The sequence below is a fragment of the Cherax quadricarinatus genome, chromosome 95 (genome assembly GCF_038502225.1).
Source record: "Cherax quadricarinatus isolate ZL_2023a chromosome 95, ASM3850222v1, whole genome shotgun sequence".
In the NCBI taxonomy this organism is placed as follows: Eukaryota; Metazoa; Arthropoda; class Malacostraca; order Decapoda; family Parastacidae; genus Cherax; species Cherax quadricarinatus.
Window position 1 is genome coordinate 791,968 of NC_091386.1, and position 60,948 is coordinate 852,915.

Consider the following 60,948-nt stretch of genomic DNA (forward strand, 5'->3'; position numbering starts at 1 on the left):
CTGGAGGTCACAGGAAGAATAATCTGTGGACAAACATCATAACCCAAATTATGACTTAATTCCCCTTCCTGAAGTAACTGTCAAGAGGTCTATCCTCTTATTCTATTCTTACCAGTGCCCCATTTTCCTTTCATAAAGTGAAATCCTTTGTATAAAAGATAATGAGGGGGTTGTCATGTAACCAAGCCATTATCTAATTCTGCCTAAAGGGGAGACTGTCTTGCATCTCCTACCCTGGAGTTGTTATATAATCCCAATGCTGTATAGCCCTTGTGGCTTAGCGCTTCTTTTTGATTATAATAAAAATAATATAATCCCAATGGGTTTAGAGCTCCCCATGATTATAATAATCCCTTGGCACTGTGGCCCACATATGGGTCGCCCCTTTTCCCTATAAATGTAATCTGGATGCTGGTAGAGGTGAGCGCCTCTGGTGGCGAGAGTGGACACTAGGTGTTGTCAGTCTTAGTAACATCAGTTGAAGGAAGAAACTCACAGTGTCAATGTGACCTTCAGAGGGAGAGGATGTCGCTCTTGCTCCTCCTCGTACCTTACAGGTTTACCTTCCATAACCTGGTAGACATTACTACATCTGAGAACTGTCGTGTGTGGTCCCCGTACAGGTTTAGCGCCTCCCAGTCAAGACAACACTGCTAATTATGGTGAGTATTGTGTATGTCATGTGATGACTGTGAAGGGCTCTTGATCCAAGGAACTGCACTCGTCTTCCCTGGATCAAACCAGAATCTCTTATTCCGTAATAGATGTATAGCTCGTATAGGTTTAGCGCTTCCACAGGAAGCGCTAAACGCGGAGGGGAAGGGTTGAATCCTTAAGGAAGCGTTAAACCAGTAGGGGCCTCACGGAACCTATGGGAGGTGGCAGTCAGGTTTAATCCAAGGGAGAAGAGTAGCTCCAACTCCATGGATCAAGAGCCCTTCAGTGGTATCCCCCCTCATGATAATTCGTAATTTTTATCATAATTATAATTATTATAATCAAGGGGGAGCGCTAAACTCTTATTATGAAAGACCCTTGCGGGTTTAGCGTTTAGTTATGAATTTTAATAATAAATAATGTTATAAATGTGATTTACAAGTAATTTTACTTAATTTATATTAAAAATAATCGCATAAATACCCATTTTCTGTGTAGTAAAAATAAGGCGGGTTTTAATTATATTTTTTGATTATAATAATTAATTTAGGGTTGTTCGTACGTTGGATTACGTGCGACCAGCAGTAACAGCCTGGTTGATCAGGCCCTGATCCACCACGAGACCTGGTCACAGACCGGGCCGCCGGGGGTGGGGCGCTGACCCCCCGGAACTCTCTCCAGGTACATGTACATATAACTACAATTATTATAGACACTTGTAATATTTTGGATATCGGGAGACTACTAATGTTTTGAGTGAGGTGGAGTTAGTAGGTTTACTTAGGTACAGGTACCTAAGTAAACCACTTATGTGTACCTGTACACATAAGTGGCCTGGTAGGTAAAGCTCTGGCTTCACACGCTGAGGGTCCGGGTTCGATACCCAGTACGGGTGAAAACAAGAACATAAGAAAGAAGGAACACTGCAACAGGCCTACTGACCCATGCGGAGCAGGTCCATGTCTCCCCCCCCCCCGGATTAGACCAATGACCCCCCTGGATTAGATCAATGACCCACCCAGTCTGGTCACCACCACTCAAGGAAGGAACACGGCACCAGACCCAGAAGCACAAGCTAGTCAGGTCCAACTCACACCCACTCGTGTATTTATCTAACATTTTTAAAACTACACAACGTTTCAGCCTCTATAACTGTACTTGGGAGTTTATTCCACTCATCCACAACTCTATTACCAAACCAGTACTTTCCTATATCCTTCCTGAATCTTAAGTTTTCCAACTTAAAACCATTGCTGCGAGTCCTGTCTTGGCTGGAAATTTTCAGCACGCTGTTTCCATCCCCTTTATTTATTCCTGTTTTCCATTTATACACCTCAATCAGGACTTGTTTCCTTAAGACACCTTATGTCAGTGTTCACCTAGCAGTAAGTAGGTACCTGGGTGTTAGTTTTCTGGTGTGGGTCGCATCCTGGGGGCAAAATTGACCTAATTTGCCCGAAATGCTCAGCATAACAAGGGACTTTCTATTTAGTAATATAAGTTGTGTAATGTACTTGTCAAAATAGAGATTATTATTATTATTTACCCCTCAAAGAAGGTTCCTTGATGTTGGTGAGGGGCTCTTGATTTAGGGAATTGGATCTGTGCTCCAGTTCCCCGAATTAAGCCTGAATACCTTCCACATCCCCCCCCAGGCGCTGTATAATCCTCCGGGTTTAGTGCTTCCCCCTTGATTATAATAATTATTATTATTGAGACATTAAAGGGTATATGTGGAGGAACTACATTCAGTTCACCTTTATTTCAAACAGCCTGGTTGATCAGGCTCTGATCCACCAGGAGGCCTGGTCACAGACCGAGCCGCGGGGGCGTTGACCCCCGGAACTCTCTCCAGGTAAACTCCAGGTAATATTCCAGGCAAAACTTAATTATTTTGAAAGTTCTTGCGTAGTATTGTATATTTTTTTTTTTTATCACACTGGCCGATTCGCACCAAGGCAGGGTAGCCCGAAAAAGAAAAACTTTCACCATCATTCACTCCATCACTGTCTTGCCAGAAGGGTGCTTTACACTACAGTTTTTAAACTGCAACATTAACACCCCTCCTTCAGAGTGCAGGCACTGTACTTCCCATCTCCAGGACTCGAGTCCGGCCTGCCGGTTTCCCTGAACCCCTTCATAAATGTTACTTTGCTAACACTCCAACAGCACGTCAAGTATTAAAAACCATTTGTCTCCATTCACTCCTATCAGATACGCTCACGCATGCCTGCTGGAAGTCCAAGCCCCTTGCACACAAAACCTCCTTTACCCCCTCTCTCCAACCTTTCCTAGGCCGACCCCTACCCCGCCTTCCTTCCAAAACTTTTTCTTATTTTCAACAAAATTTGTTGATAACATCTCACCCACTCTCTCATTTGCTCTCTTTTTACATTGCTTCACCACTCTCTTAACCTCTCTCTTTTTCTCCATATACTCTTCCCTCCTTGCATCACTTCTACTTTGTAAAAACTTCTCATATGCTAACTTTTTCTCCCTTACTACTCTCTTTACATCATCATTCCACCAATCGCTCCTCTTCCCTCCCGCACCCACTTTCCTGTAACCACAAACTTCTGCTGAACACTCTAACACTACATTTTTAAACCTACCCCATACCTCTTCGACCCCATTGCCTATGCTCTCATTAGCCCATCTATCCTCCAATAGCTGTTTATATCTTACCCTAACTGCCTCCTCTTTTAGTTTATAAACCTTCACCTCTCTCTTCCCTGATGCTTCTATTCTCCTTGTATCCCATCTACCTTTTACTCTCAGTGTAGCTACAACTAGAAAGTGATCTGATATATCTGTGGCCCCTCTATAAACATGTACATCCTGAAGTCTTTTATCTACCAATACATAATCCAACAAACTACTGTCATTTCGCCCTACATCATATCTTGTATACTTATTTATCCTCTTTTTCTTAAAATATGTATTACCTATAACTAAACCCCTTTCTATACAAAGTTCAATCAAAGGGCTCCCATTATCATTTACACCTGGTACCCCAAACTTACCTACCACACCCTCTCTAAAAGTTTCTCCTACTTTAGCATTCAGGTCCCCTACCACAATTACTCTCTCAGTTGGTTCAAAGGCTCCTATACATTCACTTAACATCTCCCAAAATCTCTCTCTCTCCTCTGCATTCCTCTCTTCTCCAGGTGCATACATGCGTATTATGACCCACTTCTCGCATCCAACCTTTACTTTAATCCACATAATTCTTGAATTTACACATTCATATTCTCTTTTCTCCTTCCATAACTGATCATTCAACATTACTGCTACCCCTTCCTTTGCTCTAACTCTCTCAGATACTCCAGATTTAATCCCATTTATTTCCTCCCACTGAAACTCCCCTACCCCCTTCAGCTTTGTTTCGCTTAGGGCCAGGACATCCAACTTTTCATTCATAACATCAGCAATCATCTGTTTCTTGTCATCCGCACTACATCCACGCACATTTAAGCATCCCAGTTTTATAAAGTTTTTCTTCTCTTTTTTAGTAAATGTCTACAGGAGAAGGGGTTACTAGCCCATTGCTCCCGGCATTTTAGTCGCCTCATACGACACGCATGGCTTACGGAGGAAAGATTCTTTTCCACTTCCCTATGGACAATAGAAGAAATAAAGAAGAACAAGAGCTATTTAGAAAAAGGAGAAAAACCTAGATGTATGTATATATATATATATATATGCATGTGCGTGTATATAATTATATATACAGTGGACCCCCGCATAACGATGGCATCACATAGCGATTTTTCCGCATACCGATTACTTTTATCGCAAAATTTTTGCCGCGCATACCGATTAAAAACCCGCTTACCGATTTTCGTCCGAGACGCGTCCAATGTGCCCTCAGCCAGCCTCACATGTGCCGGCCGTCCCATTGTTTACCAGCCAGCCTCCGCGGTAACATCCAAGCATACACTCGGAATATTTCGTATTATTACAGTATTTTCGGTGCTGTTTCTGGAAAATAAGTGACCATGGGCCCCAAGAAAGCTTCTAGTGCCAACCCTACACCTCAAAGGGTAAGAATTACTATAGAAATGAAGAAAGAGATAATTGATAAGTATGAAAGTGGAGTGCGTATAGCCGACCTAGTCAAGCTGTACAAGAAACCCCAATCAACCATCGCTACTATTGTGGGCACCAGAAAGACAATCAAGGAAGCTGTTCTTGCCAAAGGTTCAACTGTGTTTTCGAAACAAAGATCGCAAGTGATGGAAGATGTTGAGAGACTCTTATTGGTGTGGATAAATGAAAAACAGCTAGCAGGAGATAGCATCTCTCAAGCGATCATATGTGAAAAGGCTAGGAAGTTGCATGAGGATTTAATTAAAAAAATGCCTGCAACTAGTGATGATGTGAGTGAATTTAAGGCCAGCAAAGGTTGGTTTGAGAGATTTAAGAAGCGTAGTGGCATCCATAGTGTGATAAGGCATGGTGAGGCTGCCAGTTCGGACCACAAAGCGGCTGAAAAATATGTGCAGGAATTCAAGGAGTACATAGAAACTGAAGGACTGAAACCTGAACAAGTGTTTAATTGTGATGAAACAGGCCTGTTCTGGAAGAAAATGCCAAGCAGGACCTACATTACTCAGGAGGAAAAGGCACTCCCAGGACATAAGCCTATGAAAGACAGGCTTACTTTGTTGATGTGTGCCAATGCTACTGGTGATTGCAAAGTGAAGCCTTTATTAGTGTATCACTCTGAAACTCCCAGAGCGTTCAGGCAAAAGAATGTCCTCAAGGATAATTTGTGTGTGCTGTGGAGGGCAAACAGTAAGGCATGGGTCACTAGGGAATTTTTCTATAACTGGTTACACCATGCATTTGCCCCCAATGTGAAAAATTACCTAACTGAAAAGAAATTAGAACTTAAGTGCCTCCTGGTGTTAGACAATGCCCCTGGTCATCCTACAGACGTGGCAGAGCGACTTTATGGGGACATGAGCTTCATTAAGGTGAAGTTTTTGCCTCCTAATACCACGCCTCTCCTGCAGCCCATGGACCAGCAGGTTATTGCAAACTTCAAGAAACTGTACACAAAAGCTCTGTTTGAAAGGTGCTTTGTAATGACCTCAGAAACTCAACTGACTCTAAGAGAGTTTTGGAGAGATCACTTTAATATCCTCAATTGTGTAAACCTTATAGGTAAGGCTTGGGAGGAAGTGACTAAGAGGACCTTGAACTCTGCTTGGAAGAAACTGTGGCCAGAATGTGTAGACAAAAGGGATTTTGAAGGGTTTGAGGCTAACCCTGAGAATCCTGTGCCAGTTGAGGAATCCATTGTGGCATTGGGAAAGTCCTTGGGGTTGGAGGTTAGTGGGGAGGATGTGGAAGAGTTGGTGGAGGAGGACAATGAAGAACTAACCACTGATGAGCTGATAGATCAACTTCAAGAGCAAGAGGCCAGACCTGGGGAAACTGGTTCAGAGGAGGGGAGAGAGAAATTGAAGAAGTTGCCTACTACAAAGATAAAGGAAATCTGTGCTAAGTGGCTTGAAGTGCAAACCTTCATGGATGAAAATCACCCTCACACAGCTATTGCAAGCCGTGCTGGTGATTATTACACTGACAATGTTGTGAAACACTTTAGGCAAGTCATAAAGGAACGAGAGGTACAGGCCACTATGGACAGATATCTTGTGCGAAAGAAGTCCAGTGACTCTGAAGCTGGCCCTAGTGGCATTAAAAAAAGAAGGGAAGTAACCCCAGAAAAGGACTTACTACCTCAAGTCCTAATGGAAGGGGATTCCCCTTCTAAACAGTAAGAAGATAATGCTCTCCCCTCCTCCCATCCCATCAATCATCACCAGATCTTCAATAAAAGTAAGTGTCATTTAATTGTGCATGCCTTTTTCAGTTTGTGTGTATTAAAATTAACATTTCATGTGGTAAAAAAAATTTTTTTTCATACTTTTGGGCGTCTTGCACGGATTAATTTTATTTCCATTATTTCTTATGGGGAAAATTCATTCGCATAACGATTATTTCGCATAACAATTATCCCTCTTGCACGGATTAAAATCGTTAACCGGGGGTCCACTGTATATATATTATTTTTTATTATCACACCGGCCGATTCCCACCAAGGCAGGGTGGCCCGAAAAAGAAAAACTTTCACCATCATTCACTCCATCACTGTCTTGCCAGAAGGGTGCTTTACACTACAGTTTTTAAACTTCAACATTAACACCCCTCCTTCAGAGTGCAGGCACTGTACTTCCCATCTCCAGGACTCAAGTCCGGCCTGCCGGTTTCCCTGAATCCCTTCATAAATGTTACTTTGCTCACACTCCAACAGCACGTCAAGTATTAAAAACCATTTGTCTCCATTCACTCCTATCAAACACGCTCACGCATGCCTGCTGGAAGTCCAAGCCCCTCGCACACAAAACCTCCTTTACCCCCTCCCTCCAACCCTTCCTAGGCCGACCCCTACCCCGCCTTCCTTCCACTACAGACTGATACACTCTTGAAGTCATTCTGTTTCGCTCCATTCTCTCTACATGTCTGAACCACCTCAACAACCCTTCCTCAGCCCTCTGGACAACAGTTTTGGTAATCCCGCACCTCCTCCTAACTTCCAAACTACGAATTCTCTGCATTATATTCACACCACACATTGCCCTCAGACATGACATCTCCACTGCCTCCAGCCTTCTCCTCGCTGCAACATTCATCACCCACGCTTCACACCCATATAAGAGCGTTGGTAAAACTATACTCTCATACATTCCCCTCTTTGCCTCCAAGGACAAAGTTCTTTGTCTCCACAGACTCCTAAGTGCACCACTCACTCTTTTTCCCTCATCAATTCTATGATTCACCTCATCTTTCATAGACCCATCCGCTGACACGTCCACTCCCAAATATCTGAATACGTTCACCTCCTCCATACTCTCTCCCTCCAATCTGATATTCAATCTTTCATCACCTAATCTTTTTGTTATCCTCATAACCTTACTCTTTCCTGTATTCACCTTTAATTTTCTTCTTTTGCACACCCTACCAAATTCATCCACCAATCTCTGCAACTTCTCTTCAGAATCTCCCAAGAGCACAGTGTCATCAGCAAAGAGCAGCTGTGACAACTCCCACTTTGTGTGTGATTCTTTATCTTTTAACTCCACGCCTCTTGCCAAGACCCTCGCATTTACTTCTCTTACAACCCCATCTATAAATATATTAAACAACCACGGTGACATCACACATCCTTGTCTAAGGCCTACTTTTACTGGGAAAAAATTTCCCTCTTTCCTACATACTCTAACTTGAGCCTCACTATCCTCGTAAAAACTCTTCACTGCTTTCAGTAACCTACCTCCTACACCATACACTTGCAACATCTGCCACATTGCCCCCCTATCCACCCTGTCATACGCCTTTTCCAAATCCATAAATGCCACAAAGACCTCTTTAGCCTTATCTAAATACTGTTCACTTATATGTTTCACTGTAAACACCTGGTCCACACACCCCCTACCTTTCCTAAAGCCTCCTTGTTCATCTGCTATCCTATTCTCCGTCTTACTCTTAATTCTTTCAATTATAACTCTACCATACACTTTACCAGGTACACTCAACAGACTTATCCCCCTATAATTTTTGCACTCTCTTTTATCCCCTTTGCCTTTATACAAAGGAACTATGCATGCTCTCTGCCAATCCCTAGGTACCTTACCCTCTTCCATACATTTATTAAATAATTGCACCAACCACTCCAAAACTATATCCCCACCTGCTTTTAACATTTCTATCTTTATCCCATCAATCCCGGCTGCCTTACCCCCTTTCATTTTACCTACTGCCTCACGAACTTCCCCCACACTCACAACTGGCTCTTCCTCACTCCTACAAGATGTTATTCCTCCTTGCCCTATACACGAAATCACAGCTTCCCTATCTTCATCAACATTTAACAATTCCTCAAAATATTCCTTCCATCTTCCCAATACCTCTAACTCTCCATTTAATAACTCTCCTCTCCTATTTTTAACTGACAAATCCATTTGTTCTCTAGGCTTTCTTAACTTGTTAATCTCACTCCAAAACTTTTTCTTATTTTCAACAAAATTTGTTGATAACATCTCACCCACTCTCTCATTTGCTCTCTTTTTACATTGCTTCACCACTCTCTTAACTTCTCTCTTTTTCTCCATATACTCTTCCCTCCTTGCATCACTTCTACTTTGTAAAAACTTCTCATATGCTAACTTTTTCTCCCTTACTACTCTCTTTACATCATCATTCCACCAATCGCTCCTCTTCCCTCCTGCACCCACTTTCCTGTAACCACAAACTTCTGCTGAACACTCTAACACTACATTTTTAAACCTACCCCATACCTCTTCGACCCCATTGCCTATGCTCTCATTAGCCCATCTATCCTCCAATAGCTGTTTATATCTTACCCTAACTGCCTCCTCTTTTAGTTTATAAACCTTTACCTCTCTCTTCCCTGATGCTTCTATTCTCCTTGTATCCCATCTACCTTTTACTCTCAGTGTAGCTACAACTAGAAAGTGATCTGATATATCTGTGGCCCCTCTATAAACATGTACATCCTGAAGTCTACTCAACAGTCTTTTATCTACCAATACATAATCCAACAAACTACTGTCATTTCGCCCTACATCATATCGTGTATACTTATTTATCCTCTTTTTCTTAAAATATGTATTACCTATAACTAAACCCCTTTCTATACAAAGTTCAATCAAAGGGCTCCCATTATCATTTACACCTGGCACCCCAAACTTACCTACCACACCCTCTCTAAAAGTTTCTCCTACTTTAGCATTCAAGTCCCCTACCACAATTACTCTCTCACTTGGTTCAAAGGCTCCTATACATTCACTTATCATCTCCCAAAATCTCTCTCTCTCCTCTGCATTCCTCTCTTCTCCAGGTGCATACACGCTTATTATGACCCACTTCTCGCATCCAACCTTTACTTTAATCCACATAATTCTTGAATTTACACATTCATATTCTCTTTTCTCCTTCCATAACTGATCATTTAACATTACTGCTACCCCTTCCTTTGCTCTAACTCTCTCAGATACTCCAGATTTAATCCCATTTATTTCCCCCCACTGAAACTCTCCTACCCCCTTCAGCTTTGTTTCGCTTAGGGCCAGGACATCCAACTTCTTTTCATTCATAACATCAGCAATCATCTGTTTCTTGTCATCCGCACTACATCCACGCACATTTAAGCAACCCAGTTTTATAAAGTTTTTCTTCTTCTCTTTTTTAGTAATTGTATACAGGAGAAGGGGTTACTAGCCCATTGCTCCCGGCATTTTAGTCGCCTCATACGACACGCATGGCTTACGGAGGAAAGATTCTTTTCCACTTCCCCATGGACAATAGAAGAAATAAAAAAGAACAAGAGCTATTTAGAAAAAGGAGAAAAACCTAGATGTATGTATATATATATATGCATGTGCGTGTCTATGAAGTGTGACCAAAGTGTAAGTAGGAGTAGCAAGATATCCCTGTTATCTTAGCGTGTTTATGAGACAGAAAAAGAAACCAGCAATCCTACCATCATGCAAAACAGTTACAGGTTTTTGTTTCACAGTCATCTGGCAGGACGGTAGTACTTCCCTGGGTGGTTGCTGTCTACCAACCTACTACCTACATATATATATATATATATATATATATATATATATATATATATATATATATATATATATATATATATATATATATATATATATATATATTTGAGATCTTACATAGTATTATTTTAGTGATCTTACATAAATATTTTAGAGATCATACATGAAATAGGTGATAAATACTGTTACTGTGTAAATTTCTTGGCAAAATAGCTGTCTTAAAGGGACTGATGCTCATATGGTAATAGAAAAGAAAATTACAGGATGAGTTTACTGGAGAGAGTTCCGGGGGTCAACGCCCCCGCGGCCCGGTCTGTGACCAGGCCGCCTGGTGGATCAGAGCATGATCAACCAGGCTGTTACTGCTGGCTGCACGCAATCCAACGTACGAGCCACAGCCCGACTGGTCAGGTACCGACTTTAGGTGCTTGTAATGGATAAAAATGAAACCTCTTTCAAGATTTGGTTCCTTGTGGGTTTAGCGCTTAGTTATGATTATACATAATATTAAAGATTTAGTTGGCATAATCTTGCTGTAATAAATTACCCCTCAAGGAAGGTTCCTTGACGCTGGTGAGGGGGCTCTTGTTCTAGGGAACTGGATCTGTGCTCCAGTTCCCTGAATGCCTTCCATCCCCCCCTCCACATGAGCTGTATAATCCTACGGGTTTAGTGCTCCCTATGACTATAATTGTAATAAATTACACAAAGGCAAGTTATTTTTAATAACTGTAAAACTGTTGGCAGAGATGGAACCTTAGGATTATTCAGGTAGGTTTTTCCAAATGTTGGAGGCCTTTTATAGGCATGAGTTTTTCCCTGGGGTCGAGTTGTATATATCAGAGAGGTATTTGTATCTTGTATCATGCCTATGAGTCCTTTAACAGATGTATAGGAAGAGTTATAGAGGAGGGTTTATATTAGTATTTAATGTCCTATATAGGTAATAAGAGTGTTCTGTGTGTTAAGTTTAAATTTTTTAAGAGTGGGGGCATGAGTTGTGGGCGAGATTTTTTGTCACCAGAGTGGCTAGTTTATTGTGCACAGCGTATCCATCCTGTGGATGGTAGTGGCTAGTTTATTGTGCACAGTATATCCATCCTGTGGATGGTAGTGGCTAGTTTATTGTGCACAGCATATCCATCCTGTGGATGGTAGTGGCTAGTTTATTGTGCACAGTATATCCATCCTGTGGATGGTAGTGGCTAGTTTATTGTGCACACTATATCCATCCCGTGGATGGTAGTGGCTAGTTTATTGTGCACAGTATATCCATCCCGTGGATGGTAGTGGCTAGTTTATTGTGCACAGTATATCAATCCTGTGGATGGTAGTGGCTAGTTTATTGTGCACAGTATATCCATCCTGTGGACGGTAGTGGCTAGTTTATTGTGCACAGTATATCCATCCTGTGGACGGTAGTGGCTAGTTTATTGTGCACAGTATATCCATCCTGTGGATGGTAGTGGCTAGTTTATTGTGTGCAACATATCCATCCTGTGGATGGTAGTGGCTAGTTTGTGCACAGTATATCCATCCTGTGGATGGTAGTGGCTAGTTTATTGTGCACAGTATATCCATCCTGTGGATGGTAGTGGCTAGTTTATTGTGCACAGTATATCCATCCTGTGGATGGTAGTGGCTAGTTTATTGTGCACAGCATATCCATCCTGTGGATGGTAGTGGCTAGTTTGTGCACAGTATATCCATCCTGTGGATGGTAGTGGCTAGTTTGTGCACAGCATATCCATCCTGTGGTAGTGGCTAGTTTATTGTGCACAGTATATCCATCCTGTGGATGGTAGTGGCTAGTTTATTGTGCACAGTAAGGGCGGTGACATCGGAGGAAAATTCTGCTTGCTCAATTTCCTATATTCCAATAGAATATAGGAAATTGAAAATCTAAGATAGCAATAGAATGCCTCCAGTATGGCATCAAATTTAGTGCTAGTGGAATGTTTAATTAATTTGGACTGTATCCTGTTTTTCTGTTTTTATTAGAATTGGATTAAGCGTTGAGTGATAGTGAATGCCTCTTCTGATTTACTTCCAACCTTCTGTGCTAATTAACCACATTACAAACTTAATGCCGCACTCTTCACCATTCTTGTCGTGTGCATTGAGGTACAGGGGGCCAGGGTTATGCAATATGGGTGTGGAAATTTACCAAGTCCCTGAATTTCAACCATTGACTTGTAACCATACCACGGGTGGGATTTGAACCCGCGGTCAGAGTCTCAAAACTCCAGACACTCTGACCGCGGGTTCAAATCCCGCCCGTGGTATGGTTTGTTTGCAATCGTGTCATTACGATTTCGTGAGTCATGTGAACAAGTTCAGGTAAGATCCCAAATGGGATGAGTGGGGAAGACGGAACAGATGAAGAATAGCACTGGAGAGGAGTGTTCTTAGTCATAGAAATAGAGCCAGAGCTCAACCCAGCAGCAAAGGCGATCGTGGGACAGATATTGAGAAGAGAAATTCAGGTTCTTCTGGCGGGGTGAGCGGGGAGGAAGGGACAGGCGAAGTTTAGCGCTAGAGAGGAGTGTAGAACTGAGCCATGTAAGCAAAGCAAAGCATTAAAATGGTATAAAATACCCACAGGTTGTTAGGTAAGACATATGCAACAGGTATCTTGACTCACGAAATCGTAATGACACGATTGCAAACAAACCATACCACGGGCAGGATTGAACCCGCGGTCAGAGAGTCTCAAAACTCCAGACCGTGGCTAGCTGGTCCAGTGGCTAACGCGACAGTCTGGAGTTTTGAGACTCTGACCGCGGGTTCAATCCTGCCCATGGGATGGCTAGGTATCGTTATTTCGAAAAGTTTCGCCTACACAGTAGGCTTCTTCAGTCGACTACAGAAAAGTTGATAGCAGAAGATACTTGAAGACGATGTAATCAGTCCATCACCCTTGAAGTTTTGAGGTGGTCAGTCCCTCAGTCTGGAGAAGAGTATTGTTCCATAGTCTGAAACTCGACTGAAGAAGCCTACTGTGTAGGCGAAATGTTTCGAAATAGATACCTAACTGTTGCACGTGTCTTACCTAACAAAGCAAAGCAAACAAGTTCAGGTAAGATCCCAATGGGATGAGCGGGGAAGACGGGACAGATGAAGAATAGCTCTGGAGAGGAATGTTCTTAGTCAGAGAAATAGAGCCAGGGCTTAACCCAGCAGCTAAGGCGATCGTGGGGCAGACTTGAGAACAGGAATAGCAGGGACTGTTGCATCGAACTTGTAGTTGAAGTCTTGAATCTTGAGTAGCTGGCAGCAGGCTAGGTCACATCAGAGGGTAGAACACATATGGGAGTTATAGGAGTAACTGAGGAGGCAGGTTATCAATGGAGCCATTTTCGAACTTTTTGAAGCTGCTGCTAGATAGGTGGTATAATTTAGCCTTGTTACTGAAGGTGAAACGTAGAGGCTTGATGAACTCAAGAACTTGGGTGAGTGTGAAGTGAAGCGGTGATTCACAGGCATACTTGACTGTTCCAGCACCGAGGCTTTTGTAGAGTTCAGTACAGGTCATGGTGTCAGTATTTGAAGTATAGAAGGTAAGGTTTTCCCATAAGGGTTTACTGGAGTCACTATCTTCCTCTTCTGGAGTGGATTCATTGGGCGAATCTACAATGGTGGTATCAGGTGACTGAGGGTCGACAGGAGCAGTGGTTGTGTAACAGCAGGCTGGGAGAGGTGGGAGACGGTGGCTGAGGCAACTTGATCAACGTTGTCAGCGGTGGAAGTGGTTATAGAAGTAACAGGAGCAGTTGCTCGGGCAGGAGACAGGTCTGCAGGTGCAGTAAAGTTCAGGACGTTGGGAAGGATCTTGAGGATGTCTGCTGAAGGTGTGGAGTCCGGAAAATTGAAGGCAAGCATGTTGTTCAGACGGAATAGTTCGTTAATAGTGGTGTTGAAAGTGCCGGGGTTTGCTGCATTTGCAAGGTGTGCATACACCATACAGTACAGCACCTTGGAAGGAACACCGTCGGGGAGTGGAGAGGGAGTTGCTGGGCGATGGTGCCTGTAGATTAGCATGTAGAGTCTTGGTGTCGGTTTGTGGTTTGGTTATTGTAGCATATGTCGGTGAATTGGAGGTGTTATCAGAACTAGTTTTCTTCAATATGATTTCTTTCCTGAGTGGGCACTTAGCTGCAAGGGTATGATGATTACCCTTGCAGTTAAGACATGTTGGTGCTGTAGTAATGATGCAGGATCTGAAATCGTGTCCATCATTCCCACATTTTGAACAAAACTTCTTATCCTTAATGGGGCAGTCCTTGGTGGTGTGATTATAGGAGTAGTAGGTCCAGCAGTGGGAGATGTATGTGAAATGTTCTGGTTCTATATGACTTGGGTGAATGTGGTAATATGAGATGGCCAGACCGTCAGAGAGAGCTTGGGCAGCCATGGAGACGTCTGAGAATGTAATCTTTAGCATAGAAGAGGCGTTGGGGATCTTGGAGATGCTGTCTACCGAGGCCCAGGTGTTTTGTTCCTCAATAGATGTCTTCAGTGCTTCAGTAGAGAGAGAGAGGTGACGATATTGTCCAGTCTTTTCACAATGACCGAACGTCTCGACTTCGAGAATGGAGATGGGGATAGAGTGAATTGTGTTTGTAGGGTCCTGATTGAAGAGTCGTCCATTAGTTTCGATGCTTCCATGTCGTCAGAGCAGACTACAATGGAGGAGTCCTTCAGAGTGTGGATTGCCGTAAATTTGACCTGCAGGCAGGTGTTAACGACGGTAGTTAAAGCTAACTTCGAGGAGTCATTTATTGCACCATTCACCGGCTTGATTTTCACACGATGCTACAGCATTGTGAAAAGGATGTGACGTTTGTAGAACATAAATTCCCCACCCCAGCTGGGTAGAAGAGAGGCTTTTTGAGTGTAGAGCAACTGTGTGATCGGACAGACTAGAGTGAAGTGGACGCCACTGCCCGTAGGGGGGGGAGGAGGTATTCAGGCTTAATTCAGGGAACTGGAGCGCAGATCCAATTCCCTAGATCGAGAGCCCCTCACCAGCATAAAGGAACCTCCCTTCAGGGGAGGAGGACCTTAAAAAAAAAAACCACACATGAACTCGGCATAGGATTGTATAATTTAGGAAGACTTTTATCATTAAATAATATTAGGATTAATAAGTATTATTATTATTATTATTATAATCAAAAAGAAGTGCTAAGCCACAAGGGCTATACAGCAGGATTAATAAGTATCCTGAGACAATTTTAGGAAATGAGATTTGGAAGTAATAGAGTAGCTGATGACTCAGCATGAAGCTGTAGTTAGCTGGTGGAGCACATGGGCTCCTGTTATTAGCAGACAAGGTGAGCAGAGAGAGTGCAAAATATTCATCTGGCAGCCAGGAACAATAAGATACATTCCCAGAGCACAAGGATACTTGTCTCTACACCAGACCCCGTCAGTGAGGTTATTTCACAGTAATCAAGTGGCCAATGAAAACATTGGGGTAATTTAGCTTATGGACTATGAGCAGGTCAGGTGCCCACACTAGGGTAACAGTCGAGATTGCTCGGTGAATTATCCTGTGATTAGTTCCAGGAGCTAGTTAGGGCAACTTAAAGAATATAGGGACCCTAGACCCTAACAGTTACTGACACATTGCAGGTATCCTTTTTTTCATGTGGGCCGTTGAGTAAAGTTTTTGAGATCAAGCTAGCCAGGAAAGTCTCGAAGATGAATCCTAGTTAGGATAAACTACACTTCAAGTTCATTCCAATCTGTGCATAGAGGACAGAGGCCCATGATCCTGCATCCATCCCGGTTAACTCTTTCCAAAGCCTATATCAATACTATTACAGCCCAATTTAAGTTATTGCTAAAATTTTCCTAATTTTTAATTAAATGATTAGTCTGAACAAAGAACATTGCATATTAATAATGAAAATTAAGCACTAAACCCACAAGGGGTCATACAGCACTGCAGGGTGGGATGTGCTATAAAAATGATTATAGAGGCAAATTTGATAAAATGCTCATGTTAAAAAATGTAGGTGTCTAGGTTATATTTCCCAAATAAACTCAATCCTTGCATGGAATATTCTTTAATTAGCTTATTGTACTACAATATATTAACTTGATACATCTTTAGTATGACCACTAAATGTTAACTTTGACATTTCAGATTATTGTGGTGTGAGCTGAGGATGACAGAGACATCACCTGGGACATGCAACTCTCATTATTATTATTATTATCAAAAAGAAGCGCTAAGCCACAAGGACTATACAGCGCTGCAGGGCAGGAAGGAAGCGAGGGCAGCGGGGTAGTGGATGGTGAAAGGGTAAAGGGCAGCAAGAGACTGAACTAGAAAGGGCTGAGGGGAGAGTGAAAAGTATCATCAGTTTGTGGAGTAAATCAGTTGTTGTCAAGAAGTCAATGAGAAGAGTCAGGATTAAAGGAGGGTCCATCAGCAAGAAGGGAAGGTAAAGAGAGTAGTTGGAGGTAAATTCTGCGTGCTCGTTGATAGAGAGGGCAGTCTAACAGAATGTGGCTAATCGATACTGGAACTTGACACTGCTCACAGAGAGGAACAGGGTGCCTCTCCATGAGTAAGACGAGTGTGGCCAATGCGAAGGCGGGAGAGAGTGGTCTCCCAACCTCGGCACTGATGACAAGAAGACGGCCAGTAACCTATGCTCGGTTTAATAGAATGAAGTTTGTTACCGAGCAGAGTTGGCCAACGGGTGCGAAGGTGGGTAGCTATTGCAGCAAAGTAGTCCAGAAATGGAACACCTCGATAGGAAATTGGTAGGTCATGTACTGCTGACCGCGCAGCAGTGTCTGCCTGTACGTCGACATGACCAGGGACCCAACAAAAAAACAATATCTTTATGTTTGGTAGAGATACGGCGTAGCCAAAGTTGGATACGGAGAACTAGGGGATGAGATGTATCAAAGTTTCGTATAGCCTGTAGAGCACTAAGGGAGTCTGAGACTACTACAAATGACACAGGCATAGATGCGATACGAATAAGTGGTGCAAGAATGGCATACAGTTCAGCAGTAAAAATGCTAGCTGAAGATAGTAAATGCCCCCGCACGATGCTGTCCGGAAACACTGCTGCAAATCCGACGCCGTCTGAAGACTTAGAGCCATCTGTGTACACAGCGGTGGCATGAGAATGGGAGTGGAAGTGATCAAGAAAAAGAGAGTGGGAAGCCACCGTAGGCAGTTGAGCTTTCGAGCAAGGGAGTGAGAAAGAACAGACCCGAACAGCTGGAACTTCCCAGGGGGGTAGGGAAAAGTGAGATGCTACATGAACATATAAAGGTGGTAACTGAAGGGAAGACGAGTGAATGTAGGCGAAGAGAAAAGGGACGGAGCAAACGGGCAGCGAACGAATAAAGAATGTCTACTAATATCGGTGACCATTCTATAAATGGAAGGATTGTGTAGATCGTGAGAGCGTACATAGTAGCGAAGGCAATGGGCATCACGGCGATCAGACAAGGATGGAACATTCACTTCTGTATAGAGGCTCTCAACAGGGGAAGAGCACCAGGGCACAAACGTAATCTTTGGTGATGGATAGAGTTAAGGCTAGAGAGAGCGTAGCAGGAGAGGCCGCGGAATAAATCTGGTCACCATAATTGAGTTTCGATAAAACGAGGGCTGAATGTAGGCGAAGCAGAGTTCGACGATCAGCTCCCCAGGAAAGATGAGCAAGGGTTTTAAGAAGGTTTAGCCGGCTGTGACAAGTTGCCTTCAGAGAGGTAATGTGAGGTTTCCAGGATAACCGACGGTCAAAGAGAAGGCCTAGAAACCTGACTGTATCACGTTCGGGGATACGGGAGCCATAGAGATACAAAGGATGATCGGGGATAACAGAGCGTCTAGTGAAAGTAATTGGGTGAGTTTTGGTACTTGAAAATTTAAACCCATGTGTGGTGGCCCAAGTGGAAACACGGTCGACCGCATGCTGGAGAGAAACTGCAATAAGATGACAGTCAGCGCCTGCACAAGCAATAGCGAAGTCATCAACATTGAGTGATGACCAAATATTGGGTGGAAGAACAGAGGCCAAATCATTTATAGCAAGGAGAAAAAGTGTTGTGCTTAGAACACATCCCTGAGGGACACCTTCAGCTTGGACGAAGTCCGGGGAAAGAACATTATTGACTCGAACACGGAAATGTCTGTCAGTTAAAAAGTTCTTAAGGAAGGATGGTAGATTGCCTCGGAGGCCTAAGGAATGGGCCTGGGCCAAAATATTATACCTCCAAGTTGTGTCATATGCCTTCTCAAGGTCAAAAAATATGGCAATAACCGAGTGATTATTCGCAAAGGCATTACGAACATACGTATCCAAGCGTAGTAAGGGGTCTATGGTAGAACGACCCTTACGAAAGCCATATTGACTAGCGGAGAGACTGTTGTGTGTCTCTAAATACCACGTTAAACGTCGATTTACGAGATGTTCCATCACTTTGCAAACTGCGCTAGTAAGAGCGATGGGGCGATAGTGAGAGGCATCATGTCCTGTAGTACCCGGTTTGCGGAAAGGGAGAACAATGGCAGATTTCCACAGCTGGGGAAGAACTCCTTGTGCCCAAATAAGATTGAAGAGGTGTAAGAGGACTACAAGGGCTGACCGATGTAAATGTTGTAACATACAAATATGAATGTCGTCAGGCCCAGCTGCCGATGATCGGCAAGCTGAGAGCGTTGCCTCCAGTTCTTGAAGTGTAAAAGGCACATTATACTGTTCTTCTCTGAGAGAAGAGAAGTCTAAGGGTACTAACTCTCTGGCAGACTTTGAGGAAAGAAACGAGGGGCATAGATGGAGCCCTCGGGAAATACGGACCAGATGAGTGCCAAGTTCAACGGCAACGTCGAGAGGGTTTGCTACATCAACACCAGCGACCCATAGAACAGGAGCCGGGTCAGGAGAGTATTTACTACTCAATTTCCTCATTTTTTTCCAGACTGCACTCATAGAAGAAGCAGAGGTGATGGTGGAAACAGTCTCGCCAACAACTGTGTTTAGCTTCACGGATGACACGGCGAGCGATCGCACACTTCTGCTTAAAATCAAGAAGTCTCTCAGCGGTTCTATTGTACCGGTACCTGCCCCATGCAGCACGTTTCAAACGTACTGCACGAGCACAAGCAGGAGACCACCAAGGCACTCACTTCTGAGAATGCCTGCCTGAGGTTTGGGGTATAGAATGAGAAGCTGCGGTATAAACTGATGTTGAGAAGATGTGTAGGAGCTCATCAATGGAGGATGAAGAAGGAACCTCACTAAAAGCAGTGAGGTGTGAGTAAAGATATCAAATTGCCAGCGAGGGCTACGGAAAGGTGGTGAATAGGAAGGAGAAGTAAGAATGATCGGAAAATGATCGCTGTCATGTAAGTCTGGTAGAACAGACCAGGTGAAGTCTAGTGCAGTGGAGGAAGAGCAGACTGATAGATCGATGCAAGAGAGAGTATGAGTACGAGGATCAAAATGGGTGGGAGTACCCGTATTTAAAACATGGAGGGGGTGAGAGGCGAGAAAAGCCTCCAACTGGATGCCACGTGAGTCACAATGAGACCCCCCCCCCCCAGAGGAAATGGTGGGCATTAAAATCACCAAGTAACAGAAGTGGTGGTAAGGATGAAACAAGAAAGGCAAAGTCTGGGATAGAAAATGCCCGAGAAGGAGAGAGATATAAAAAACATATTGTAAACCACTTATTCAGTGGATACGGGCTGCAGTGTAATGCAGCGAGGTATGGACAAATAGTTGACAGTACGGAATATCATTGCGTAGAAGAAGGGCACTTTCATTAAAGGTCCCATCTGAGAAAGGATCTGAAGAATACAATAAATTATAGCCTGAGATAGGTTGGAAAACAGCCGAGTGTAATTTTGGTTCTTGTAAGCAAGCACTGAATATACGCGGCCTCAGGGGTAATCGGGGTGAGCTTCAGATGTTACTCTCCCAGTTTGCCCCTGTTGGTGTTTGCTTACAGGAACCAAAATTACACTCTGCTGTTATTTCTCACATCTCAGGCTATAATTTATTGTATTCTTCAGATCCTTTTCCTGATGGGACCTTTAATGAAAGTGCCCTTCTTCTCCACACTGATATTCCGTACCATCAGCTATTTGTTCATACTTCGCTGCATTACACAGCAGCCCGTATCCACTTACATAGGTGGTATACGCTCTGTTCTTTATATATCTCTCCTTCTCGGGCATTATCTATTCCGGATTTTGCCTTCCTTGTTTCGTCATTACCGCCACCGATTCTGTTACTTGGTGATTTTAATGCCCACCATTTCCTCTGGGGGGGGTCTCACTGTGATTCCCGTGGAATTCAGTTAGAGGCTTTTCTTGCCACCCACCCCCTCCATGTTTTAAATACAGGTGCTCACACCCATTTTGATCCTCGGACTCATACTCTCTCTTGCATCGATCTCTCAGTCTGCTCTTCCTCCGCCGCATTAGACTTCACTTGGTCTGTTCTCCCGGACTTACATGACAGTGATCATTTCCCAATCATTCTTACTTCCCCTTCATATTCGCCACCTCTTCGCACCCCACACTGGCAATTTAATCGGGCAAATTGGAACCTTTACTCACACCTAACTGTTTTTAAAGAGGTTCCTTCTTCGTCCTCCATCGATGAGCTTTTACACCTCTTCTCGTCCTCCGTTTTCAACGCAGCTTCTCATTCTATACCCCAAACTTTGGGCAGGCATTCTCAGAAATGCGTGCCTTGGTGGTCTCCTGCTTGTGCTCGTGCAGTACGTTTGAAACGCGCTGCATGGGGCAGGTACCGGTACAATAGAACCACAGAGCGACTCCTTGATTTTAAACAGAAGCGTGCGATCGCTCGCCGTGCCATCCGTGATGCTAAACGCACTTGCTGGCGAGATTGTCTCCACCATCACCTCTGCTTCCTCTATGAGTGCAGTCTGGAAAAAAGTACGAAAACTGAGTGGTAAATATTCTCCTGACCCGGCTCCTGTTCTGCGGGTTGCCGGTGTTGATATAGCAAACCCACTAGATGTTGCCAATGAAATTGGCAATCATCTGGTCCGTATTTCTCAGGGACTCCATCTATGCCCCTCATTTCTTTCCTCAAAGTCTGCCAGAGAGTTAGCACCCTTGGACTTTTCTTCTCTCAGAGAAGAACAGTATAATGTGCCTTTTACACTTCAAGAACTAGAGGCAACACTCTCAGCTTGTCGATCATCGGCAGCTGGGCCCGACGACATTCATATTCGTATGCTACAACATTTACATCAGTCAGCCCTTGCAGTCCTATTACGCCTTTACAATCTTATTTAGTCACAAGGAGTTCTTCCACAGCTGTGGAAATCCGCCATTGTTCTCCCTTTCCGCAAACCAGGCACTACGGGACATGAAACCTCCCACTATCGTCCCATTGCTCTTACCAGTGCAGTTTGCAAAGTAATGGAACGCCTAGTAAATAGACGTTTAGTGTGGTATTTAGAGACACACAACAGTCTCTCCACTCGTCAATATGGCTTTCGTAAGGGACGTTCTACCATAGACCCCTTACTACGCTTGGATACGTATGTTCGTAATGCCTTTGCGAATAACCACTCAGTTATTGCCATATTTTTTGACCTTGAGAAGGCATATGACACAACTTGGAGGTATAATATTTTAGCCCAAGCCCACTCCTTAGGCCTTCGAGGCAATCTACCATCCTTCCTTAAGAACTTTTTAACTGACAGGCATTTCCGTGTTCGGGTTAATAATGTGCTCTCCCCGGACTTTATCCAAGCTGAAGGTGTCCCCCAGGGATGTGTTCTGAGCACAACACTTTTTCTCCTTGCTATTAATGATTTGGCCTCTAGTCTTCCATCAAATATTTGGTCATCACTCTGTTGATGACTTCGCTATTGCCTGTGCAGGCGCTGACTGTCACCTCCTTACAGTTTCTTTCCAACATGCAGTCGACCGTGTTTCCAATTGGGCCACCACACGTGGGTTTAAATTTTCCAGCACTAAAACCCACCAAATCACTTTCACTAGACGCTCTGTCATCTCCGATCATCCTTTGTACCTCTATGGCTCCCGTATCCCTGAACGTGATACAGTCAAGTTTCTGGGCCTCCTCTTTGATCGTAGGTTATCCTGGAAACCTCACATTACCTCTCTGAAGGCAACTTGTCACAGCCGGCTGAACCTTCTTAAAACCCTTGCTCATCTTTCATGGGGAGCTGATCGTCAAACCCTCCTTCGCCTACATTCCACCCTTATTTTATCGAAACTTGATTATGGTGACCAGATCTATTCAGCGGCCTCTCCTGCTACTCTCTCTAGCCTTAACCCCATTCATCACCAAGGATTACGTTTATGCCTTGGTGCTTTTCGCTCTTCCCCTGTCGAGAGCCTCTATGCAGAAGCGAACGTTCCATCCTTATCCGATCGCCGTGATGCCCATTGCCTGCGCTACTATGTACGCTCTCATGATCTCCGCAATCCTTCCATTTATAGAATGGTCACTGATATTAGTAGACATTCTTTATTTGTTTGCCGCCCCTGTTTACTCCATCCCTTCTCTCTTCGCCTTCATTCGCTCTTGTCTTCTCTTCAACTACCACCTTTCTATGTACATGTAGCATCTCACTTTTCCCTACCCCCCTGGGAAGTTCCAGCTGTTCGAGTCTGTTCTTTCTCCCTCCCTTGCTCGAAAGCCCAACTGTCTACGGTCGCTTCCTGCTCTCTTTTTCTTGACCACTTTCACTCTCATGCCATTGCTGTGTACACAGATGGCTCTAAGTCTTCTGACGGCGTAGGATTCGCAGCAGTGTTTCCGGACAGCGTCGTACAAGGGCATTTACTATCTTCGGCTAGTATTTTTACTGCTGAATTATATGCCATCCTTACAGCACTTATCCGTATTGCATCTATGCCTGTGTCATCATTTGTGGTTGTCTCAGACTCCCTTAGTGCTTTACAGGCTATACAAAAATTTGATACACCTCACCCCTTAGTCCTCCGTATCCAACTTTGACTACGCCGCATCTTTACCAAGCATAAAGATATTGTTTTTTGTTGGGTCCCTGGTCATGTTGACATATAGGGCAATGAACAGGCAGACACTGCTGCGCGGTCAGCAGTACATGACCTACCAGTTTCTTATAGAGATGTTCCATTTACGGACTATTTTGCTGCAATATCTTCCCACCTTCACACCCGTTGGCAACAACGTTGGTCTACTATGCTCGGCAACAACCTTCAACCTATTAAACCAAGTATAGGTTACTGGCCATCTTCTTATCACCAGTGTCGAGGTTGGGAGACTACTCTCTCTCGTCTTACTCATGGAGAGGCATCTTGCTCCTCTCTGTGAAAATTGCCAAGCTCCATTATCAGTCAGCCACATTCTGTTGGACTGCCCACTTTATCAACGAGCACGCACAATTTACCTCTGTCGTCGTCTTCACTCCGCTGCTCTCTCTTTACCTTCCCTTCTCACTGATGGACCCACCTTTCATCAAGACTCTCTTATTGACTTTTTGACAACGACTGACTGACTTCACAAATTCTGATACCTTCAGCCCTATCTACTTCAATCTCTTGCTACCCTCTAACCCCATAGTATCCCCTGCCCCACTGTTTTCTGTAACCTACTGATCATCCCCCTTCCCTACCCTGCAGCACTGTATAGCCCTTGTGGCTTAGCGCTTCTTTTTGAGTATAAAAATGTAAGCAAGCAACATCTGAAGCTCACCGCGGATATTCCACTGTAAATATGCCATGATTGGCGATTAAGAAAATACCAGGAATCTGTAGGTAAAGGCACCTATAGACTAGAGGGGTTAGAATAGTCAACATGTCGTGGCATTGGAATACGTTCAAGTAGCGAAGAGAAGGAACAGGAAGTGAATCAGTGTCCATTGAAGGTTTAGTGTCTGCAACATATTCTGAAATGGCTTCAAGTGTTTCTGAATTTAAACATGTATGGGAGACCATATTGGAGATAGGAGGAGGAGGGCGAGTAAAGATGGGGACAGAAGAGGCAGAAACCTGGGAGGGGACGGGGGTGGAAGGCATAGTATGAGGAGGAGGGTGAATCTCCACACTTGTAATAGAGCCAGAGAGAGGGGAAGAACTAGGTACAGAGACTGCAAAGGTAAAGTGTGGAGGTGGAAGAAGGGAAGGAAGGGGCAAAGAAGATTTGAGCAATGTGGATTTTTTGGACTTCTGAGTAGAGGGGCGATTGGTATTAGGTGTCGTACGAGGTCTTGTCGATACTGGGGCTTGTGAGGAAGGACGCGAAGATGTGAGAACAGACTGAGCTGTAGTCGGGACGTCAGAGCCAAGGACAGCAAAAGGATTAGATGCCATAGTGGCAACAACAGAGGAGGCTGCAGAAGATGGGACCCCAGAAGTGGGGGGATGGGGGGGATGTTTGAAAACACGGGGTAGTCTCCCTTGGAGGCGGAGATGAGTAACTGCCATAGCATAAGGGAGACCTACCTCTTTGAGGCAACGGGTTTCACGTTCATTTAAGTAGACCTGACAACGGCGGGAGTACGAAGGGTGAGCTTCATTACAATTAAGGCAAGATGGAGGTTGACTACAAGATGTATTAGAATAGTCGTCGGCACCACAGACTGGGCATTCGGCCATAGATCTGCAATATTTCGCTGGGTGACCAAAACGCCAGCAATTTCTACTTTGTTGCGGTGTAGGTATCACCTTTCGAACTTGTAACCGATGTCCCGCGACATATACAGAGGACGGGAGTTCTCGGCTGTCAAACGAGCCACATTGCAAGGGTAACGTCTCCGCCCCCGGGCAGGAAGGACATAAGTGTCTACTTTGAGGATTGGGAGATCCTGGAGTTCCAGCTGTTCAAAAATGTCATTGCCACATGACTGGACTATGGTATGGGGCAGAATGACAGTACCACTACAAGAATTGAGAGAAAGACGTTTTTCAATAGTGATAGTAGTAGTATCGATATTCGAAAGGAGAGAAAGATCATGAGCTTGGGTAGCATTCTGGACAGTGACAATGCGCATACAGCTCTTGAGAGCATGAAATGAAATATCTCTACCAACATGACGCAGGAGCGCTTTGCCAATACTATGGTCAGAAAGGTAGGCAGAAGAAGAAGTCGGTCTTAAAGTAAAGAATTAGTCCATTGTGTGGTCCGAAACTGAGCGTGGTGAGGGAGTGCTTGACGTGTCGGTCTTTTCCGAGTAGAATGGGAAGGTAACGAAGGAGCATCATCAGGAGATTGACATTGGCGTTTAGGAGTAGGACCGGCGTGAAATGGGCGGGCGATTCGAAAATTGCCGTACCGTAGAGGGAGAAGCCGGAAGCATAGTCAAAGGAGAGCAGAGTTCAGACAAATCGAAGGAGTCAGTCGAAGCCCCGGTACCTGAAGCGGGTGAGGAAACAGCACCAGCAAGAGGTACAGGGGCATCAGGAGTGTCCGAAGAGTGGTCTAAACACAAGGCAGGGTCAGAATGGGGTGTAGGGGGTTCATGGACTAGGGCTGCCATGGTTAGGTTACTCCTTTGCTTTTAAGAAAAAAAAAAAGAAAATAAAAAAAAAGGGGGAGCGGGGAGGAATAGTTCCCAGGAGGAATGAAAGGGCCGGAAATCTCCCTCTGCGCCCAAGAGGACCTCGGCACCGCTAGTAGCGCAGATGCAGCATGGAACCCGTGCCATACCCTACCCTTCATGCCAGTAAACCAGCAATCCGGGATAGCTACCTCGGTGGACAAAAAAGAGGGCGGCCGGATTATATTTTTTTTTTTTTTTTCACACTGGCCGATTCCCACCAAGGCAGGGTGGCCCGAAAAAGAAAAACTTTCACCATCATTCACTCCATCACTGTCTTGCCAGAAGGGTGCTTTAAACTGCAACATTAACACCCCTCCTTCAGAGTGCAGGCACTGTACTTTGCTCACACTCCAACAGCACGTCAAGTATTAAAAACCATTCACTCCTATCAAACACGCTCATGCATACCTGCTGGAAGTCCAAGCCCCTCGCGCACAAAACCTCCTTTACCCCCTCTCTCCAACCTTTCCTAGGCCGACCCCTACCCCCGCCTTCCTTCCACTACAGACAGCCGGATATCCGCCACAAAGCATACCTCCATCGGCCACCACCCCCGGAATCCGAAAGGTGGCTTCCAGAGATACACCCGTCGCCCGAAAGACACCCAAAGCTACTCCAGGATACCGGAGAGGGATCGGGACATCCCCAGGCAATCCAGATTCCACGGCAAACTACGCCACCGCCAAGAACCTCAACGGAATGGGATGGACCCCGGTGTCCTTTCCCCTACCTAGGAACTAGCGCGCCTGTGGGAGAAATCCCAAAGGCCAAAAGGGAGGAGGAATGGAGAATGGGGGGTAATTAGGTTCGGTCTGAGGAAGACCGACAGGGCTAATTCCTCAGACCAAGAGCCTCTTCACCACGCCAAGGAGCCCCCCTTGAAGAGGATGCAACTCTCAGCTTGTGAATAAACTTAGGAATCCTTATGCTAGGGAGGGGAGGGAAAAGTTAGACCCATAGACAGCTTTCATCCATCTTAGCTCTTATCCTCCTTCCAGCAGGTGAGAGCACTTCTGGAAGTTCTTGCAGCTGTCGTCTGGTCCCTCACAGTTGACTGCTGCCAACACCAACCTGTGTGGAAAGTGAACATTAATCCCTATACAGTATAAACATCACTACCACCTATAATCATTAAATATTTGATCAACCAGACTTAACCCTTTCAGGGTTGGCAGGCCGTCTCTTAAACTTGATCAAATTTTTCAAAAAAATAAAAACAAAAAATGATCGAGAAAAGATTATTTCATATGACACCAAAAGTATGAAATTTGATGGAAAACTTACAGAATTATGCTCTCGTGAAGTTAGCGGTCTCAACAATGTTTACACATCAGCGATTTCACCCACTTCCAATGTACCAGTCGACAAAAATCATACCTATTTTGCTAGAACTCCATTTTTTTTTCTATCAAATGAGTACAATAAAGTGGTCGAATTGGCAATTTCACACAAATTTCCAAATAGGGTCCAAAATAAACAAGACATTCCAGGCACTAAAATAACATTTCATTACTCACGTCCCTGGGCCTGTTACATTTCTTTTGCTTTCCACTTTGAATTTTTATTCTCACAAAAGATTTATGTTATGCAGACTACTGCATTAGTTTAGAAATGGTGTAAATAATATCAGCGCACTTGTGAAAGAATATTAGACTAACCAGTTGACGTGTATTGGACGCTTAGCATGATTTTACCTTTAAACTTTGGCAAAAATCGAACATTTCTGCTACTTTGAACTCAATTTCAAGGTACTTTTCATTGTGAAACCAATTTCTGTAATGTCTTCCAGTCTATAAAATGAGACCAGGAAAACTAGAATGCAACCATAAATAGCATACAAAAATACACTGCAAAGTCGCTGTTTTAAACCAAAAACACGGTCGGCGTTTTTTCTCATTATATGCTGTGCACACTGACCACACAGACCCATAATTTCATATGTAGGCCTACCAGCTTTCTCTCGCTAGATCTGAAGGCGCTAGAATTTATGCGTACTAGTACGGCACCAACCCTGAAAGGGTTAAACAAGTATGGCATAATCCACTCGGCTTCAGCACTACACCCATATGTGGCTATAGAGTTCTTGGGTGCTCAAGTTCCAACTCTTCCTTTTCCCACTTTCACTCGACCTTGAGTCTGTGTTCTCAAAAGCAGCATGCAAACTGGCACTGTACAGAATGCAGAGCAAGCATGCAATATTTCCCATAGCTCTGACACAAGGTTTCTTCACTTAATTCTTACTACACAACTTATTCCATATACATTATAATCATAAGTGCTAAACCCACAAGGGTCCTTGTATGCCATAGCCTAAGACTTTTGAACTCTAGGCCCTACCAATTCTTGGTTTACCTAATGTCCTTCCTGCCCCATACATTAAAACAATGTATACTTCAGCAAAACCCATCACACACATTATCCATGATCAACATACCAAACTCTAATGAGTTTGCCAAGATTCACACCCCACCCTCTTAATATCTATTTCTACAAGTACATGATACAATACAGACCGTAACTGACAACAATGACATACTATAAAGCCCCTAGTTATGCAAAGCACGTTTCCACCCATACCAGGGATGAAACCATGGACCTCAATGTGAGAGCCAAGTGTGCTACCCGAACTCAGGATGTATAAGGCACTATTCTACTTATTTCTGTGTGCTCGACTCAGTCGTGATAAAAAACTTAGATATCTTGGTGTAGATGTACCCCTTAACAAATCCACTATACCACAACTAAAGAAATGCAAAGATAGGCTAAATGCTCTCAAAGCTGTTGTTGGCTACAACCCCAACTATGCGCTAATGTGAGAATCGAGAGAATGACATACATAGCCTATGTTAGGTTCTTAATTGATTATGCTGCTCCCATGTTGATATTAGCTAGAGAAAGTTCTCTCCAACCCTTGGAGTTAATGTAAAATCAAGCTCTCAGAATTATTCTTGGTTGTCCCAGATCTACAAAAGTTCTTAACATGAGGAAGGAGCTTGGTATTTCTAGTATCAGTGATAGGATTGTTGAAATTAACACTGTACTCGGTATTAGAATGTTAAGAAATGAACCAGATACTGTCACAATGAACCTTACTGTCTAGAAGTAAATACACAGATCTAAATGGATTGTGAAAATGTGCAATTGCATTAAGTTTTATAACCTGCATGAACTGTATCACTGTAGGCAACAAGAGCATTTCACCCCTCCATGGAAGATGTGTTCATTTAATATCACATACCTACAAGTCCCTCCCAAGAAGCTCATTGCTAGTAATCCCTTCCTTAAATCTCTTGTTAGAGCAACTGCTCAAGAAGAAATTTCTCACCTAGCTGGTAGTAATAAGTTATCACAAGTTATATACTACACTGATGGATCTAAACAGGAGTCTTCTGGCAGGGCTGCATCTGCTCTTGTTGCCACCTCCCTAGTTAAGAACCATAATAAATTTGTTGAGTTAGGCATAAGAATTAACAACTGGGTGTCTACACTGCAAACTGAACTGTTTGCAATCCTAATGGCGCTAAAGCTAACTTATGACACTGAGCTTGACTCTATCATTACTGATTCTGTCATCACTGAATGCTCTTAACTTATATAATGACTCCAAGAACATGCTCAGTGGAGAAGCCAGGTATAGATACTCAAAAATCAGGGACAAAGGAATTAAAGTACAATTGCTATGGATGCCATCACACACTGGATTACTCCTTCATGATAAAGTTGATATCTTAATCAAGAAGAGTACCCAGAAGGAGAATGTAGAATATAACTTTGGTATATCTGTGTCTAGCATTAGGAATAATATTAGGAGAGAAGTAAATAACGAAAATGATTGTTATAGGAATGCAGTTAGAAGCCTGAGTAGATCTATAATCCACTATGATAACATGAATGTAGATAATTATGTTTATGGAGCAACTTGCAATGTGAACACTGACTGATGTTGTAGTGGCCAGACTTAGGCTTGGTTACAAGTACTTCTGGCAGTTTGGGAGACACACAGATGATGATCAAACTAAATGTAAATTATGTGATCAGGCATATGGTCATTCTCTTGAACACTATGTGCTTAATTGTCCACTTATTGAGGAATACAGAGACAGACAGTATAATAACCTGTGTGTCATGTCAAGATATCTTATTGGGGTGGCCCGGTGGCTAAAGCTCCCGCTTCACACACGGAGGGCCCGGGTTCGATTCCCGGCAGGTGGAAACATTTCGACACGTTTCCTTACACCTGTTGTCCTGTTCACCTAGCAGCAAATAGGTACCTGGGTGTTAGTCGACTGGTGTGGGTCGCATCCTGGGGGACAAGATTAAGGACTCCAATGGAAATAAGTTAGACAGTCCTCGATGACGCACTGACTTTCTTGAGTTATCCTGGGTGGCTAACCTCCTGGTTAAAAATCCAAACGAAATCTTATCTTATCTTACCAGATATACTAAGCAAATTTCCTAAATTTGCTTGTAACATAATTGAACTGTAGATATGTAGATACAAATCCCTATGTACACCTGTTAACCCTTTTGGGGCCTAGTTCCGAGGTCTTTTGTGTATCCATATGCTCTTGCGCTACCGTCCACAGAATGGATATGGGGTGCACAATAAACTAGCCACTTCGGTAACAAAATCTAATCGTGATAACACGAGTTTTAGGACGCGCTTCCCACAGGTTTAAGCCCGACCCATTCCGTTATTTCTATGTATGTACTTGATACAGCCCCAGTGTGTGGAAAACTTGGTACTGTACTATAACAAAGATATTTTCAGTCTTCAAATTTACTGTTACCTAATGCCAGTGTGTACCTTATCAGACAAAATTAAGGTGATAATTATAAACTAACATTCATTTAATAGCTGTCTTATCAGAAGTGCACAGACATCACAATTTAAATGACCCTCTGAGCAACTCGATCAGATACAAATTTGTGCGACCCTTGTGAGTTTAATGCTTAGTTCAGATACAAATACAAGGGTGATAATTATAGTAAAATCACGAGGAAATACTATATCTGTAGCAGTCACAGCACCTGGGGAATGGGAGGCAATTAAATATGATTTACAGAAGGGGAGAGTGGCTCAAATTACTTTAATCAAGAGACCTTCACCATCAAGGTCTCCCAACCCACATCTCTTCCCTGAAGGAATTTACAGCAATCAGCTGAATCTGAGTTCCGGAGGGAGGAAATAGAACTCTGAAGGAGGGGGAAGGATTCTGCAGGTCAGAGGGTCATTTGAATTGTGATATTTGAACATTTCTGGCAAGACTTGTTTTTTTTTTTGTCACCCCTTAGTGGGAGACATTAGTAAATAAAAGGTTGATGAGTAGACTGATGGATGTCTATTTTTAGAGCAACAGATATGTTGGAACAACATTTAGTGGCATTTACAATAAGAGAGAGATGGAGTACATGTATGTACGTAAAGTTTTCGATACAGTTGACCACGACTTGCTCCACATAAAATTGTCGCACTATGGTATAAGAGGGCACTCCCTCAACTACCTAAAGTCATACCTCAGCAACAGAAGCCAATATGTGTACACAAATGGGGTAAACTCTTCCGCACAGCCAATTACAGTTGGTGTCCCACAGGGAAGTGTCCTAGGCCCTCTTCTCTTTCTCATATACATAAATGACCTACCAAATGCATCGCAACTACTCAAACCCACACTATTTGCAGATGACACTACATACGTCTACTCTCACCCGAGCCCAGTCATGCTAGCCAATACTGTAAATACCGAATTACAGAAAATATCAAACTGGATGAGGACCAACAAACTTACTCTAAACATTGACAAAACCTACATCATTCAGTTTGGTAACAGAGCTGCAGATGTGTCTCTTAACATAATGATAAATGGATCACCTATCACAAAACTCAGAGGGAAAATTCCTAGGAATCCACCTTGATAATAGACTCAAATTTCAAACACATGTACAACAAATTTCCCCCCAAAATTTCCAAGACCATAGGCATACTATCAAAGATACGGTACTATGTTCCACAGTCAGCCCTCCTGGCCCTATATCACTCACTTATTTACCCCTATCTCACCTATGGAATTTGTGCATGGGGCTCAACAACAATACACCATCTCAGACCATTAATCACCCAACAAAAGGCTGCAGTCAGAATAACAAATTCCCGCTACAGACAGCACACACTACCAACATTCAAAAACTAAACCTACTCACCATACAAAACATCCCTACTTATTACTGCACCTATTACATACATAGAACACTTAACTCTGATATTAACCCTCCCCTCAAACATCTCCTTGCCAACCTCAACAGAACACATGACCATAACACAAGGCACAGATCACTCTTTGATGTTCCTCGTGTCCATCTCACACTATGCAAAAACTCAATGCACATAAAAGGCCCTAAAATCTGGAATTCATTACCTGTGAATATAAAAGAAACACTACCTGTTTATAAATTCAAGTCTCTTCTCAAAAATCACTTACTCACCCACAATTAAATAAATGAATAATTGTATCTCATATATGTATCTCATTATTGTATTATTGTATCATTATTGTTTTTGTAATACTCATTTGTGTGCTTGTTATCTGTTAACAATAATGTTTTACCACTGAATACTTCATTGCTTAGTTAATCTTAAGTTAATTTTAAGCCTGCCCGTAATGCTATGCATTCAACTGGCTTTGGCATGCTGCATTTAACTGTATTCTTTTGTACTTCACTGTATCATGTTCAAATTAATAAATAAATAAATAAAAATAATATACAGAAGGTAGCCCGGTGGCCTGGTGTCGAAAGCTCCCTCTTCACACACGGAGGGCCCGGGTTCAATTCCCGGCAGGTGGAAACATTTCGACGTTTCCTTACACCTGTTGTCCTGTTCACCTAGCAGCAAATAGGTACCTGGGTGTTAGTCAATGGTGTGGGTCGCATTCTGGGGGACAAGATTAAGGACCTCAATGGAAATAAGTTAGACAGTCCTCAATGACGCACTGACTTTCTTGGGTTATCCTGGGTGGCTAACCCTCCGGGGTTAAAAACCCGAACAAAATATTATCTTATCTCTTATATGTATGTAGATGAATGGTTCAGAGAACCGACAAGTTGATAAATTAGACATGTGCAACACTTGGGTATCTTTAATGAGGAAACGTTTTGGCACACACTGGCTTCATCAGTCCATACAAAGGAGAATGGTAAAGAACAGGAGGCATGGGAATTCCTCACTTGCCTAACCCTTGGGTATGACCTACTTCCACATTGGACAAATGTGACACCACCTACAACTGCTGCACCTCTCCTGCTTACAGTATACAAGCTACTGCTCTGCACATATGCTGTATTCTTTTCAAGATTGATGGACTGACCACATCAACTCAAGGCTGAGGGACTGATTACCTTAAACTCCTGCTCTTCGCCATTCTCCTTTGTATGGACTGATGAAGCCACTGTGTGGCGAAACGTTTCCTCATTAAAGATACCCAAGTGTTGCAAATATGTCTAATTTATCAGAATACATATATATGAGAGTATAGTTTTACCAACGCTCTTATATGGGTGTGAAGCATGGGTGATGAATGTTGCAGCGAGGAGAAGGCTGGAGGCAGTGGAGATGTCATGTCTGAGGGCAATGTGTGGTGTGAATATAATGCAGAGAATTCGTAGTTTGGAAGTTAGGAGGAGGTGCGGGATTACCAAAACTGTTGTCCAGAGGGCTGAGGAAGGGTTGTTGAGGTGGTTCGGGCATGTAGACAGAATGGAGCAAAACAGAGTGACTTCAAGAGTGTATCAGTCTGTAGTGGAAGGAAGGCGGGGTAGGGGTCGGCCTAGGAAAGGTTGGAGGGAGGGGGTAAAGGAGGTTTTGTGTGCGAGGGGCTTGGACTTCCAGCAGGCATGCGTGAGCGTGTTTGATAGGAGTGAATGGAGACAAATGGTTTTTAATACTTGACATGCTGTTGGAGTGTGAGCAAAGTAACATTTATGAAGGGGTTCAGGGAAACCAGCAGGCCGGACTTGAGTCCTGGAGATGGGAAGTACAGTGCCTGCACTCTGAAGGAGGGGTGTAAATGTTGCAGTTTAAAAACTGTAGTGTAAAGCACCCTTCTGGCAAGACAGTGATGGAGTGAATGATGGTGAAAGTTTTTCTTTTTTGGGCCACCCTGCCTTGGTGGGAATCGGCCAGTGTGATAATAAAAAAAAAAAACATATATATGGAATGAAAGAAGTTAAAAAAGAGTGGTGAAGAAATGCAAAGGAGAACCAATGATGAATGAATAAGTTTTTCTTAGCAAATTTTGCTGAAAGTGAGAAACAGTTTAGAACATAAGAAAAATGGAACACTGCAACAGGCCTACTGACCCATGCGGAGCAAGTCCATGTCCCCTCCCCTCCCCCCAAGGATGGAGCACAGCACCAGACCCAGCAGCATAAGCTAGTCAGGTCCAACTCGCACCCACCCACAACCACTGATGTATTTATCTGATCTATTTTTAAAACTACACAACGTTTTAGCCTCAATAACTATACTCGGGAGTTTGTTCCACTCATCCACGACTATTACCAAACCAGTGCTTTCCTATATCCTTCCTGAATCTGAATTTTTCCAACTTGAAACCATTGTTGTGAGTCCTGTCTTGGCTGGAAATTTTCAGCATGCTATTTACATCCCCTTTATTTATTCCTGTTTTCCATTTGTACACCTTGATCATATCCCCCCTAATTCTACACCTTTCGAGAGAGTGCAGATTCAGGGCCTCAGTCTATCTCATAGGGAAGATTTCTGATACATAGGATCATCTTTGTCGTCCTCCTCTGTATGTTTTCCAGAGCATTTATATCCATTCTGTAATACGGTGACCAGAACTGAGCAGCATAGTCTAAATGAGGCCTAACCAAGGATGTATAGAGTTGAAGAACAACCTGAGGACTTCTATTATTTATACTTCTAGATATGAAGCCAAGAATTCTGTTAGCTTTATTGCGAACACTAATGCACTGTTGTCTTGGTTTTAGATTACTGCTAACCAGAACTCCTAAATCCTTTTCGCAATCAGTAGTATTAAGATCTACATTATTTAGTTTATATGTGGCATGGTTATTTAACTGTCCAACATTTAGAACTTTGCATTTGTCAATATTAAACTGCATCTGCCACTTCTCCGACCATTGCATCGGTCTATTCAAATCATCCTGGAGTGCTCTAGTGTCCTCATTAGAATGAATTGGACCGCCTATTTTGGTGTCATCAGCAAATTTGCTTATGTCGCTATTTATTCCCTCATCTATGTCGTTTATGTAAATTGTAAACAACAACGGGCCCAATACTGACCCGAGGAACACCGCTTGTGACGTGCCCCCATTCTGATTTCTTCCCATTTATGCAAACTCTCTGCTGCCTATTTGTCAGCCATGCCTCTACCCAGGAAAATATTCCTCCTCCTATTCCGTGTGCCTTAAGTTTCCTCAATAGCCTCTGGTGTGTGGAACTCTATCGAAAGCCTTACTGAAGTCCATATACACTATATCATATTCATTACCATGATCTACCTCCTCAAACACCTTGGTGAATTCGTAAGACAGGAACGCCCCTTTGTAAAACCGTGTTGAGATTCATTAATCAATCTGTGCCTATCAAGATGGCTACGAATTGCTACGGCAATTATTGATTCCATAAATTTTCCCACTATGGAGGTAAGGCTTATTGGTCCATAGTTCGAAGCCAAGGACCTGTCACCTGCCTTGTAAATAGGTATTACATTTGCCATTTTTTACTTATCAGGCACTATGCCTGGAGAGCATGTGGACTTGAAAATGGGGAAGGTGGAGGTACTTCTTTTAACCCTTAAACTGTACAAACGTAGATCTATGTTTGTTCGCATAGTGCTCCGAACATAGATCTACTTTTTTTTTACATCGTTTCTCATGGAGAAAATCAAGGTTGGAGCGCTACGCGCACAAACATAGATCTGTTTGGATGACAAACAGAAAATTTCAACCAAGGAATAAGACAGAGATTTTAATTATTAGGGGAATACAAATGGGTGATTTTTGGTTCACTGATTGTGATACTGTCAGTTTGATGTTCTAACATAATGACAAATAGTGTTATAAGAAAAGTGTTATAAATAGAATATTTAAACTAAATGAGAGGTAAGACAGATTTTTATGAGGTCCTGTGATGCTGGTGTGGGGCTCTTGATCTAGGGAATTGGATCTGTGCTCCAGTTCCCTGAATTAAGCCTGAATACCTTCCACCCCCCCCCCCCCACATGCCCTGGATAATCATACGGGTTTAGTGCACCTCCAGCACTCCAAGGAACTATAACCCTTCCCACCTCAGATCACCCTCATCTCTAAACAACCTCTGTCATTATCCATGGAACCATAACCCTTCCCACCTCAGATCGCTCTCTATAATCCTATGATTATAATAATCAAAACCACCACCATCACTCTATCCAAGGAATCATAACCCTTCCCACCTCAGATCACCCTGATCTCTAAACAACGGCCATCACTATCCATGGAACCATAACCCTTCCCACTGACAACACAACTTATTCAGTCATTCTCCTTGGGAAAGTGGAACAGAAATCTTCCTCTGTAAGTCATGTGTGTTGTAAGAGGAGACTAAAATGACTGGAGCAAGGAGCTAGTAACCCCTTTTCCTGTATACATTACTAAATTTAAAGAGAGAAACTGTCGTTTTTCTCTTTAGGTCACTCCACCTTGGTGGGATAAGGCCAGATTGATGCAAAAAATTAGTTTCATGTGTCCATTTACCTAACAATAGGGAAATGGCAAATGGTGATAAAACACACATGGGCTCACCATTCGTGGATCTGCAGGCAACCTCCAGTAGTACTTTAGTCACTTAAAGAGTTAATCTCAGGCAAGTGGTATGACAGCCATCACAGCGCTGCACAAGGTGGAAACAGTGCGAGATATCCAATCAGTCGCCAATTCTGCATTCCTACGAAAGTAAATTTTGCTGTTAGAAAAACATTTCTGTACTCTGCTGGCAGACATTGGTCAAAACAAAAGGTGATAGGAAATGACACATTCACAACCACATGAATTAAATACAGTATCTTAGTAATCTTATTGTGAGAGACTACAGGTGCTCCTTGTCTTACGATTACCTGGAGTTTACCTGGAGAGAGTTCCCGGGGTCAATGCCCTCGCGGCCCGGTCTGTGACCAGGCCTCCTGGTGGATCAGAGCCTGATCAACCAGGCTGTTACTGCTGGCTGCACACAATCCAACGTACGAGCCACAGCCCGGCTGGTCAGGTACCGACTTTAGGTGCTTGTCCAGTGCCAGCTTGAAGACTGCCAGGGGTCTATTGGTAATCCCCCTTATGTATGCTGGGAGGCAGTTGAACAGTCCTGGGCCCCTGACACTTATTGTATTCTCTTAACGTGCTAGTGACACCCCTGCTTTTCAATGGGGGGATGTTGCATCATCTGCCGAGTCTTTTGCTTTCGTTGTGAGTGATTTTCGTGTGCAAGTTCAGTACTAGTCCCTCTAGGATTTTCCAGGCGTATATAATCATGTATCTCTCCCGCCTGCGTTCCAGGCAGTACAGGTTCAGGAACTTCAAGCGTTCCCAGTAATTGAGGTGTTTTATCTCCGTTATGCGTGCCGTGAAGGTTCTCTGCACATTTTCTAGGTCAGCAATTTCACCTGCCTTGAAAAGTACTGTTAGTGTGCAGCAATATTCCAGCCTAGATAGAACAAGTGACCTGAAGAGTGTCATCATGGGCTTGGCATCCCTAGTTTTGAAGGTTCTCATTATCCATCCTGTCATTTTTCTAGCAGATGCGATTGATACAATGTTATGGTCCTTGAAGGTGAGATCCTCCGACATGATCACTCCCAGGTCTTTGACGTTGGTTTTTCACTCTATTTTGTTGCCGGAATTTGTTTTGTACTCTGATGAAGTTTTAATTTCCTCATGTTTACCATATCTGAGTAATTGAAATTTCTCATCGTTGAACTTCATATTGTTTTCTGCAGCCCATTGAAAGATTTGGTTGATGTCCACCTGGAGCCTTGCAGTGTCTGCAATGAAAAACACTGTCATGCAGATTCGGGTGCCATCTGCAAAGGAAGACACGGTGCTGTGGCTGACATCCTTGTCTATGTCGGATATGAGGATGAGAAACAAGATGGGAGCGAGTACTGTGCCTTGTGGAACAGAGCTTTTCACCGTAGCTGCCTCGGACTTTACTCTGTTGACTACACTTTGTGTTCTGTTTGTGAGGAAATTATAGATCCATCTACCAACCTTTCCTGTTATTCCTTTAGCAGGCATTTTGTGCGCTATTACGCCATGGTCACACTTGTTGAAGGCTTTTTCAGAGTCTGTATATATTACATCTGCATTCTTTTTGTCTTCTAGAGTATCTACGACCTTGTCGTAGTGATCCAGTAGTTGGGACAGACAGGAGCGACCTGTTCTAAACCCATGTTGCCCTGGGTTGTGTAACTGATGGGTTTCTAGATGGGTGGTGATCTTGCTTCTTAGGACCCTTTCAAAGATTTTTATGATATGGGATGTTAGTGCTATCGGTCTGTAGTTCTTTGCTATTGCTTTACTGCCCCCTTTGTGGAGTGGGGCTATGTCTGTTGTTTTTAGTAACTGTGGGACGACCCCCGTGTCCATGCTCCCTCTCCATAGGATGGTAAAAGCTCGAGATAGGGGCTTCTTGCAGTTGGGGTTATGGTCCGACAAACTCATCTTAAGTTGAAAATATCATAAATCGAGGAGCACCCGTACATCTATCACAAATCCATCACTAAATCCCAGCAACCATAGGAACCACTTCTGACCCTAAACAAAATTTATTTCTATAAAGTGGGGTATACAATATTACACAACTGAGGTGATTGACATATATATAACTACTTTATGCAAGGCATTTTGGGCAGCCTTAAAACTAAATTTGATGTAGTATATGAGAGTAAGCATACAGTATTTAAAATATCAGAGGTATTTAGTAATTCAATACAAAATTATAATTAATGATATATTAAGAATGAAACTAGGTATGTATACCTAGTTGAAGGAATGATAGACAAGAATGGGGACAATACAGATTGAAAGAATTGCTAGGTATAATTAATTGCTGTTAGGATCATATTGGTAAGGTGGGGTTTTTAATAGTTGCTTTGAAGTGGCTGGCAGGCAGAGGAAGACTGGTGTTTTTAGGTAGTGTGTTCCAGATTTTTGGTCTTTTTATGAACGATGAATTTTGAGAAAGATTAAGCCAGACGCTTGGAATATCATAGAGATTTTTGTGTCTAGTATTATGCCTTCGAGTTCTGTTGCAACTATCAAGAAAGTGTTTCATGGCGGGGTTGATATTAAAATTTGTCCTGTATATGTAGTAAACACAGTAGTACGAGTGAATTTTATGTATAATAAGTAGGGTGTGAAGCATGGGTTGTAAATGTTGCAGTGAGGAGGAGGAGGAGGAGGAGGAGGCTGGAGGCAGAGATGTGTCTAAGGGCAATGTGTGGTATAAATATTCTGTAAAGAATTCATAGTGTGGAAATTAGGAAGTGTGGAGTTAACTAAAAGTATTATTCAGAGGGGTGAGGAGGGAATGTTGAGATGGTTTGGTCATTTAGAGAGGTAGAGCAAAATAGGATGACTTGGAGGGTGTATAAACCTGTAGTGGAAGGTGGGGTAGGGGTCATCCTAGGAAAGGATGGAGGAGGGTAAAAGAGGTTTTGTGTGCAATGGGCTTGGATATACAGCAGGAATGTGCGAGCGTGTTACATAGGAAGAGTGGAGACGAATGGTTTTTTGGGACTTAACGAGATGTTGGAGTGTGAGCAGGGTAATATTTTTGTGAAGGGATTCAGGGAAACCCTTTAGCTGGACTTGGGTCCTGGAGGCGGAAGGTACAATGCCTGCACTTTAAAGGTGTTTGGAATATTTGCTGTTTGGAGTGAAATCTACACTGTCTTCTTTCTTTTTTGGGTCTCCCTGCCTCAGTGGGAGACAGCCAGCATGTTGGAAAAAAAAAAAAAGTAGGTTTAGGTCTTTGTAGAGTGGGGGAGTATGTTGTCTGGCAGTAGACTGAGTAATCATTCATACAGCTGCCCTTTATGTTATTGGCTTAAGATGACTTGCTGACTTGCTGTAGTGGTTCTAGGCACAAATAGCATAGGTGAGGTAGGGATAGATTAAAGCAGTACATATATAAAGTAAGTAGTGCTGTTTGAGGTACATAGTAATGTATCCTGGAGAGGATGCCAACTGATTTGGATACTTTTTTGGATACATGTTAAATGTAGGTGTTGAATTTCAAATTGTTGTCTAGGAACCAACCTGGGGATTTTCCTTCATTTTTGTTGAGCAATAAGAGAACTGTTTCTCCTAACACTTAGGTGGACATTTGTAGCTCTGTTCCCAAACATGTGAAAGGTCAGGTCAGCATTAAGTGTGAGTTTATTGGTAGTAACCCTAAACCAGTGCTGCCTTCCCCAGCAAGAATCACCATATCATGCTTACAACACAAAAAAAAATCGTTTAACAATAGTAATTAAAAAAAAAAAAAAACTTGCATACCTTTGGTCATTAACTGGCTCTGCAGGAAGCCTCCAGATGCAGTAGTACTGCCATAAACAACTGCATTATTCTTCACAAGTTGTGACAGCCAACACAGCGTAGCACATGGTGGGAGCAGCAGAAGGCATCAGGTGGTTACCAATTCAAAGTCCTACGGAAATCAATTTTGACGTTAAAAAAAAATTCAAAACCAAATTGTTTATTGCTGGGTTTTCATTCTGGAAAGACTCAAAAGAACATTATGACCAGAACATTATGACCACCCACTCTTTCCCTCTCGGCCTAAAAAATTTATCCCCACCTGTAATAAACCATCATAATAAGACCTAATTCAGATTCAGGTTATTTATTTCAGCATGATACAATGGTTGTATGTTGTAGTTTTATAACTAGTGCAGGCATGCCTCTGCCAAGACAGTGATGGAATGAATGATGATGAAAGTTTATCTTCTACACATATGCTATGTATGATAATCTATGTAACTGTATTTGTGCGTCTGTACCTGCATAAACTTACCTACATAAATGTGCATGCAGAAAGACCCTTAGTATGCAGAGCATTTCGGGCAAACTTAAAATGAACTTAAGACTAATAAGGTAATAACACTACATATGGTCATTAGACGAGCTACAAAGAATACGAGAGACTTAAGTATTCTATTAGGTCATGCTATATGGCTTTAATTAATAAGTCTTGTAGAGAAGACATACAATTTTTATTATTAATCTTAGGTGGATACAATGGATTGATTAATATCTGAGATGAATACAGATATTGAGAGTAAGTATATATTGATTATACTGATGGAAAAGTTTTACCTATATAAAAATGTAAAAAATGATCTAATAAGTTCCTCCATCAAGAAACGGAGTAATGTGTATATAAACGAGCGCCTAACTAAAAAACATCAGAACCTATTATACAGACTTCGAAAACTTAAGCGTGATAATGCATCAATAAAACAGTGCTTTACTCATGATGACATTATCGTCGTGAAATTATCAGACACGGGTCGTAGGTTTGAAATAACAAATGATCAAGAGCTAACATGTTTCCTCTCATTCACTGGTTTGACTGAACCTTGTTAAGACATATCTCAACACATTATCAACCATCTTCAGTGATGTAGTTTAGTAGAATTTTTCATGACTGTTAGTGAATAACGGTAATGAATTCCCAGTTACTTAAGACACCTAAGGCGCTATTCAAGGTGCTAATCCAGGTACTTAAGTATTTTATTCTCTGTCTTATTTTATACTTGAAACCATTACTTTTAACTTTGAAATAATCAAGGTGCTAAAGTGCTTTATTTTAATATTCAGTAGCTCCATTATTTTTAAGATTTAAATTAATTATCTTAGTTCATAAGTTCATAATTGTTAGTGGTTTATCATCATTGCTTTTGTCTTTTTGTTCTTTAATAATTGTAACAGCTATTTCTCTACATACCTCTTATGAATGCAATTATCGATCCTGATCTCAACCTCTTATTGAACAACACACATAATCCAAACAGTAATTGCCATTACTACACTGCTAGTCAGGCTAATACTCTTCTCAGTGTCAGCAACAACATTACAGTCTTCAACTACAATGTTAGATCATTGAGTAAACACTACGATGACCTCATTGCACTACTTAAGTCTCTAAATGCTACTATAACTTTCATTATACTTACTGAAACCTGGCTCAGACAAGATCTGACAGACATATTTACCATACCTGGTTACACAGCCATACATAACTGCAGGCTCGACCAATCAGGAGGAGGCACTGCCATCTATTACTCTGATGAACTAGAATGTATGAAAGCAACTAATGTACCGGATGAAAACGGTGAATATATAATAGCTAAATTCACATCAAGAACACTTAAGAAGCGTATAACAGTTGGTGCGGTCTACAGACTACCACACTCAAACACTCACAGAGTTGAATAAACACCATCTGATACTAGCAGGAGATTTCAACATCAACGTTATCCAAGCAACCGACCCTCCAGCAGCTGATTTCACAAATGCTATGAACAACAGCTTATTGCTACCCTCTATAACAAAGCCAACAAGAATCTCTGAGACAAGTGCCTCGTTACTTGACCATATCTGGACCAACACGATATCCCCACTACAAGCAGGTATAATCACAGATAATACCACAGACCACTACAAGCAGGTATAATCACAGATAACACCACAGACCACTACAAGCAGGTATAATCACAGATAACACCACAGACCACTACAAGCAGGTATAATCACAGATAACACAACACAGATAATCACAACAAATTTCTAAGAAAATTTCCAAGACTGTAGGCATACTATCGAAGATACGGTACTATGTTCCACAGTCAGCCCTCCTGGCCCTATATCACTCTCTTATTTACCCCTATCTCACCTATGGAATTTGTGCATGGGGCTCAACAACAATACACCATCTCAGACCACTAATTACCCAACAAAAGGCTGCAGTTAGAATGATGACAAATTCTCACTACAGGCAGCACACTCCACCAATATTCAATACACTAAACCTACTCACCATACAAAACATCCATACTTATTACTGCACCTATTACATACATAGAACACTTAACTCTGATATTAACCCTCCCCTCAAACATCTCCTTGCCAACCTCAACAGAACACATGACCATAACACAAGGCACAGATCACTCTTTGATGTTCCTCGTGTCCATCTCACACTATGCAAAAACTCAATGCACATAAAAGGCCCTAAAATCTGGAATTCATTACCTGTAAATATAAAAGAAACACTACCTGTTTATAAATTTAAGTCTCTTCTCAAAGATCACTTACTCACCCAAAACCAAATAAATACTGAATAACAACCTTATAAATTGTATACCTTAAATGTTTCTCACAATTATATCACATAAATGTTAAACCTAAAACCGAATCTAACTTTATTATTTTTTAAATACACTACCTAACAGAATCCTTCATATGACTGAATGTACAACAATGCATACAACCATATGACCTGTCTTTGTAATACTCACTTGTGCTTTATAGTAATCTGTTTACATTAATGTTTTATCACTGATTTCATCATTGCTTAGTTAATCTTAAGTTAATTTTAAGCCAGCCCGTAATGCTATGCATAGTATAAGTGGCTTTGGCATGCTGCTCTTATCTGTATTTTTTTGTACCTCTGTATGTGTGCTCAAATTGGAAATAAATAAAAATAAATAAATAAATAAATAAACACCACAGACCACTACAAGCAGGTATAATCACAGATAACACCACAGACCACTATCCTACCTTTCTCATAACCAACTTATCTAAACTGCCTCAAGAAATAAGAAAGATCTCATTTCGCCTGCATGACGAGACATTGATAAACAACCTAAAACTAGCTCTAGGTGCCGTTGATTGGCAGAGAGAGCTAGATGACAGTAATAATATCGATAAAGATATCAAATTTTTTTTACATAAAACCCTAAACCTCTACAACAAACATTGCCCAATGAAAATGAAACAGATCACAGAAAAGAGACTAAACAGCCCATGACTAACAAAAAGTATCCTCAAATCTATTAATAAAAAACACCAAATTGAAAAAACAGTTCAGATTAGGCTTAATTACTAAAGAATTTACTAAAAGATACATATCAATACTAACAAAACTAATACATAAATCAAAGCAAATGTATTACGAAAATAGATTTAGTGAAATGAGAGGTGACATGAAAAGTACCTGGCAAACCCTCTCCAAAATTTTGGGCTCAAGGAAACCGACTAGAAATAGAGAGATAGACTTAACTAAACCAGATGAACCTCACATGCAACCTATAGTCACGGTCGACAAATTTAATGTCTTCTTCTCTACTGTAGGATCAAAGCTAGCGAGTCAAATTCCTAGCTCCAATACCCATACGAACGAGTACCTCACTGGCAACTATCCAAATACTCTATGTCTAGCTCCAACTAATCCCACTGAAGTCTCACTCATCATTAAATCATTAAAAAACAAATCAGTTGATCTAGATAACTTGCCGCCATTCATATATAAAAAAGCTGCGCCAGAACTGTCGCCCATTATTGCAACAATGTTTAACAAATCTATAGCTTCCTCAACCTTCCCATCCATACTCAAGACAGCAAGGGTCACCCCAATCCACAAAGGTGGAGATCCAACTGATTTGAACAATTACAGACCCATATCAAACTTGCCCTTACTCTCCAAGATATTTGAAAAAATAATACACAAGCGATTTTACTCCTACCGTACATCCAACAACATACTTAACCCATGCCAGTTTGGATTTAGACCAAGAAAGAGCACGAATGATGCTATTATACAAATGCTTGACCTAATATACACAGCTCTCAATAAAAATGAATATCCCCTGGGGCTCTTTATCAACCTAAGAAAAGCGTTTGACACAGTTGACCACAATCTCTTGCACCTCAAACTTAATCATTACAGCATAAGAGGACATTCTCTCAACTACCTAAAATCCTATCTTAACAACAGACACCAGTATGTACATGCAAATGGAGTCAACTCTGCTATCCAACCTGTAGCTGTTGGAGTACTCCAAGGTAGTGTCCTAGGCCCACTCCTCTTTCTCATCTACATCAATGATCTCCCCAATGCATCCCAACCCCTTACACCAGTTCTATTCACAGATGACACTACATATGTCTACTCCCATTCAGACCAGCTGTGCTTGGAAACACTGTTAACAATGAACTGCTAAAGATATATGCTTGGATGATGACCTACAAACTCTTACAACATAGATAAAACATACTTCACGCTGTTTGGCAACAGCACCTCAAATATTCAACTCAACATACTGTTAAATGGTTCCCCTATATCAAGACACATGGAGGGCAAATTTCTAGGTCTTCTCCTTGACTGTAATCTTAAATTTCAGTCCCATACCCATCACATAGCCAAGAAAATTTCCAAATCAATAGGAATCCTTTCCAAGATACGCTACTATGTACCACAAACGACTCTCCTTACCCTGTACCACTCTCTAACATATCCTTACCTCGCCTATGGTATCTGCGCCTGTGGCTCAACCACAGCCAACCACCTTAGACCCTTAATAATCCAACAAAAAGCTGCTGTGTGGGTGATAACCAGCTCCTGGGCTAGACAACACACCCCACCACTTTTCAAAAGACTCAACTTGCTAAATATACAAGACATACACTTTTATTATTGTGCCTACTACATATACAGAACTTTAAACTCGACTGTAAACCCTCCCCTAAAACTACTCCTCGACAGTTACAACAGAATGCATAGTCACAATACAAGGCATAAGGCACTTTTCAACATCCCTCGAGTAAGACTCTCACTATGCAAGAACGCTATGCACATAAAAGGCCCGAAGATCTGGAACTCGGAACAAGTCAAGGATCCCAGACAGCTTATAAATTTAGGACTCTGCTAAAAAATCATCTTATCTCACAATATTAACCAAATCAACCAAACATCTACTGACTAGTTTTATCATGTGACCTCCTGGCTTTTAATTCTGCCATTCCATAAAATATTACCACCTTCACCATTACTTGGAAGCTAGATTTTGTACTAAGTAGTATACATAAGATTTATTAAGTTTGAATAAAAATGTAAAACAGCTAACCACTATTCCATGTTTAGTTTTAAGTATAATTACTATGTACTATTTTCTTACCTAGTTTTAATTAGTTACTATGTATTAGGATTACTTTGCCCGAAATGCCTCGGCATGATAGTGGCTATCTTTGTGCTTAGCAAATCAAAATTGTAATTACACAATGTAACTTTTACAAAGAAATAAACATTATTATTATTATTATTATTATTATTATTATTATTATTATTATTATTATTATAGTTTTCACATATGTATTCATGATGGGCTGGGATAGGTTAAGGAGTTTAGGTGTTTTTTAACTGTAGTTTTAAAAATGCTAAGCCAGTGGTTCTGGAGATTTTTGGGCCCTTTTATGTACAATGAATTTTTGAAAAGATTTAGCCTGACACGGGGAATGTCATAGAGGTTTTTGTGTCTAGTGTTGTGTCTATGAGTCCTATTGCAACTGTCAAGAAAGCATTTCAGGTCAGGATTTATATTAGAATTGATCGTACAATAGTACGAGTGAATCTTCTATATGGCGAGTAGGTTTAGGTGTTTGAAGAGTGGGGGGGGGGGGGTTGTCTAACAGTGGATTGTGTGATCGTTCACACTGCGGGTTTTTGTTGTGTTATTGATTTTAGGTGGCTTTTTGTTGTGGAACCCCAGGCATAAATAGCATAGGTGAGGTAGTGGTAGATCAGTGAATAGTATAGTGTAAGCAGTGCCGTTTGTGGTACATAGTAATGTACGTATCTGAGAAGATACCAACTGTTTCAGAAACTTATTTTCTGATTGTTGAATAAAGGATATGACAGGAAAACATAGCTATGGATATGAGATATGACAGGAAAACAGCTACTGTTCTTCCCACTATATAATATACAGTAGGGTACCGACACCACTGCTGGTGCACCCAATTTGGTGCAATATAAAAGTATAATCCCTACCACCTAGATAAGGTCACCCACCATCATCCTGAAGCATAAAAGCAACAGAGTACAAGAAAGACTACCAAGGGCCCTGACAGATGCTTTTTCTTACTGGCAATCCATTATGATAAGTCCACCACTTACGTAACTCAAAATATAGCACACAACTTGGTTCAAAAGCCTTTGACAACCTGAGGGAGGATGGGTAAAGGAAAGTTAAAACAGTGAAAGTATTACTTTTTACTGCCTCTGGAGGCTGAGAAACCAATTAGAGACCACTACACAACTACTCAGGAAAACTGTAATTTCCTAATCGGGTTAATCATTTAACACAGATTTTTGCCTTGGGCTTCATAAAATAGTCATGTGCCTTTGCATATGATTATATTTGACCTGGTGGGAACTGAAAATCTAACAACCATAAGGTTTAAGTACTGTACCTCATTCCTCTTATTAACAATTGGGAGAGGATGAACATCCAACATATCAACCCAAAAGGAACAAGAAATATATCCCCAAATACTAGCAGCCCCAGGAACCACCTTCAACCTCAAACTACCACCAACACTGCCTTTCCTAGCTCCTACCCTCCCTTGCTAACCACACAAATACCAGCAGCCCCAGGAACCACCTTCAACCTCAAACTACCACCACCACTGCCTTTCCCAGTTCCTACCCTCCCTTGTCAACCACACAAAAATCTCAGCAGCCCCAGCAATCACCTTCAACCTCAAACTACCACCAGCGCTGCCTTTCCCAGCTCCTACCCTCCCTTGCCAACCACACAAATACCAGCAGCCCCAGGAACCACCTCCAACCTCAAACTACCACCAACACTGCCTTTCCCAGTTCCTACCCTCTTTTGTCAACCACACAAATCCCAGCAGCCCCAGGAATCACCTTCAACCTCAAACCACCACCAGCACTGCCTTTCCCAGTTCCCACCCTCCCTTGTCAACCACACAAATGAAGAATGAAATTACAATACAGTGACTGGAACAATACACAGATAACCCACACATAGGAGAATGAAACTTGTGATGACGATGTTTTGGTCCAACACGGACCACTGACTAGTCAATAATCCAACACGGACCACTGACTAGTCAATAATCCAACACGGACCACTGACTAGTCAATAATCCAACACGGACCACTGACTAGTCAATAATCCAACATGGACCACTGACTAGTCAATGGTCCGAGTCAGTTATCTGTACGGTGTGCACACAAATGACATTCACCTAACAACGGGTAATGGCAAATGGTTAAAATATCTTTACTCACAAATCATGGAGCTGCAGGTAACCTCCAGTATTACTTTTGCCACCAAAAAGGCAAATCCCGTCAGGCGGTGCAGCAACCATCACAGCAGTGAGAGACGTCCAGTCAAATGCTGATTCCACATCCCTAGAGAAGTAAATTTTACTATTAGGAAAACATTTCAAACAGAATATTATTATCTATTGTTGGATTAAAAGAGTCTTCCCTAGAAAAATAAATCATCCCCACCTACATTAGGCCATCCATAAAAATTCTAATGCTTAGCTCCAGAGCTCTATTACAAACCATGGCTAGAGAGCATTTTGAGTCCTCTCATGTTTGCAATGATGGTGATTATTGCACGAGAGCTCTCAATCAAATATAGAGGGTGGCCCAGCTTTATAGAACTTCGCTTTACACTGTTACCCATTACAGCATTTTACTAATACAGCGGTTTTCAATTACACCTGTTCATTTATTCAGCCTTTCTACAATATAAATACACCTACCATCCGACTTACGACCGTGTTTTTTATGCCAAATTTCTGGGAAATAAACAACTATTTGTGTTGTACACAGTGTTTATCCTAAACCTTACAGTAAAAAATACAGTACTAACAACATAAAAAGTAAAGTAAAACATGAAATACCAAAATAAAACAATAAAATAAAGTCATTACAAAAATGTTTTGTTGATATTCAGTAGTAAAGTTTGACTTACGACCATTTCGACTTACGACTGGTTTCTCGGAACCGAACTCGGTCGTAAGTCGGATGGTAGGTGTACATTCACCATTCACTATAAGCTAAGGATGAAAATATTTTAGGGTAATTAATTTGTGCATTTTTTAGACCTAGCTTTATTGCTCACTTAACCCTTTGACTGTCGCAACCCCCAATCCTGAGGTGTCTCCTGGTGTCACAAAATTTAAAAAAAAAAAAAATTATTTTTTCTTATGAAATGATAGAGAATCTTTTCCCGATTGTAATGACACCAAAAAACCGAAATTTGATGGAAAACTGACGGAATTATGCTCTCGCGAAGTTAGTGACCTCGGAGCTGTTTACAAATCGGCGATTTCGCCCACTTTGAGCCCTATTTTCGGCTAATTCCCTTGTTCCAGTCGCCCAAACTCATAGCTATTTCTTTAGAACTCCATTTTTTTCTATCGATTGAGTACAAGAAACTGCCCATTTATCGATTTCAACTACCTAATAATGTTTTTCAGAAATTTGCAATTTGGCCAATTTCACGAAAACTAAAAAATATGACAATTTCAAAATAAGGTCCAGAATGAACAATGCAGACATTCCTGGCTCTAAAATAACATTTTCTTTGTTCATCAGTCACGTCTCCAGGCCCCTCTGATATTACTCTTGCTTTCTATTTTGAATTTTTATTCAAAAAATAGAAGACTTACCATTATGCAGACTACTGCAATACTGTAATAATTGTATAAATAACATCAACTCATTCATGACTGCATATTAGAATGGCTAGTTGGACATTTATTGGACAATGGCATCATTTGTTTACTTTTGAACATTGGCAAAAATCAAACATTTCCCCTACTTTGAGCTCCATTTCTAGGTTCTTTTTATAGTAAAATCAATCAAAATCACCTCTATTTCTGTAATATGTTTTCCATTCTATCAAATGAGACCAAGAAAACGAGAATACAACCATAAATACTATACGAAAATAGACCACAAAGTTGGCATTTTAATTAAAAAAAACGGTCGGAGTTTTTTTTTTCTCATTATGCACTGCGTGCTCCAGGATTTTTTTTTATATGGTGCACACTGACCACACAGACCCATTCTCTCACATGTGGGCCTACCAGCTTTCTCCTGCTTGATTTGAAGCCGCTAGAATTTATGAGTATATATACGTCAAACACGGTACCTCGTAAGACGTATATATATGGCCGCGACAGTCAAAGGGTTAATATGTGATAGTGTAAACATGGTTTTAGGCTTTTATATGCATTTTCACTTTACAGCAGTAGCTCATAACCTAACCTGCTGTATAAGTAAGGCCCTACACCAGGCAGGCCCCACTTATACAGCAGGCCAGGTTCTGGCCTACTGCTGTAAAGTGAAAATTGTTGTAAAGTGAAACACAGACTTTTTTAACTTTCATATAAAAGCTTGATAACATGCTTACAGTATGATACATTAAGTGAGCAATAGAGTTAGGCCTAAAAAAATGCATATACACTACACACATTACAGTGGACCCCCGCATAGCGAACTTAATCCGTGCAAGAGGGCTGGTCGTTATGCGAAATGTTCGCTATGCGAATTAATTTTCCCCATAAGAAATAATGGAAATAAAATTAATCCGTGCAAGACACCCAAAAGTATGAAAAAAAAATTTTTTTACCACAAAAAAATGTTAATTTTAGTACACACAAACTGAAAAAGGCATGCACAATTACATGACACTTACTTTTATTGAAGATCTGGTGATGATTGATGGGATGGGAGGAGGGGAGAGAGAGTGTTAGTGTTTAGAAGGGGAATCCCCTTCCATTAACACTTGAGGAGGCAAGTCCTTTTCCGGGGTTACTTCCCTTCTTCTTTTAATGCCACTAGGACCAGCTTCAGAGTCACTGGACTTCTTTCTGTCCATAGAGCTCTGTACCTCCCGTTCCTTTACGATTTGTCTAAAATGGGCCATAACATTGTCATTGAAATAGTCACCAGCACGCCTTGCAACAGCTGTGTCAGGGTGATTTTCATCCATAAAGGTTTGCAGTTCAACCCACTGTGCACACATTTCCTTAATTTTTGAAGTAGGCACAATGGATTCCACAACTGGCATAGGCTTCTCAGGGTTAGCCCCAAACCCTTCAAAATCTTTCTTAATTTCCATACTAATTCTCACCCTTTTTACCACAGGGTTGGCACTAGAAGCTTTCTTGGGGCCCATGGTCACTTATTTTCAACAAACAGAATCGAAAACACTGTAATAATACGAAATATTCCGAGTGTATGCTTGAATGTTACCGCGGAGGCTAGCTGGTAAACAATGGGACAGGCGGCACATGTGAGGCTGGCTGAGGCCGCACATTGGACGCGTCTCGGACGAAGTTCGCTGAGCGGGTTTTTGTCTACTATGCGGGGCAAAATTTTAGCGATCAAAGCGTTCGCTATGTGGAATGTTCGCTATGCAAGGCGTTCGCTATGCGGGGGTCCACTGTACTTATTATAAATTATTTTCGTCCTTAGCCTATAGTAGTCAGTGGTGAATATATTTATTATAGGAAGTCTGAATAAATGAAGAATGCGTATACCTGAAAACCGCTGCATTGGCAAGACAGTGATTAACACACTGTCCTGTGTGTTTTAGAACTCAGCTGCCATGGTTCAAGTCATGGGTTCAAGCCGTGGCCTGGCTGGCAAAGCTCTTGCTTCACACATGGAGGGCCCGGGTTCGATACCCGACAGAGTGGAAACATTTTGACGCGTTTCCTTACACATGTTGTCCTGTTCACCTAGCAGCAAATAGGTACCTGGGTGTTAGTCGACTGGTGTGGGTCACATCTTGAGGGACAAGATTGAGAACCCCAATGGAAATAAGACAGAGTCCTCGATGATGCACTGACTTTCTTAGGTTATCCTGGGTGGCTAATCCTCAGGGGTTAAAAATCCAAACGAAATCTTATCTCTTATCTATCTTACTCATTCCCTTATTTACAATACAACCTCTCCTCGCTTAACGACTGAGTTCTGTTCCTAAGACCACGTTGGTTAAAAAATTCATTGCTAAGTGAGGAGCATAATGGTACTGGGTTTGATATTGTTTTAATGTTACCTTTGTACAATTTAAAACATTTTTAGTATATTTTCAAATGTTTATACAGTAGTGTACTGTATTTTGTAATAAAAAGAATAGAGGAACTCAGCTCTAATATGCATAATTATTTGCAGAAGGAAGGCAGGGTAGGGGTTGTCCCCAAAAAGGTTGGAGGGAGGGGGGTGAAGGAGATTTTGTGGGCAAGGGGCTTGGACTTCCAGCAAGCATGCGTGAGCGTGTTAAATACTGGTCAGAGACTCCGTCATAAGTCCGAGTCGTTGGTAAATGAGTATGTCACTAAGCGAGGAGAGGCTGTAATTAGATACTGAAACAGGTTAACAAGAGGAGTCAAGGCAGGGATCCGAGTCTCTTAATGCAGTAGTGCACAAAACTATTTTCCAAAGATTCCTGATATGACTTTTTTATGGTTGAAATGACATATCTGACAATTATGAAGACCAAAAAAAAATAAAAGCTTGTTCTGCAACTTGTATGATTCATCCAACTAGATATATTTATACACCATAGGGAGGTTAGCAAGGGTCCCATGACCACAAATAACAGCTTTGAGGAGACTTGAGCTAGAGTTCATCATGGCCATGCTGGCAGGAGATTCATCTGCCAAAACTTGCATTTGTAGTCACAGTGGGACTCATGCTAACCTCCCTATGGTGTAGAAATATACCTAATTGGATGAATCTTATTGTAGTCAGCAGAGGCATTGTAAGGGGAAGGGTGGCAGGGGGGCGGGCTGCCCTGGGTGACACCATTTAGGGGGACGCAATAGAGCCTCTAAAGGTGACACTAATGCACAGAACAGTGCTGCACCAACATAAGAGAAGAATCCTTTGTTTCTATGTAGCCTATTATATATTAACAAAGTACAAATAAGCCTATATAGGGAAAATCATTGATTTTGATGATGTGAGAGAAGATTTTGCATAATTGAAGGCAAGAAAACGTAAGATCAGATTCACTGAGATGTTACCTGTACTCAAAGTCAAATCGTAACAAGTGTTTCTCTGATATTGCAATGTTTTTCTTTATTTTTCAAGTTTTTTTTTTTTTTTCTTTGAAGTTGAATAAGTGTAGGATCTGTTGCCTGTACTCAAAGTGGTATTCGAGTTTGTGTTTCCTCAATATTACTAAGATTATTTATCATTAATAAAGTTGAGAAGTATTCTCCTGTTTGGTTTATGGCCCTTAAATGGGGGTGACACCAAAGATGTTGCCCCGAGTGACACCAACTCTAGCGACACCTCTGGTAGTCAGCTGGCCCAGTGGCTTATGTACTGGACTGGAGTTTTACCGCTCACTTGCCACAAGTTCAAGCCCCATCTGTACAGTAGTTTGTATGTAATTGTGTCATTACGACCCTTCAGGGTGCAGGTGTTGTACTTCTCACCTCTAGGACTGCAACACTCCCACCCTTCCATCAGTGCATTCACAGTTCATTGCTTAATTTTTTCGCTCACATAATCATTTCATCTTTACACAGACAAAATTACAAGACAAAGCTACAAATATTTTGTCTTATTACCCAATTAATACCATAATAAAAATCTATCTGAGGCCATATATAAATTGAGAGTACTTTTTTTTTGACCTACCATCCAGCAATGACACTGTCAGTGGTGTTCCCATTCTCTCCAAGATATCATTGTCTGCCACATGTATACTGTTTATATTCTCACTGTCAGGATCTATGATAGCTGTGTCGAGTGTGTTTCTTCGTTGATTTTCTGCAGGGATGTCCATTGCCTGGGTGGTGAGATTATTCCAATTTTTAAATTTATTAGGATTAGCGAAGGATGTTAACAGGTATCAATCATCATTAGTACATATCACAGTGTGTCAACTCACTAAATACAAGAGGGACTACATATACAGTATCTGTTTTTGGTGTTCCACATTTTCCTTGGCTTTCAACTGAGCCACTGCTCAACCTGCTGATGGCAATCGCTGGCAAGTGGAACATAATGAACAATGGCTCAATCTGAAGCCAATGAATATGTGGAACATCAAAAGCAGGTGCTGTATATGTGGTGTTCTCCTGTATGCACTAAAATAATCAACTCAACCTACCTTCTAGTATGACAATGTTTGTCTAGCTAATTTCCCTGTATACCTTCACATATATTATCTTGCACATGTTTCAGCAGTTGTTCAAATTCACAAAATCTTGTTCCTCATCACTTGAATTTCTCACATTCTCTCACACACAGACACACTCACCTCTCCACTTATATACACACACCCACCTTTCTCCCTTCATCTATTCTAAGATTCACCTCTTTCATAGAGCCATCTAATGACATATCCCAAATATTTAAACACATTTACTTTCTCTATACTCAATTCCTTCAATCTGATATTCAATCTATCATTGTCAAGGCCTTTTATTACTCTCATTGCTCTTTTCCATGTTAACTTTTAATTTCCTTCTCCTATATATCCTACCAAATTCAGTTGCTGAAATATATAATGTTTCTTCAGAATCTTCCAAGAGAAATGTCATCAGTGGAGACTAACTGGAAACTCCCACACTGTATCTGATCCAGCATTTTCTAAGCCCACACCTTTTTCCAACATCCGAGCATATTTCTAATGAAGATCCTAGCATATCTCTTGCCAACATCCAAGCATCTCTCTTGCCAACATCCTAGCATCTCTCTTGCCACCATCCTAGCATCTCTCTTGCCAACATCCTAGCATCTCTCTTGCCAACATCCTAGCATCTCTCTTGCCAACATCCTAGCATCTCTCTTGCCACCATCCTAGCATCTCTCTTGCCAACATCCTAGCATCTCTCTTGCCAACATCCTAGCATCTCTCTTGCCACCATCCTAGCATCTCTCTTGCCAACATCCTAGCATCTCTCTTGCCAACATCCTAGCATCTCTCTTGCCAACATCCTAGCATCTCTCTTGCCAACATCCTAGCATCTCTCTTGCCAACATCCTAGCATCTCTCTTGCCAACACCTTAACATTCACTTTTACAACCCCATCTATAAACTGGTTAACAACCATCCTTGTCTAAGTAGTACTTTAAAGAACATAAAAGGCACAATACCTGACTGGAACAACACACAAATAACCCGCACATAGGACATAGAAACTTACGACGACATTTCTCTCTGACTTGTACCATTTACAAAAACACACTAACACACAAAGGTGAGGGAGCCAGTATATATATATTAGAGGGGGACAGGGACTGTGACTTTGTAAATGGTCCAAGTCAGATTGTTATTGTAAGCTATTCTCTCCTATTTGTGGGTTATCTGTGTGTTTTACCATTCTGAACACTACATCAGTGCCTCCAGCCTTCTCATTGCAACAAAATCCATGCCTCACACCCACACAAGGAGTCCACCAAAGTAATAGAGCAAGATGAATGTAACAATACCCTCATGCAATATATGAATAAGCACACAATGGTTATCTTACCTGAGCTTTTGACCAATGTAGATAAGGACTCTTGCACTAAACTCTCCGGTTGGGGTTCGAATTAATCAGTCTGCATGAGGCTCGTCTCTTGTGGTGAATACAGAGGCTGCGAGAGTAATCCTGATGCAGGATATAAAGGATCAACTGGAGAACAAAGGGAGAGCGAAGAGAGCGATGAGAGAAGTTCTGGTGAATATGAGAATCCATCTTGTACACTAGTGATACCAATCTCTTCACATTCCTGACTTGAAAGGGCTTGACCATCAAATACCACCTGCAATTAAATGTTGATATCAACAAATTTCCTGTAAATATGTTTATTTTACAACCCATGCAGCGAGGAGGTGGCTGGAGGCAGTGGAGATGTCCTGTCTAAGGGCAATGTGTCGTGTAAGTATTATGAAGAGAATGTGTAGTGTGGAAATTACGAGGAGGTGTGGAGTTACTAAAAGTATTAGCCAGAGGGCTGAAGAAGGGCTGTTTAGGCAGTTTGGTCATTTAGGGAGAATGGAACAAAGTACAGTACGTGGAACCTCAAATATAGAACTTTCTTCAGTCCAGAAGGCTGTTCAAGTGTCGCTACTGAACGAATTTATTCCCATCAGGAATAATGTAAATTAGATTAGTCCATTTCAGACCCTCAAAAATACACTTATGGAAGCACTTACAAAAATACACTTACATAATTGGTTGAGTTGGGAGCAGTTCGATTTTTGAGGTTCCACTGTACAGTGGAACCTCGGTATACGACCAGGTCACTACTCGAGCAAAGCTCAGCATTCCACCAAACAAATACGTACAACCTGGCAGAACTTCACTGTAAACTATTTCGTGTTTCTTCACATTTTTTATTTTTTTTGTATAAATAAGTCACCATAGATCCTACGACAATTAGTGATAACAGCCAACCAAACAGAAAATTGGTTGGGAAGAACTTGTTCAATACTCAAATGGAGCTGCACTCAAACAGCCTTCTGGAATGAATTAAGGTCGTATACCAACGTTCCAATTTAGAATGACTCGGAGAGCATATAAATCTGTAAGAGAAGGAAGGCGGGGTAGGGATCATTACCGAAAATGTTGGAGGGAGGGGGTGAAGGAGGTTTTGTTGGCGAGGGGCTTGGACCTTCAGCAAGCATGTATAAGCGTGTTAAGTAAAAGTGAATGGATACGAATAGTTTTGGGGACCTGACGAGCTGTTGGAGTACGAGCAGGGTAATATTTTGTGAACCGATTTTGGGAAACCGGTTAGCCGGACATGAGTCCTGGAAATGGGAAGTACAATGACTGTACTTTAATGGAGGAGTTTGGGATATTGGCTGTCGTGTCTGAGCGTCAGAAAGTAAACAGAAGCATCAGAAAGTAAACAGAAGCATCAGAAAGTAAACAGAAGCATCAAAGTAAACAGAAGTGTTGGAAAGTAAACAGATGCGTCGGAAAGTAAACAGATGCGTCGGAAAGTAAACAGAAGCGTCAAAGTAAACAGAAGCGTCGGAAAGTAAACATGCGTCAGAAAGTAAACAGAAGCGTCGGAAAGTAAACAGAAGCGTCGGAAAGTAAACAGAAGCGTCAGAAAGTAAACAGAAGCGTCAGAAAGTAAACAGAAGAGTCAGAAAGTAAACAGAAGCGTCAGAAAGTAAACAGAAGTGTCAGAAAGCAAACAGAAGTCAGAAAGTAAACAGAAGTGTCAGAAAGCAAACAGAAGAGTCAGAAAGCAAACAGAAGTATCAGAAAGCAAACAGAAGAGTCAGAAAGCAACCAGAAGTATCAGAAAGCAAACAGAAGAGTCAGAAAGCAACCAGAAGAGTCAGAAAGCAAACAGAAGAGTCAGAAAGCAAACAGAAGAGTCAGAAAGCAAACAGAAGAGTCAGAAAGCAAACAAGTCAGAAAGCAAACAGAAGAGTCAGAAAGCAAACAGAAGCATCAGAAAGCAAACAGAAGAGTCAGAAAGCAAACAGAAGAGTCAGAAAGCAAACAGAAGCGTCAGAAAGCAAACGGAAGCGTCAGAAAGCAAACGGAAGCGTCAGAAAGCAAACGGAAGCGTCAGAAAGCAAACAGAAGAGTCAGAAAGCAAACAGAAGAGTCTGAAAGCAAACAGAAGAGTCAGAAAGCAAACAGAAGCATCAGAAAGCAAACAGAAGAGTCAGAAAGCAACCAGAAGAGTCAGAAAGGAGACAGAAGAGTCAGAAAGCAAACAGAAGTCAGAAAGCAAACAGAAGAGTCAGAAAGCAAACAGATGCATCAGAAAGCAAACAGAAGAGTCAGAAAGCAAACGGAAGAGTCAGAAAGCAAACAGAAGAGTCAGAAAGCAAACAGAAGAGTCAGAAAGCAAACGGAAGCATCAGAAAGCAAACGGAAGAGTCAGAAAGCAAACGGAAGAGTCAGAAAGCAAACAGAAGAGTCAGAAAGCAAACGGAAGAGTCAGAAAGCAAACGGAAGAGTCAGAAAGCAAACAGAAGAGTCAGAAAGCAAACGGAAGAGTCAGAAAGCAAACAGAAGAGTCAGAAAGCAAACAGAAGAGTCAGAAAGCAAACAGAAGAGTCAGAAAGCAAACAGAAGAGTCAGAAAGCAAACAGAAGAGTCAGAAAGCAAACAGAAGAGTCAGAAAGCAAACAGAAGAGTCAGAAAGCAAACAGAAGAGTCAGAAAGCAAACAGAAGCATCAGAAAGCAAACAGAAGCATCAGAAAGCAAACAGAAGCATCAGAAAGCAAACGGAAGAGTCAGAAAGCAAACGGAAGCGTCAGAAAGCAAACAGAAGTGTCAGAAAGCAAACAGAAGAGTCAGAAAGCAAACAAAAGAGTCAGAAAGCAAACAAAAGAGTCAGAAAGCAAACAAAAGAGTCAGAAAGTAAACAGAAGTCAAAAAGCAAACAGAAGTCAAAGTAAACTTTCCATACCCCCCCCAAGATGCGATCAGGTACTATATTTCAGGTACCTACTTACTGTTATGTGAACAGGGGCAGCAAAAAGTGTAAAGCAGTAAGTAGGTACCTGGGTGTTAGTTACTTTACACCTGCTGTTACTGTTCACCTAGTAGTAAGTAGGTACCTGGGTGTTAGTTACCTTACACCTGCTGTCAGTGTTCACCTAGCAATAAGTAGGTACCTGGGTGTTAGTGGCATCCTGGGGGACAAAAGTGACCTAATTACCCAGAGGGGCATGTTTAAGTTATACATATTTATGTAAGTAAATATTATTACCTGGTCAGTAGGAGCGACGGTACCTACGTCCTCACACCTTCAACTCTACACTTAAAATGGCACCTGAGTCGTAATTCATAACTGGAGGTGCTACCTTCCCTGCACCTGTGTAACACCACCACTGGTAACTCACCTAGTTAATATTCTCACTAATAGATGGTGCTGACACCACCACTGGTAACTCAACTAGTTAATATTCTCACTAATAGATGGTGCTGACACCACCACTGGTAACTCAACTAGTTAATATTCTCACTAATAGATGGTGCTGACACCACCACTGGTAACTCACCTAGTTAATATTCTCACTAATAGATGGTGCTGACACCACCACTGGTAACTCACCTAGTTAATATTCTTACTAATAGATGGTGCTGACACCACCACTGGTAACTCACCTAGTTAATATTCTCACTAATAGATGGTGCTGACACCACCACTAGTAACTCCCCTAGTTAATATTCTCACTAATAGATGGTGCTGACACCACCACTGGTAACTCCCCTAGTTAATATTCTCACTAATAGATGGTGCTGACACCACCACTGGTAACTCACCTAGTTAATATTCTCACTAATAGATGGTGCTGACACCACCACTGGTAACTCACCTAGTTAATATTCTCACTAATAGATGGTGCTGACACCACCACTGGTAACTCACCTAGTTAATATTCTCACTAATAGATGGTGCTGACACCACCACTGGTAACTCACCTAGTTAATATTCTCACTAATAGATGGTGCTGACACCACCACTGGTAACTCACCTAGTTAATATTCTCACTAATAGATGGTGCTGACACCACCACTGGTAACTCCCCTAGTTAATATTCTCACTAATAGATGGTGCTGACACCACCACTGGTAACTCCCCTAGTTAATATTCTCACTAATAGATGGTGCTGACACCACCACTGGTAACTCCCCTAGTTAATATTCTCACTATAGATGGTGCTGACACCACCACTGGTAACTCCCCTAGTTAATATTCTCACTAATAGATGGTGCTGACACCACCACTGGTAACTCCCCTAGTTAATATTCTCACTAATAGATGGTGCTGACACCACCACTGGTAACTCCCCTAGTTAATATTCTCACTAATAGATGGTGCTGACACCACCACTGGTAACTCCCCTAGTTAATATTCTCACTAATAGATGGTGCTGACACCACCACTGGTAACTCCCCTAGTTAATATTCTCACTAATAGATGGTGCTGACACCACCACTGGTAACTCCCCTGGAGTTTACCTGGAGAGAGTTCCGGGGGTCAACGCCCCCGCGGCCCGGTCTGAGACCAGGCCTCCTGGTGGATCAGAGCCTGATCAACCAGGCTGTTGCTGCTGGCTGCACGCAAACCAACATACGAGCCACAGCCCGGCTGATCCGGAACTGACTTTAGGTGCTTGTCCAGTGCCAGCTTGAAGACTGCCAGGGGTCTGTTGGTAATCCCCCTTATGTGTGCTGGGAGGCAGTTGAACAGTCTCGCACCCCTGACACTTATTGTATGGTCTCTTAACGTGCTAGTGACACCCCTGCTTTTCATTGGGGGGATGGTGCATCGTCTGCCAAGTCTTTTGCTTTCGTAGTGAGTGATTTTCGTGTGCAAGTTCGGTACTAGTCCCTCTAGGATTTTCCAGGTGTATATAATCATGTATCTCTCCCTCCTGCGTTCCAGGGAATACAGGTTTAGGAACCTCAAGCGCTCCCAATAATTGAGGTGTTTTATCTCCGTTATGCGTGCCGTGAAAGTTCTCTGTACATTTTCTAGGTCGGCAATTTCACCTGCCTTGAAAGGTGCTGTTAGTGTGCAGCAATATTCCAGCCTAGATAGAACAAGTGACCTGAAGAGTGTCATCATGGGCTTGGCCTCCCTAGTTTTGAAGGTTCTCATTATCCATCCTGTCATTTTTCTAGCAGATGCGATTGATACAATGTTATGGTCCTTGAAGGTGAGATCCTCCGACATGATCACTCTCAGGTCTTTGACGTTGGTGTTTCGCTCTATTTTGTGGCCAGAATTTGTTTTGTACTCTGATGAAGATTTAATTTCCTTATGTTTACCATATCTGAGTAATTGAAATTTCTCATCGTTGAACTTCATATTGTTTTCTGCAGCCCACTGAAAGATTTGGTTGATGTCCGCCTGGAGCCTTGCAGTGTCTGCAATGGAAGACACTGTCATGCAGATTCGGGTGTCATCTGCAAAGGAAGACACGGTGC

The 60,948-nt window shown here is 42.0% G+C and overlaps 1 long non-coding RNA gene across 1 annotated transcript; it reads right to left on the reverse strand.

Annotated features, from left to right (window-relative positions):
• Positions 1-26,692: 26,692 nt before the first annotated feature.
• LOC128703957 (uncharacterized) lies at positions 26,693-58,781 on the reverse strand. Its single transcript, XR_011394678.1, has 7 exons — positions 58,721-58,781; positions 55,521-55,794; positions 53,680-53,830; positions 48,292-48,414; positions 40,467-40,617; positions 36,717-36,858; positions 26,693-26,960 (listed from the first exon to the last, which is right to left on the reverse strand). It is a non-coding gene; the product is annotated as an uncharacterized lncRNA (long non-coding RNA).
• Positions 58,782-60,948: the final 2,167 nt, after the last annotated feature.